The sequence below is a fragment of the Diadema setosum genome, chromosome 8 (genome assembly GCF_964275005.1).
Source record: "Diadema setosum chromosome 8, eeDiaSeto1, whole genome shotgun sequence".
In the NCBI taxonomy this organism is placed as follows: Eukaryota; Metazoa; Echinodermata; class Echinoidea; order Diadematoida; family Diadematidae; genus Diadema; species Diadema setosum.
In genome coordinates this window covers 7,011,465-7,083,553 of record NC_092692.1, presented here as the reverse complement: position 1 = coordinate 7,083,553, position 72,089 = coordinate 7,011,465, and the positions used below count along the sequence as shown (strand labels likewise).

The following is a 72,089-nucleotide window of genomic DNA, read 5'->3' as shown; positions in this document are numbered from 1 at the left end:
TTATGTAATATGTTACATGATCATAATATCCAAGGACAGCCATTTGATAAATCACTGCCATTCAACAAACCACTGTTTGTGTATTATCATTTTAGCTCATCATTTCTTTAAACTGCCATATCTTTATAGCTCACATACTTTTGAGGAGGCTGATATTCAATTGCTTATCATCTTTCCCACAAAGACAGCTACTAGTGACCATACATAATACAAACCACTAGACTGTTGTTGCTTCCCTATCTGCTCTATTTGGATGAACATGTGCTGGGTAAATTGATAATTTGTCATACATTGAGCAATTGCTCTTAAATGCTTTCAGAGTGATTGTAAATAAACAAAATGAAAAATTTATGAGTTGCAAGCTGAACTGAAATTGCAAGCCACAAAGGATACTGAGCAACAAAGCAGTCCTTTCTAAATGAAATGCTCATAATTGCTTCTCGATGATAGATTTTTCTGAAAATCTCACTTGTTTTAAGAAACCCTTGTTCATGCTTACATCCCTCTCCTGAATTGATCTATTACAAAAACTTCAGTAGGAAAACAATCACTTGACTAAAATGCCTCAAAGCAGATAAATACATTTTTACCAAAGCAAATTAATGTTGGATTTTTTCTCACTTCCCAAACAAGGAAGTAAAACACATAACATACACACACTTATACAAAATTTCACCACATCCAAAGACTTGCAAGATTCAGAATGAAAAAAAAATAATAATAATTTAAATTCTACAATATCTCATAATTTCACAAGACGGTACAATTCTGGATATTGAAATAACTCACTTCATATCATACAAACTTAACCGTTTCACGTGGGTTCTCTACAACTACATAGTTTGATAGTACACATTTCTCTCCTCAGAGTTGCTACAATGTATCTGAAGAGTATGAAGGCACTACTCACCAAAGCCTTTTGCGATTGCAATATTTTCCAGAAAGCCAAGCACAGGAATAACTATGAGACCAACATTTAAGTTCTGTTGGGGGGCAGCCATGAAAGTCAAAATTCATGGAAAAAGACAAGCAAACAAATAAATAAACAACAATTAGCAAAAAAAAGCAGTCCAATGTTAGGTGAATTCACACATTAGACATGCAGATGATGCAAAAAAAAAAATGCAGGAAATAGAAGGTATAATTTCAGGTAACACTCAAACTCTGCAAGATGATGTTTAAATGATATTCAGATATACATTATGATATTTATTATTATTAATTTATTATATCACCTTTAGTGTGATTTGGCTCAAAGTAATGATATTCATTGTTTTCTCATCACTTTCCCATGTCACTATAGCCTTTTTTTTTCATCATGGATTTTATTTTCATTCCAGAAACTACACAAAGCCACTCAAAAATATGCTGTTAAAGTCTGTTTCAAACTGAAGTCTGTCCTGTCCAAATAATCAGTAATATGAAAACATATACAATCAATGATTGAAATTTCAGTGAAGAAACACATATAAATACATACAGTATGTCCCCCCCCCCCATTTTTGCATTGATAACTCCCAATGTGATTAAACTGTCTAAATGCTACTTCAGGGTCTTAAGATATAACATATTAGTTCTATTTTGCAGAAAACCACATTCAATTTGGTTAACCAGTCACAGATAAATGTGGATTGTTGAAAAGTATGTCATTAGTCTGATTATTCCAAGTTTAGCACTTGGATGCTTGGAACTGCTAATGTGTGAACACAATAGCCAGAACTTAGAGGGAAGAGATTCCTGACATGCTCTACAAAATTCCTTATTTCTCTTTGACCACTGAAGCACATCAAATCGGGTTTTCTGTAAGATGTGGGCAATGAGTTATAGTTTCATACCCTGAAATTGTATTTGAGTTGATTCACTACTTTAAAGTTATGATTGTGGAGGGTCTCGTTGTAATTTTTTGTGAGGACATATGGTTTATCATGACTGATGGCCACTGAGTGTGATGCAACTACCAGTGATGAGTCTCAAGCTGAATACAAAATGTTAGCCATCTATTTGTGAGAAGCTTTGTGTGAATGAGTGGCATGCAATTTGCAAATAATACACACAGAAAAAAAGGACAACATTACTAGACTAGTGAGAATGTGTCACTTTCAGCAAAAATGATTTGTCTCAGCACAATTCAGCTAAGGCACTTGATGAGCAAATCTAGAATTTCTATAAAATGAGGGCAAAGCATCTTTCTACACTTCACTTGATGAGAGGCATCAATAAAATCAGTAAAATGACACAGCATATAACTGACTGACAGGGATGTTACTTACCCCTAAGATGTTCTCGGCCCCGAAAGAAGGTACACTTAGGGCCGGCAGGCCAGCCGTGACATTGCCAGTGATTGTGAACATGTTGTCCTCATGGTGCGTGTGAACAACATATGCTATGGCTGCAGCCACAACAACGATGACAGCATTACGGGCTGAAATATTAAAAAAAATACAAGAACCAGGAAATAAGCATGATACATGACATCAATGTCATGTAATGTGACCTTCTTATTAGTCATGTTCATGGCAGTCCTATGCAGGTGCACATTTGCACTTTTTGACTTCATGTAAGACCCTTTGAGTACGCTACTTTTTGAAAATGTATGCAGTATAGGCAGTATCACCAACAGTCTGTTTTATGATTAATGTCCATATCATATCAGTGGACTATGTCATACCATTTTTGATGAAGTCAGTTACCTTTTTCTCTAAAAATTGTGAGATTGAAAGGATTATTCTCAGATTGACATCTTCATATCATACCTCCAACTCTGCAGTACAACTGCATGGCAAAGACACAAATTCATGAAGTACCTTATTTGTATGTCTCAGTGTTCAGCTCATGTTGAACCCTGAATTGCAAAGAAGAATTAAATTTTCCAATGAATTTGCTCAAAGTTTGTTGTCATTGTTGCTGAAGTACCCAGGATGTTGTTTGGTTGCTTCAGGAGAATGATGGAAAAACAAACATACAAACAAACAGATGCATAAATTCTACAGTGTAACCATGCATCCAATGTTTTGATACATCTCGAATACTATATTGTAAACAAGTCATTGCTTTCAAATTAGTCAAATTCTTCCGTCAAGATGTTTTCTTTGCAACTGATTGACAATAAATTGCCCAACATCGACGTAAATAAGCACTGAATTGATCAGTGTTCCTGCTAGAGTATGTACGCCAATGATTTTTCATCATGGCTACTACTAAAACACTGATCAATTCAGTGCTTATTTACGTCGATGTTGGGCAATTTGTCAATCAGTTGCAATGAAAACATCTCGACGGAAGAATTTCATGAATTTGAATAACGAAGCAGTACCCGCTGCATGCTATAAGGATTAGAACCAACACTTGCTGTCGGGCGAAAGCTCGGTGGTCTAGTGGAGATGACGCCTGTCATGAGATCAGGAGGTCGTAGGTTCAAATCCTGCTCGAGTATGTACGCCCATGATTTTTTATCATGGCTACTACCAAACACTGATCAATTCAGTGCTTATTTACGTCGATGTTGGGCAATTTGTAAATCAGTTGCAAAGAAGTCATTGCTTTGTATAGTAACAGGGGAATATGTTCTGCCTAAGACCAAGGAAAAAAATGCAAACATTAAGTCAGCAAACATATAGATTTTGTTTTGAAATGAGGGTTAAAAATACAACTCCTTCTATCCTTGATCCACTTACCAGTCCCAATAATCCAAAGAATTTTCCAGTGTACTCTGCTCTTCATAGGGGCTTTCTTTCCTAAATCTTCCAGCTTGCTCTGGGCTTTGTTCTTCATGAACTGAATGGGGATCAAACAAAGAAGGAGATGAGAAAGAGGGAAAAGAGATCGAAACAATGTAAGTCAGGTGTAATCTAAGTGATTCACTTTTGCAGAACTTTTCACTGACTTGATCATTAAGGTTTCACTGCTTGGTTCCAAGTTTCTCTCTCTCTCTCTCTTTGGAAGAACTGTGATTTAGTGAAGCAAAGAAAAGAATTGACTTTACAATTCTTTTTCTCCTTTGTACCAGTTATTGTGGCCACAAGGTGTTCAATATGAAGCACAAACAGGAAAAGAGAATCATGTCTTCTTTGCTTTCTTTATGCTACATTCAAGGTTGAAACCAACACAAATAAGAGAAAGCTTTTCACTTGAGCTTAAAAGATAGATCAAACAGAGGTAGCTGGTTTTTTGACATAAAAATTTGGCATTACTTGAAATCACAATTAAGTACCATGAAATGAACCCCATTAGTTTCAAGTTGAAATACAGTTTATTGTTGTATTAAACATCTAAAATATCACGAGCTAGACTACAGCCAAACAGAAAATGTGTGCAAAATCTTTAAATTTACGATGGACTAATATTGATCTATCCACTATTCACAACACCTGCTCTGTAAGACCAATAATAGATTTTTTCAAAAATGTAATTCCACTTTCAGTTTTCAACCTAGAATCACTTACAGGCTAGAGTAGTAACTTGATACAAACAATGATTATCTCCCCCCCAACAAAAAAAAATAAACAAAAACAAACAAACAAACAAACAAAATCAAGTTTATAGTCAATTTCAAAGTAATTCATTACCATATGAGGTTACCAAGGCAACTTCTTTCTTAGAATAATTATATTAGACCTTATTTGCACTCACCCTCATTGCAGCTAAGGCTACTATACAACACAGACCAAGAGTTAGATCTTGCCACCTGTAAAATGAGCAAGAATTAGTCAAAGGCATGGGGTAAAAATTTGATGGGATATATCATACGTTCATATCATCACTTCAGTACAACTGGCAGAAATATTCAGTGTCACCATCAAGGAACATTAGTCACTGCCTATATGAATAGATTCAATCTTGATCCCAATGATAAGGGAATACGGAATTCCTTTTAGCATCAGTCATGAAATTCTCCTTTTTCTATCATCATCATCTTCTTTTTTTTTTTTTTTGATAATGGATTTTCCATGGATGAATAGGCATTATAACCATCCAAACATTGTACAATTGAATACAAGTACATCAAAATTATGTTAACATCCTTACAAACTCACATCATACTTGATTTGATATTTTCATTCCATACAATTCTCATGCTATCCCTCCTATGGCTAAGACATCCAAGTCACAATCTGTACATATTAATAAGTATCTACAGGGTGTGCACTGAAAACCTGGGCAAAATTGACAGGTAAGAAACAGAGAAGGTGTGTGGAATATTCCAGAACTTCCAGAAATGTCAAATATCGATGGAATTCACATCAAAATTGGTCAAGATACTTTCCTGGAAGAAGCTGTACTGTAAATGTTGATACACGTATTTTCACACAATTAATTTTTTTCTCTGCGCAGCTCAAAATCATATTCATAGAACATTGTGCAATATTGTCACATAGTTCAAAATGTAGAGATAAATTTGGAAGATATTTTCACAGGTTTTAGAATCTACACTAGCAAAAAAAAAAAAAAAGAGCAAGAAATACAAGAAAATTTCTGCACAATAATTGTAATCCCCCAGAAAAAAAAAAATATATATATACATCAACATGTCAAACAGAAACATATTCTCTTATAGATCTACCTCATGCTTTTAACATCATATTTTGAGCAAGTGGATGTCTGGAGTTTGGGAGATATCAAGATTCATCACATGCCCACCTGGTTTGTGTGATGTGTTTGAACGTCTCAATGAGGTCCAGGATGAATGTCTCAGATGCAAAGTGGATACCTAGAAGGCTCTTGACCTGGCTCATCGCTATGGTAACGGCTGAGGCTGATGTGAAGCCAGAGATGACGACGGCTGATATATAGTTTGCGATGAAGCCTGCAATTGTCATTAGAATACATGTACAGTGTAGTCCAAGCAAACACGAGAAGGAATCTAATTGGCATATTCACTTTTCATCTCTGGGGGGTGTTTCATGACGAATTTAAGTAGACCTAAACTTATGGTATGCCACTGGTTTGCCTTTTTAGTTTTACAGTCTAATGTTTTCAGAATCCACTTAAAATTGTTATTAAAATTGACAGAAAAAACCCTTCTTCTCTTACTTTAATTTTATTTTACTATGAAAATGAGAGTACATGTATTAACTATAGAAGTCACACAGCCTATCATAATTTAAAGTAAATCTTAACTTTTAATTAACTCAACTTAAATTTTTTGAGAAACAACCCCAGGAACTTTTTGCTCTCATTCTCTGAAGAGACCTGAGAATATATATATAAAAAAAAAAAGAATATAGAATTTCACTATATTCATGATTATAATACAATGTCCTAATAAAGTGAGAGAAAAACATCTCAATAGAATACCGAAGTACAGTTTTGGCCTCAATACTCACATTTTATACAACAATCTCTCAATTATTTTCTCCTTCGATAAAGTGAACATAACTATGCGTGTGAGTATGATCTTAACCAATGCATTGGACCAAACTTTGGCATGCTCATAGCCAACTCCTATTTGTTAGCTTCTTGAAGTACAGTGTCAGATCTAAAGCTAGGCTGGGGTTTAGATGTGTAAAAGTTAAGGGGATGGTATACTATTGGTGGAGATGAGGATTGGGTTTTTTAACTTTTTGCGAGATACCAAGAAACCAATGAAATAGTACAGAGCATACCATTCTAAAAGGAATTCAAAGGTTATTTGATGAAAATCGGTTTTGGAATGGCTGAGAAATTCAAAAACAAAGTAAAACAAAGTGATCGTAATAAAAGGTGGGTCTGTCCCACTTTTTATTGGGATCAGTTTGTTTCGGATATTTTGATTATTTCAAAACCAATTTCAATCAAATAAACTTTGAATTCTTCTTAGAATTACATGCTCTTTCATATCTCATAAGAAGTTTCTCATTATCTAAAAAATCTTCATCGAATATGTTGGAAATCTCAAACCTCATCCTAACAGAAACTGAACCATCCTTTAAAACTATTATCCTAAATAAAGAAAAATACTGCAAGATATACCATAAGTACTTCTTTTCATCCATGCTCAAAACAATGAACAGCATGAAGGATTTTAACTGAGCCATACCAGGGGCCAGTTGCATAAAACTTTCTACCTGAGAAAACTCGATCAGATTGATTTTTACAAAGTTTTTCCTGTGTTAAAGTCAATGATAGAATCATACTAACCTGAGTTTTCCATTCTTACTAGAGTTTTTCTCAGGCAAAGCATATTATGCAACAGGCCCCAGTTGTTGTTGTTTTCAAACAAATTAACAAGGAAATCACCTAAAAGTCACCTCAAAAGTATATCTTTTGCTAATGATGCATAAAGTGAGGATAAGCACATTAAATTTTGTTTCTACTCCAAGATGAAATTATCTTCAGTGTTCACATTTAAACTACATTGTACACTGTATACGCCGTTATTTTCGCGAGGGTTTAATTATCGCGAATTTCAGTTGGATCGCGAATTTAACAACACGTGAAATTGTCTCCATGCGCTTTGTTAATAGAGCATTAACATAAGCGTCGGCGTCGATTCGCGAAAACAACATCTCGCGAAAATGTCTATGATCTCGTCATTCGTGAAAATATCTGTACGCGAAAATAACGGCGTATACAGTATTTCAGCAGCAATCCCTTCAGTTTACCTAGCTGGAGGAAACCCATAATGATTTGGAAGATTCCACAGAAGAAAGCCAAGAGAATGGCATAGGTGGGGTCATTCAACTCCTCATCCTCAGGAAGGGGTGTTCCATACTGGGAGACCAGGAGGGACATTATGGCAGTTGGGCCGACACTCACATCCTTTGCCATCCCAAAGATGGCGTACATGAAGCCACCCATGATAGCTGCATATAATCCATACTGAAAAAAAAAATAGAGAGAATGTACAAGATATGAAAATCATGAAATTCCTCCACCAAAAAAAACAAACAAACAATAAACAAAAACGAAATCATGCTCACATAAAGTTTCAGTCTTGAAGATATATATTTTATCCTTAATATGTATGAATGCAAATAGGTACATTATAGTTATGGAAGTATCATGGTTATCATGTTTTTAGACAATGTATTTATTCATGATTTTTTTTTTGGTAGTATTATTCACAGGTAGCAAACATATCAATTCCAACGACAGGGAACAACTGTATTTCTTTACTGATCTATAAAATGAAATCCCTTTCACAGAGTGAGAAAAACTGATTATTTAAAAAGGGATCATATACATGTAGTTTTGGTTGAGACTTAACTTCAGGTTTCTAACATTTTTGGGTGAGATCATGAGAAACCTCTTATGTAATATGAAAGAGCATGTAATTCCAAGAGGGATTCAATGTTTATTTGAAGAAAATTGGTTTTGAAATGGCCCAGATATGCAAAATAGGGCAATCCTAATAAAAAGGGGGACCCGCCTTTATCATGATTGCTTTATTTTACTTTGTTTTTGGATTATTCAGCCATTCCAAAACCGATTTTCATCAAATAAACTTTGAATTCATCTAAGAGTGGTATGCTCTGTACTATTTCATGAGAGATTTCTTGGTATCTCACAAAAAGTTTAAAGCCTAATCCTTGCCTCCACCAATACTGTACCATCCCTTTAATGAACAGACCTGTTTATTGCACTACCGCTACTGCATTTCCTTACTCGCTCAAACTCACCACGGAAGGGAGTTTGGCAATGCTGGCATAGGCGAGCCCCTGCGGGAGAACGGTCAGCCCAACAGTGAGTCCAGCGATGAGGTCGTTGACCGCCGTCCTAGGGCGGTACTTTGGAAGCCACGAGGTGAACGGAAAGCGTTGCATCCATCTCTCTTTGGAGCAGTAGTCGGACGCTTTGCGACGGATCCTGTTTCGCAGCTTTCTCCCCAATTCACGTCGCTGATTGCGCGAAGATGAACTCATGTTGTCAACTCGGCTGTGCTCTCAAGTGATTTTTTTTTTTCCAGAATCCAGATCCTACTCAGCTGAAAATTTCAGTACCATATAGCAATTTCCATTTCATGCCATTTCTGCAAGATAGAATGTAGAAATGAAATCACAAGCATGCATTTTCATATTGAACATTCCCTCATACTCCTCAAAAGGGAAAAAATTGATAACTACAGAATGTACTGTAGTACACAGTGTCAGAGTCTCCCAAAAGTGTACTCTACAAATAACTTGATCATGGTTCACATTACAAACCACTTTCAAATGCAATGCACATCATGAGAAATACCATGACTTACCTCCTAGTCAATAAAAGCCCAGACCCTTTTGCTATGATCAAGTTACTCACAAGGTAGTAAGTGGATGTGCCACAACAAGCACAATTACTTTTAAGAGTTTACCAGTATTTTCCAGTAACCTCTACTAAAGCAGATTAAAGTGCTGTTGAACCAGAGGCACAGAAATTTTCTGGAGGACAAAATCAATGCAGGCAGGATGGATGTAGGCTCCAATTAATTAAGCACTGGCAGAAAGCAGATATATGCCTCTTCACTTCAAGGCCATTGGCTTGCTTACTTTTTGGACAAATTACACTGTATGGAGCTATTGCATCACAAACTTTCTGCAACAGAGAACCTGCCAAGAAGTCAACTGATCAGTAAAAATCCTATTGGTTCATGTCTTCATGACATCATACAAAAGCCTCAGACTTGTATATTGGCAAAGAGGTCCCTCATCCTGTTGTTTCAAGGAAGAGGAAATTAATTGGGACAGAGTGACCATTCACTTGGTCAGACAAAGCCACAGTAACCATACTTCCCACTCATTATCAAGCTTGATTCTGGGTAAAAGACCTTAAAGGGATGGTTTAGTTTTGGCTGATATGGGAATTCAGGTTTTAACTTCTAGTGAGATAATTAGAAACCACTCATATAAAATATTAAAGAGCATACCTTCTGTTAGGACCACTTTTATCAGCCATTTCCAAATTTTTCATCAAGTATGTGTTTGATTCCTCTTAGAATATCTAGTATTCTCTTTCTTGATTTCGTGATTTCTAATATATATCTTGAAAAAAGTTAAAACTGGAATACCCATCTCAACCGAGACTATACCATCCCTTTAAGGTTGCACACCTATGACCTGTACTGTACGTAACAGCATGTCATTTATACATCCATGCACTTATTAATCTACAATATAAATACATCATGTACATGTATGCACACATACAGTACTAAAATGAACCATACAATTGTATTTTTGTATGTGTCATGGTCATACAATGCTCAATTAGAATATGGAAACATAATATCTTTTCATTTGCATTAACAATGTCATATATCTCTTCTGCTGTAAAAAGATAAGTGGCTGGATCCCAGTTCAGTCTGAAGTGAACATGTAACACACACTGTATGTTAAATAATAGTTTTGTAATAATTAACCTAGATAATGGTGTACATGTAGCATGAAAATGTGATGAATTAGACAAATTAACCCCAACGATATACAAATTAAAGTTACTTTACTTTAATGCATACATGTGTACACATAGCCCAAAGATTTAATTAGAAGTTAATGGGGTAGAGAAATGTGGGAGGAATGGAGGTTTGGCCACAGAGCAGCTCTCTGAGTCATTGTAGAAGAAAATGGTGGTTTAGGGTGAGAGCCAGTCTACCCTGTATATGTTTTGCCATTGGTGGGACACTGCCCATAATTTCTGAGGCAACTACAAAGTTGTCCTAGGAAGAATAACTTTCCTCTTCTTAGTCTGGTTTCCAGACCCTTTGCCAAATGAATTCATTTTCCACAAAATGCACTCTCCATGGCAATAGAGTCACTGCCTTTGCCGAAGACAGGACCATCCTGCTTAACCTGCCACTTCTTTCATTGTTAGAGGGTGTCGATAGTACGGAACGCCAAAATAGTACAGGCAGATGGTCTGGAAGCCAGACTATCCTCTCCCAAGACATGTGAATTCATGGGACTTTCATGAATGTCTTTTCATCTTCCTTCACACCTTTCAAAAAAAAAAAAGAGAGAAAAAGAAAAGGAAGGAGTGTCTAAAATAATACCTTTATACAGGCAAGCTTACTTTCTCCTTGTTTTTATTGGGTTTTTTTTTAACACCTGGTTTAAAACTCTCAGGGACTTGACTTATCATTAATGGCAAAAAAGAAGAAGAAGAATGAGACAGAGGCTACAAGAATGACAGGCTGGAAGGGGAACCCCCAAGACTAATCATGGGGACTGCACTTAGCATAAAGGGGTATGTAGTTGGAAAACAGGTGGATTACAGACGCCAAAGGAGGGATGAATGGAGGGGTTGGTAGCAGTGACTGTGGATCTACAGAGGAAACAGGAACTAAGTCTATTTGACTTTATAGAGAAATCTTTGTGACCCAAATTTTGATGGAGTTACATACAAGAATGCTACCTAATGTCTTTTAATGACAAACTTCACAATGTAGTCCTAAAAGATGTTAGTCATCAAATTAAAAGTAATTGTACTTTACAATCAACAACCAAATACTAAAAATGGTTTTAATGGTTCCATGACATTTGCTCTTGTGACAATTGTTCCCATGAAATATATCACATCATAAAGCCAAGCATATTCAATTTCTACACACAAACATAACCCTTAACCACCCTATCTCCTTGGAGAAAATAAGAATGGGGTAATTGTTGCAGGAGCAAATGTCCATGTCACCGGTTGTTATAAAGGCTCATGATTACTTTCTCTAATAACTGCAATCAATAAATATGTCAACTGACCACTGAATGCAATGCAAACACTACTCATACAAAGACTATACCGCTACAAGTAATTGGAACAATCAATTGCATTCAACAGACATCACAAGGCCACAAAACAGTATGGTTTTTATACAATGCTCTTCATACAAGTGCCTTTCACACTGCACTGCACCCACAAAGGAGTGGGTTATGCTCTGATACCTTTGAACTATCTCCCCATCAACCACACGTTTGATATTTCCCAGTATGGATGGGTGATTTTAAAGGGATGGTACTGTATATGTGGAGATGAGAATTGGGCTTTTAACTTTTTGTAAGATACCAAGAAAACACTTATGATATAGTACAGAGCATACCATTTTAAGAGGAATTCAAAGTTTATAAGATGAAAATTGGGTTTGGAATGATTGAAACATCCAAAAACAAAGTAAAACAAAGCGATTGTAATAAAGTGTGGGTCCAACATTTTATTAGAATTGCTCTGTTTGGATATCTCAGCCATTTCAAAACCAATTTTCATCAAATAAACGTTGAATTCCTCATAGAATTACATGCTCTTTCATATTTCATAAGAGGTTTCTCATTATCTCTCCAAAAAATGTTAGAAACCTGAAATTAGGTCTCAACCAAAACTATACGATCCCTTTAATACATTCACTCTACAAGAGTAAAAGCCACTGTTTGGTTGGGGAAAACAAAAAATCCAAGCTAAAAAAAAAAGTACCGGAAATTAATTATTGTGTCTACTAATAGTTGGAAAAAGTGACCCATTAAAAAACAAGGAAAAGTAGAAATTACGCGGTGCGTAACATATGTCCCCGCCGGAAGTAGCATTTTGTAACAAAATGTGCAATATAGGTAAAAAATCAAGGTCAAAGGTCAAAGGAGTCAAAGGTCAAAATTCTGTGTAGAAGTTTTGAAGCCCTCACCTAGTGACATCACATAAAGCAAATGGAATCGAAATTGGGTTAGAAATGGCGAAGGAGTAGCATTTTGTAGCCAATGTACAATATAGGTCAAAAATCAAGGTCAAAGGTCAAAGAAGACAAAGGTCAAAATTCTGTGTAGAAGTTTTGAAGCCCTCACCTAGTGCTATCACATAAAGCAAACGGAATCGAAATCGGGTTAGAAATGGCGAAGGAGTAGCATTCTGTAGCAAAATGTACAATATAGGTCAAAAATCAAGGTCAAAGGTCAAAGAAGTCAAAGGTCAAAATTCTGTGTAGAAGTTTTGAAGCCCTCACCTAGTGCCATCACATAAAGCAAACGGAATCGAAATCGGGTTAGAAATGGCGAAGGAGTAGCATTTTGTAGCAAAATGTACAATATAGGTCAAAAAATCAAGGTCAAAGGTCAAAGAAGTCAAAGGTCAAAATTCTGTGTAGAAGTTTTGAAGCCCTCACCTAGTGCCATCACATAAAGCAAACGGAATCGAAATCGGGTTAGAAATGGCGAAGGAGTAGCATTTTGTAGCAAAATGTACAATATAGGTCAAAGGTCAAGGTCAAAGGTCACGACTGAAATTCTGTGTAGAAGTTTCAAAGCTCCCATGTAGTGCTATCATATAAAGCAAACAGAATCAAAATTGGCTCATAAATGACAGAGAAGTAGCAAATTGAAGATTTTGATCACACACGGACGCACACACGGACACACGGACGGACGGACGGACACACGGACGGACGGACGGACGGACGGACGGACGGACGGACGGACACACGGACACACACACGTACGGAGCCCGTTTCATAGTCCCCTGCTCGAACTCGTTCGGCGGGGACAAAAAAGAGTATGCAATCTGTTGCACACTATGTCAATATGTGCTGAAAGTAAGACACATTGAATAGTGTCATCTGGCCCTGTTTACATAGAAAACATCACACTTCTAAGCATGCAGGAGTATTGAAAACAAAGTTTGTTATCATTTTATTCAATTGTCCCAAATTAGAGCGAATAAGTCAGTACATTCATTGATTATGATATTGCTGTCAAATTCTGAACACGTATGTAGAATTCAAATTTTGTAAACTCACTTCTTTTCACAACATTTGTATCAGGTATTCTTCTCCCTGTACATTTTGTAGGCTTCTATTCAAATGCGCAATAACTCGCTTAGAAGTCAAACAGCTCTTTTCAAATGCTGACACCAAGGTGCATAAATTGATATGTTTCCTTGAATTTGTTTTCCTGACAGTACTCTGGAAGCATTTTAAAGTGTACTAATTCCTTGACTATTATGTTTGTTATATTCGTAGTATATACTTGAGACATGCCCTCTGCAAAATATAGAATTTTTTGTCACTCTGATTTTTATTTATTGAGGTTTAAATGTACACTTAAAAGAGTATAAAAAAAAACTACTTGAAATAGATTAGCCGATTACCATATTCTTTCAATCGAATGGTCATGCCATATAGCTAAAGTAGAATGCGTACACATCAGTATCGACACTTACAGAGCAGAATTTAAACCAGCAGAGCACAATTAATTGTCCAATTGTTAGAGAGATATGATCTGATTTATCAAAATATACATGTACAATTATACTTTCAGGGGCTACCCCAGATGTGTGAATTATGGCTGTACACAAACTTGATTTCCAGGGTATAGGTACACTTACTGACATGGTATAGATAAGCCTACCAACCTTGAAGACAGCATGTACAATATTATACGGTCTGGGATTTTACATGCCTGATTTAAAAAAAACAAAACAAAAACAAAACACTGGTTTGTTATGTCCAGTGTTGAAACAGGACTCAATGGTTCAAGCTCTAATAAGCAAGAGGTGAACAAATTGAGTACAACGTTTAATTTTTGAATCCCACTTTGGCTGACAGACATGGTACCAGCAGATTTGTTTGGTGCACAGACATTTTGAATGTACCTACGTAACACGTGCACACCATCTGCCAATCCCCAAAACTGTGTCTGGACACCACCTCATTACATCCCAAGTAATTTTCAACTGGTACCAGCACCTCCACTGGTATGAGATCAGTTGGAGAGAGCTACACTGTATACACTGTAAGTCGGACATTCTTTTTATCCCTCTACTGGGAAAGCATCAAAGCCTACATGTAGGCAGTAGTCCCATCAAACTGTTGCGTAGTGAATATGCTGTCTTGGGATGTGGGGGGGGGGGGGATTTTAACATTGTTATGCTAAGACCATGTCTCTTGCTGCCAGCGGGTGTGCAGACAAGATATTACTGTTATGGGCCTGAGGAAAAGATGGTGGGAATCGGCAGGGACGTCACACGTATCATCAGTGACACCAGACTTTGAGAATCAGCAATTGACAGCTTTATTCCTTGCCCTTGAGCACCATGTCTGCCTGAAAATTCTTGAGGCTCTTCTATCCCACATGGGCTTAGCATGCTACGTTAATTTGCAGGAATACATTCATTACAATTACACATATTTTTTTTTTTTTTTTTTTTTTGCTAAAACACTGATCATATTTTAGTATTGAGATGAAAAATGCAGAACAATCTTGGTATTCCACTTCCTTATTTTCTTTTTTCTGGTATCTGTATTAAATTTGTCAGTCCGAAAATCAACTGTAATACAATGTACAGGTGTATGTCATATTTGTCTGATTTGTTGTGTGTGTGTGTGTGTGTTTTTGTTGTTGTTTTTTAGTTTGGTTGAGAAAAACTAGAAATGTCACTATATGGCGAATGGTATGCCTCCGACATATTTGTAATGCATGGTTCTCCTAATAGGTCTACAGCATCAGTACAATGTCTTGACAATGTGTGAAGACAGTTTCACATTATTGGCAAAATATCAAAATGACAGGTTTGTCACAAATGTGTTGAATGTTAACTTTAACTAGGTTTTATTGGATGGATGGCTATACTGCCTATAGAGTGCAGGTATGTATTTGGATTTTTACTTGACTTTTGACCCTTTTATAAGTCTATGCATTGAGTAACTTTCAAGATACACTGTACGGAGAAAAAGTGCAATTTCAGTATCAAAGAGTAAAATTTTTGCATTTGAACTTGGCCCTTGACCCTGGACTTCTGACTATGACCCTAAAATTCCCAAGAGAATCACTGTCAGTAGTACATACATAGATACGGTATGTACTAAGTTTCATGATGATACCTACCCTGAGTCACTTTTGAGATATGAAGGAAGAAGTGAAATTCAGCACTTTCACTTGACCTTTGGGCAAGAAACTTCCCAGAGAATCTCTATCGGGTACGATATCAAGTTATAAGAAATACACTGTATCTGGCAAGTATTTATTGCATAAATACATGTATAAGGGAAAAAGTGAAATTTTGAGGTGTTGACCTCTCCTTTGACCCCTGACCTTTGACCCACGACCCCCAAATTCCCTAGAAAATCACTCCTAGTTAGCTAGTACATGTACATGCATATGTACTTAGTTCCATGAAGATACCTTGAACCATATTCCAAAATGTGGAGGAAAACGTAAAACTTTAACATTTTCACTTGACCTCTGTGACCTTTGACCTTTGACATCAAGACTCAAAACTCTCTCTGGAGAATCTTTATATGGTATTACATGTATACACCAAGTTTCAAGAAAAACCTTCAGGCACTGCATAAATATGGGGGAAATCGTAAAATTTTGAGCATTTGACCTTGACCTTTCGACCTTTGACCTTGAGCATGTTCACCCAACAGTTGATAGGCATAACTTCGCCCACTCATGCATACAAGCTGTACATACCAACCCGAAAACATAATGCCTCTGGCGACACTTCGTGGCGGAGGCATTAAAAACAAAATGTGAGTAAATTGGCAAATGGAATGATATACAATGTAACAATTTGAAGAATAGATGTTTGTCTGGCTACCGTCAAAGTAGCAAGGGATCAAGCAATGACATGCATTCACAGTTATTGCCCCTCACAAAGGCACATCATTAAGCCAGTGCTTTGGTTACAGTCCAATAGGCCAGTTATTGCGGTCTCTTCAAATCATACATGGATGTTTCCCACATTTTCCTATAGCCTTGGGCAGCTGCACCTATGTACTTGAGGTTAACAAAGGGAAATCTTAGTGCTGATTACCTTTGCTTTGAAAAATATGCTTCTGAGATGCCTCGAAAAAAAAAAAAAAAAAAAAAAAACATTCTGGTTACCAAAAGTTTCTTTGTGACCAAAGTATTCATTAAACTTGAATACACTATTGTAAAATTGTACAATAGAAACCAATCAATAATAGAAACAACGTCAATGTCAGAAAGAAATGTCTATTTGTTACAGTACACGTGCACATCACTTCTCAAAAGAGTAATGGCATATATTCCTTACATTGTAATACCAGCAACGTGTGAAATGATGCCCCATTCTGAATCTAAAGCAAAAAAGCCAACAAAACGAATGACATCTGCACAGGGTGACTTCAAGTTCAGTGCTAGTGCAATAGCTCCCAAATAATTCAGCCTTAAATTGAGCTCCAACACTGTCAGTCAGATTTATTCATTTTTATCTATTCATTTTGTTTTATTTTCATAGGGTAGCCCTTTCAGTTAAAAAAACTGATTTACAAAGGGGCCCTGCATAAAAACAATACAAAAAACAGTACATATAAAATTGAATACAAAAGTACAGTAAGTCAAAAAAAAAAAGGAGAAAAAAACACCACACATGGCTTACAAACTAAGATTAACGAGGTGATACGGATCAAAAGTATGGATCACCAGCATCAGGTGTTGGAATCACAGCACTGCGCGGTCCGCTGGATTTGCGCGATGAAAAAAGAGATGGCCGGTGCATGGTTAAAGTCAAATATCAAAAGATGTACAGCCTGTGGCCATGACTGCTTAGTTTTAGACACATAATGAGCCACAAATTTCATCCGTTCTTTAAAACACAACTATCTTTATTTTGCTCCCAGGCTCAGATTTCATGTTCATGTTCTTTATAGGGCGACCACTGCATTAGCATGGACTTTGCACATAAAACATGCATCTATTATGGAAGTGAATGTGGGTCTTGCATGGCGGCAACACTAACGCCAGCACCGAACTTGAAATGAAGAACATGATAATCCCCATGGGCTAGTGTTAGTCAATTGGGAAAAGCACGTAAATCACTAACACAAATGGCGGAGCTTGATTCAGCAGATGACATTCAACACCGAGCACAGCACCACCACCTGGAAATATGTCATAATTTTTTAGGTAAACCTCCCAACACCGACTGATTTCAAGTTCGGTTTCATTGCAGGTTCTAGTGCTGAGATAGCACTAGCACCAAACTTGACATTACCCACTGTGCAGTATTTGTATGTCCCCCCCAAAAAAAATTACTATCGGATATTCGCATTGAAAACTCCCAACCTGAATATGATCAATCTGTCTAAATGCTACTTCAGGGTCTTAAAATATAACATCTTAGCTCTATTTTGCAGAAAACTCCATTCAATTTGGTTACACGGTCACAGAGAAATGTGGCTTGTTGTAAAGCATGTCATGAATCTGATTCTTCCAAGTTTAGCACTTGGATGCTCTTGGACTGTGAACACAATGGACAGAACTTGGAGGGAAGAGATTCCTGACATGCTCTACAAAATTCCTCATTTCTCTTTAACCACTAAATCAAATTGAATGGGGCTTTCTGTAAGATGTGGGCAATGGGTTACAGTTTCATACCCTGAAATTGTATTGGGATTGATTTGCTATTTTTAAAGTTATCATTGCAGAAGGTCCAGTTGTAATTTTTTGGGGGGACATACAGCATATGTGACAGATAAATATCTTATGCATTTCTCAGTAGTGAAGGAGTTAAAGGACAGCAAAGCCCAAAAATTAATGTGGATTGAGTGACAACAGCAATATCAGACACATCAGTGAAAGTTTACAGAAAATTGGACATTCGATTCAAAAGTTATGAATTTTTAAAGTTTCAGTGCTGTCATTGCTGGATAAGAAGACTTCTTAAGTTCATTAAGTCATTTTGGACACCCATTTGTAAAGAAAATATGAGAATTTCAAAAAATCTGCTGGTAATTTCTCATGAAAAATACACATTTCCATTGATTTGTTAATGACATGATATATAATTAACAATATATATATATATATATATATATATATATATATATATATATAACGAAGAATCAAGAAATAAACTAGTAATGCATTATTTCGCCAATAACAATGAGTTTATTGAACAACTCAAATTTTCGGTGGCCTCCACCTTCTTCAGGAGTCTCGCCTCATTGTACATTTTATTCCACCTGCTTTCTGAAAGAGGTATACTGTAAGTCAAGTGATCTTTTTATTATGCTAGAACAGTGGAAATACAAAGTGTATGTTGAGCTTTCAATGTATTTTCTTCATTTTGTTGTCGTAATGTCGTGAAGTGAAGTACAGGTACAATGTTTAGTTTCTTTATCCAGCAATGACGGCCCAGAAACTTTAAAAATTAATATTTTTTGCACAGATTGTTCAATTTTCCTCAAATTTTCAGCAATGTGTTCTACTACTAGTCCTCCTTTGACTCAACTGTACCGTATATACATGTCCCCCCCCCCCAAAAAAAAAAAAAAAAATTACAGTGGGACCCTCCACAAAGATATATCTTTAAAGATAGTGAATCAATCTACAGTTGAACCTCTCTTATCCGGCCTCCCTTTATCCGGATCTCTCAATTATACGGACGCAATCTCGCCGTGATTTTTTTTTTTTTTTTTTTTTTTTTTTTTTTAATTACGGGAGGAAAGGGGAATTCCCAACTCCTTGAGAACTCCTACACAAACACACATGAATTACATATTACTTCCAACATTAACATACACCTCTATTTTGGGGTCTGTTACTGAGTGTAACAATGAAAAGGTTGCAGTATACACATTACTACATTGGTACTACAATGGGCTACATCAGTACATGTGTATACCTAGTACATTTATAAAGCATTGAGTCTCCCGTATCCGGCCAAATCCCTTATCCGGATGACCCCCGGTCCCGACTTGTCCGGATACGAGAGGTTCAACTCTATATGAATTCAGGGTATGAAACTATAACTCATTGCCCACATCTTACAGAAAACCCCCATTCGATTTGCTTCAGTGGTCAAAGAGAAATGAGGAATTTTGTAGAGGATGTCAGGAATCTCTTCCCTCCAAGTTCTGTCTATTGTATTCACACACAAGAACATCGAAGTGCTAAACTTGGAAGAATCAGACTCACGACATGCTTTACAACAATCCACATTTCTCTGTGACCGCTTAACCAAATTGAATGGGGTTTTCTGCAAAATAGAGCTAAAATGTTACATTTTAAGACCCTGAAGTAGCATTTAGACAGTTTAATCATATCGGGTGTTATCAATGCAAAAGTCTGATTGTAATTTTTTTGGGACATACTGTACTATGTTTATTTGGGCTTTGGTTTCCTTTAACTCATGCATGTAGATTGAATGGTGCAACTGACTTTTGTAACTTGTAAATGTACTCGTATAGAATGTACTCGTATAGAACTACATACAGAATTTACATTTAAAATGGAGCTTACTGTAATAAATCCTATATCTAAACAAATAATGGTGTCAAAAGTAGATTACGAGTTACATGGTGTATTCACAAATACCCTTTGTTACAGTACTTTGTGTCAGTATTGATAAGCTCAAATTGTACAGTCAAATACACAACACTGGTCACTTTCATTTGATCTCACATATATGCATGCATGCCACCATTAAAGGCATAATTTACCACTTGCAGATGAAGCAAAAACCCAGCCTTAGTGCTTCAAAAAAGTTCTAAAATGTGAGTTAGGGATAAAAACAACCAACCTGTGTTTATAAAAATTTGAAGCAGTATAATCAATGTTAAGTACCTGTATTGTTAAATATACAACATGTAAACAATAGTTGTGATAATTTTTTTTTCCAGACTTAACTGTCTACAGTTAAGGTTTAATGAGAAAGATGGTCATACTGTATCTCCTTATATTTTAGGCTTTACAAAAACAACTTTATATGGTAGGATGTTTTGTGATACAACTGACCTACACCATGCACCAAAAGTGATATCTCGAACATTTTCTAAATCACTGCTTCCAAAGGTAAACAGGACCTTTAAACACTGGCACAGTTCATTCCAAAACAATTACGACACCCTTATTTGGTTTCAAGCATCCAGATTAGATAAGCGGAAATTCATTTCCTTTCTCTTTTTCCCTTCCTTCTCTTTGCTTTAGACTGTTACACCATACACATGCTTCCACACAGTCTTACTTCATCTACTGTAAACCAAAACCTACAACTTTACAATAAATTTTCTCACTACATAATGGCTGTCTTGCCATTTTTGTACCGGAAAATAAAACTGGAGCAATTGCATGCCTTCTTTTTTCTTCCATGAGAGTGAAAACAATCAACTTGCTGATTATATTCTGTCACTTTTTGGGAAGTCTATTAAGTTTCATGAGTATTCAAAGGAAGACTTGGAAAGCTTTAATTCTGGGTCACAGATACAGCCTACATGTAGTGGCTGTATCAAGTAACATCTCAGCAATGCGGAAAGGTGAAGCACTCGGATGTTTAGGCCTACAAATGACATTTAAATTATGATAAAGCCTATTATGTAAGGAGATATCTGTATTTTTTTCAATAAACCATAACTGTAGACAGTTTAGTCTGGGAATATTTCTACTATAACTATTGTTCGCATTTTGTATATTTTTATGGATTTTACAAATTCAAATTTTTACAGTGGTTGTTTCTATCCCTAACTCACATTTTAGAACTAATTTAAAGTACTAAAATGCTGGGTTTTTATTTCATCTGCATACAAATGGTAAATTATATGCCTTTAAGTGTTAGCTTTGACTTACATTGTAACCCCAGGGCGCTCCTTGTACACAGTTATACTGTAGGAGCTTCGCGTTGGGGCTTGTAACAGTTAGCTTTGACTTTAATAATAGACATTTACTACTTCAAGGGGGAGGGGTGATTCCAAATGAGTTTACATGGTAGTTTACAGTTTTTCTAGCCTTATACATACGTAATTACACTGTAACATTAGGTCCAACAAATTACATGTTTCTCCACTTTTATACTCAAGATGTTATTTCTACTCAATTCAAAACATAAAAACAACATTACACATAGACCTACACAATAGCGCTGACATCGGTGGAAAGAGTTCAGAGGTTTTATGGATATATATCATTTGCTGGAGACTTTCGTTTTAAACACTCTAAATAATCTATAGCTAGTATTATTCCAGTCTATACCTGCCTGGCCCCATTACCTGCAGGAAGGGAGATCGTTACTTAATCAAGCTGTATTCGAGTCTACCTGCCTGGCCCCATTCCCTACAAGAAGGGAGACCGTAACTTACGATTGACATCTCCACCACAGTCAGTGGATACCAGGATACTATAGTAGTGAAGTGGATAATTCAGCTATCCACCTGTCAATTTTCTACCTGAATAACGAATCTCCTGACGTAACAAAGGTAGCATGCTCACTAATCATAGTATGTTCATACTTTTAAAAGTCATTTGAACTTACCAGAAACGGTCGTCTGCGTCTACGACTGTCCGACCTCAGCAACGACACGTTAATCAGTGTACAGAAGATGCGCCTTCTTTCGCTGCACGACTCAAATGTATCGCTGCAGCTTCTGCTTTCGCTTGTTCGTGATCGGCGACAGTGAAAAGCACTGCCACTGGATACATTGAGTCGCCGCGTACACAAACCTACGCACTGTGCTGGAAGCGGAGTATCGAAGCGGCGCCGACGACGTCCCGAATCAGCTGTCACAGTCAATGCACAGGCGGAGGTACAGTAGTGGCGCCTCGCGCTGCTGTCAAATAGAAGCACCAGAACAAGGCTCCACCACTGATCTCAGTGGCTCCACCCACACCGTTACCCGCATTGTTCACACTGCCAATGCCAGAGGGATGCCCATAATTTACGTAACCTGCTGAATAGAGAGCAGGGGGGTCGAGTAAAGCCCATTGCCCGCTGTGCGACCTGAGCTTGCGAGCTGGTGCGAGCTGGGATAAGGATGGGGTGAGGTCGCTCCAGTGGGGGAAGGGGGGGGGGGGGGGGGGCAGAGGGGGAGGGGGTAGGGGAGGGGAGGGGAGGGATACCCCCTCCCACCGTAGGGACTGTAAAAAGAGAGTACAAAAAACGCGTTTATAGAGTGAGCCACTTTCACATTGTCATTTCTCTGAAATGTATTCATTAAAAGCTTAAACGTGATCGCATTGTTCGAGCAGGGAGGTGTCTCACCTCTCTAGTTCGAGCAATGAAAATTATTCTTATATTGCTAGAAAGCATAGAAGAAAAGGAAAAATGAAAGGTTTACTAAAGATATGTTTTAGGGGGCACACTTATTATTGTCTGGAGGACGAGAGGCTACCATCTATACACTAAATTTACTCATAAGTAAATAAATTAGTGTACTGATAATAATGGTTAGTGCATTGTAATTTTCAGATATGAAATTGACAACTTTTAGACAAGAAAAGTGCCTTTATTGTTCATTTTGGTCTTTAAATAATTGATTACTTGTTACAGGAGCACTTTTTTTTTTGGGGGGGGGGGGGGGAAGTGCCCCCTCTGCCCCCCCCCCCCCCCCCCCCCTCACCCTCTTCCCGCGCCCTTGTACAGGGAGGTACAGTAATGGCGCCGCGCGCTGCTGTCAAATATAGTCTAATGGTTAAGTCTCAAAAGTTGCGGCTTCCAATAGATATCCAATTAGATTTGTTTGACCGGCTTGTTGTACCCATTCTTATTTATGGAAGTGCAGTTTGGGGATATGAAAATTTAGTACCTTTAAAGGAAGTCTGTATACTCAATAATGTAAATATTTACTGAGATTAACAAAAAATACTATGAATAGTATGGCTCTGGGAGAATTAAGTAGGTTTGAAATAACCTGTACTGTTGAGGAAAGAATGCTCAATTATTGGTTGAAGTCTATCACTGGAAAAGAGAGCAAATATTCAATCATTGTAGGTAAAATCATATCAAATTTGCATAATTACAAGATATATTCATCGCCATGGTTGTTGAAAGTTCATGATACACTTAATGAGTTAGGAATTCTTTTGTTATGAATAGCTTTGATAACGTAAATTCTTTGTGGTTTAGGTCTTCGATAAAACTAAGATTACGTGACCTATTTCGTTTTGTACAGAATTGGCAGTCGAAGATAAGAAGCAGTACATGTTGTACAAATTACAGGATCTTCAAAACGAATTCGCGTTTAGATTCATACTTGTTAAAAATTTCCTAGCGTGTTCAGACGAACTCGTGCAAAATTTCGTTATGCCAACCACAGATTGCCAATTGTGACTGGTAGTGATGTGGGAATTGAACATTGTGATCGAATTATTTGTAATTTATGTAATTCTAATAGACTCTGTGATGAATTTCACTATTTATTTGAATGCCATAGCGTGTTCAGACGAACTCGTGCAAAATTTCGTTGTGCCAACCACAGACTGCCAATTGTGACTGGTAGTGATGTGGGAATTGAACATTGTGATCGAATTTGTAATTTATGCAATTCTTTGATGAATTTCACTATTCATTTGAATGCCATACATTGACTAAATAAATTCATTAAGTCCTATTATAAAATAAGACAGAACACTTTAAAGATGTCACAATTATTCAATTCCAAAAATCGTAGTGAGTCGATAAATTTAGCTAAATTTTGTAATAAACTCCTGAAGCTCCACAATAAATAATTATTGCCTATTATTATTATTTGTTTGATATTTTTAATGTTAATTTGTTTTTACAATATTTTGTTTTATGTTATTAAATTTTTTTATCTGCGTTATTGTTGCCCTGCTATTTTAACTCTTATTTTGTTTGTCCTGCTCCTCTCTCATCCTCCCTCCCTCTCTCTCTCCCTCTCTCTCTCTCCCCTCTTGGATCCTGCACCATTCTGTATATTTTGCAGATAACATCAATTTTCTGTATTCATAATGTAATAACTCATTCGATATCTGTTCAATACAATGTTTGTTCAAATTTTCTTCAATACCCATACTTTGGGTGACACATGAAAAAAAAAAAACATTGTCATTGTCATTGTCAACTAGAACAGGGTGCTCCATCCATACCCGCATTGTTCACACTACCAATGCCAGAGGGATGCCAATGATTAACGTAATCCGCTGAATACAGAACAGGGGGAGGTGAGATCTCACCTCCATTGATAACTTGGGTCGATTAAAGCCCAATGCCCGCTGTGCGACCTGAGCTGGTGCGGGCTGGTGCGAGCCTGGAACGAGCTCCTGCGAGTGAGCTGCGGTGAGGTCGCACTATGGGCGACCAAAGTTCTTTCCCTATAGTAAATGTGTTGCAAAATCAGGGTAAATGTGGTCCAACTGAAGAGAAAATTTGTCGCAAAATCAGGGTAAATGTGTTTCAACTGAAGAGTAAATGTGTTGTCAAAAACTGAAGAGCAAATGTGTTGTCAATCAGTTGTCACAAGCAATGTACAGGGAGAACAGAGCTCTTCTACAAGGGGGCATGATTCTCGTTTCAGAACACCATTATGCACCCAGTGGCGTATCTAGGGGGGAGGGGGGCAAGGGGGGCACGTGCCCCGGGCGCCACTCCTTGGGGGAGCAAAGCAAAAAACGAAAACAAAAACGAAGAAGAAGAAGAAGAAGGAAAAAAAAAAAAAAAAAAACTCGCCCGGAAAGGGGGGGGGGGGGGGGAATGATGGGGCGGGGGGGGGGGCAGAAAACCAAATCAAACAAGATAAAAACAAAACATGATGACGCGGACAAAATGAAAATGTTTATTGTGTTCACACAAAAATTCCATGAAAATTTGGTTAAGGAATATGAACATTTTTGGCGCTCGCTCGCCAAAATTTACATAAAAAAGAAGGTAAGAACAAAACGTGATGATGACAAAATGACAGTGTCTAATGTGTTCACACATGTCATTTTATATTTAGCAGGCAAAATGTTTCATGGAGCAGCGGCTGCAATTTCTTTCGTTCTGAAGCGATCGCCAATTGGATCAAAAGAAGGCGCCAACGGTTTCGAACAAACGGAGGGGAAGGGGGGTGCAAAAAACCCCGAATCAAACATGCAGCAAAACGTAATGATGACGCGGAAATATACAAATTTCGGCTCACTCGCTCGTACTAATTTAGAGTATTTTTCAAGTCCTCAGTTTGTTGGTATAAATCGTTATCTATAAGGCCGTCACTATATCTTGATTAGAATTGTAAGATTTAATAAGCAAAAAATGACAAGAGTTTCATGATTTGTAAGCTGAAATACAAAACTTTTCGGCTCGCTCGCAAAAATTTGTATATAAAAAAGAGAAGAAGATAAGAACAAAACGTGACGATGACGCGGAAAAAATGATAATGTCTATTGTGTTCACTCGTGTCATTTTATATTTAGCAGGAAAAATGTTACACGGAGCAGCGACTGCAATTTCATTCGTTCTCAAGCGATCGCCGATTGGATCACAAGAGGACGCCAACTGCTTCGAACATACGGGGGAGGGGGGCGCAAAAAAAAATAAAAAAGATAAGAAAAAAAACGTAATGATGACGCAGAAATATATACAAATTTCGGCTCACTCGCTGGTACTAATTTAGAATACTTTTCCAAGTCCTCAGTTTGTTGGTATAAATCGTTATCTATAAGGTCGTCACTATACATGTGAGATTTAATAAGCAAAAAATGACAAGAATTCCATGTTTTGTAAAAGCTGAAATACAAAAATTTTCGGCTCGCTCGCTGCGCTCGCTCTCCAAAATCTATATATAAAAAAGATAAGAACAATACGTGATGATGACGAGGACATATACAAATTTCAACTCACTCGCGCGCACTAATTTAGCGCATTTTTTTAAGTCCTCAATTTTTTGGTATAAATCGTTATCTATAAGGCCGTCACTATATCTTGATTAGAATTGTAAGATATGGTAAGCAAAAAATGACAAGAATTCCATATTTTTTAAGCTGAAATACAAAAATTTTCGGCTCGCTCGCTGCGCTCGCTCGCCAAAATCTATAAAAACTCATTACATCTAAATCACCCTCAAAAGATCCCTTTTAAGTGCTTGAAAAAGCATCATGTGGACTTTGTTTAAAGTCCCTACCGGGATGGGGTTGGGGTTGAACATTTTTTGAGAAATTAGGGGCGTAATTTTCGTGCTTGCCCCGGGCGCCGTTTTCCCTAGATACGCCACTGTATGCACCAATCTGGTGTATAGCTCATCCTTCTTCACCAGCAGATCTGTCAGAGACTGGAACCACCTACCAGTAGACCCGGCTGACTCACCCTCCCTCGAGGCATTCAAGTCGCTCTTGAGGGAGATGTAACTGCAGCTCGTATAATAAATTATGGATTTTACTTTGTTGTAAATACACTTCTAGGGGATTTTGACTGATGGAGCACACATACGGCTGTACACTCTCACACAATGACAGTGCGTATATTATAATCTTCAAGCATGAAGCTGCACTTCCAACCCAGCGAAAGAAGAAGGTATGGTAGTGGCGCCGCGCGCTGCTGTCAAAGAAGGAACCAGAGCAGGGCTCCACCTACACCCGCATTGTTCACACTGCCAATGCCAGAGAAATGCACATGATTTATGTAACCCGCTGAATAGAGAGCAGGGAGGTCCATTAATGACTCGGGTCGAGAAAAGCCCAATGCCCGCTGTGCGACCTGAGCTTGCGAGATGGTGCGAGCTCCTGCGAGCTCCTGCGAGCTGCGGTAAGGTCGCAGTGTGATGAGCGACCAAAGCTCGCACCAGCTCGCACCAGCTCGCACCAGCTCGCAAGGTTTTGGACATGTTCAAAAAATCTTGCGACCTGCGGTTAGCTCGCACCAACTCGCAATCAGGTCGCACAGTGGGCGATCCCAGCTCGCAGCAGCTCGCAAGCATTCAAGCCTATACCTGCTCGTCCTCCTGCGAGCTGTGGTGAGGTCGCAAAGTGGGCGCCCAACGGTCACAACCAAGGTCACAGCAGATCGCAGTAGCTCGCGGTGGCAAACAATGTGAGGTCGCTGGAGGTCGCAAGGTTCTGGACATGTTAAAAAAAAAATATTGCGACCTCCAAGCTCGGTCGCGACAACTCACAAGCAGGTCGCACAGTGAACGACTCCAGATCGGCCTATATCGCACGCCTGGCAAGATCGCACACGTTCAGGTCTACATGCTCGCCCATCCAAAAAGGGTATAAAATTCATAGAATTTGTGGGAAAGCTGATTTTTAGAAACGAATTCTAGTCCAATTATATGTTAGTCTAATGAGAAAGATTGGGATCTTATAAGTAAGCACTTTGATCAAAAATTGAAAATATTTAGGAAAGTTAAATTGTGAAGTTTCACTAATTTCTGCAGAACAGTTCTAGTACAGTTGATATTAATAATTCATACAAATGAGTGAGTTGATGACGTCATCGCCTCTCAATTTCATTGCTATAGTGTAAAAAAAAAATGGCCAAAATTCAATGTGTAAAGTGTAAAACATGATGCCATTCCTGCATGAATAATTAAGATAATGATCAGGTGAAACATATCAGGATTTGAGACCCAGGCAAACTTGCGTTTGAATGAAAACCTCAAATCTGAATAATAATGTACAACCTATATGCCAAGTTGTGAGGAAATGGCACCATCACGTTTTGCATAATTCGTATGTGCTGCTCACAAACTGTTTCCTTAAGAATTACCAAATTTAAAAATGTCATAACTTCATTATTTTTCATCCAATGCTGATCAAGTTTTCGTCGTTTTTGCTAGAAAATTTCATCCCTTCTTTTCAGACTAACTTTCAACTGCACTGTAATTTCCATTTCAGGTATATCCTTTAAGGCAACAATGTAAGAAAATGTCTCTTCCATTAAGATTCCCATATTATCGCCAGATCCTGAGCAGTAAAGCTAATACTTTGGGCAGTGGTACAGGAACCAAGTCTTGCACTACAATGATATTTTGGAGGCAGTCGGGTACCATAACAGGTAGCCTTTTGTCAAGGCCCTCTCGCTGTATGGTGAAGAGAGCCCGAGCGCGACAGCGCAACTCCACTCAGCTGGGCTCGCTTCGCTTGCCCATTACAGCGAGAGGGCCTTGACAAAAGGCTACACAACAGGCAGACAGGCTGAATGATACACGCCTTAAAATTAAATAACAACAACAACAACAACGACAGGCCTCCAAGCTGGACCTGTGGTATTGAACCGCTAATTATATGGTTGACCTGCAGTGCAGAAACCCTCGGGGGGAAAAAGTTCAAAAGGTGATGATAATGATAAACAAACATACCAAAAAAAAAAAAAAAAAAAAAAAGATAAAGCAAGCCTGACCAAGTGACCAGTTCTGTAATGTATTCAGATTTTAGGCAGGGCTCGACACTAACGGTGGTCCGGTGGCCCGGGGCCACCAAAATTGAAAGTCGGGCCACCAAAATGTTTTGAAAAGTACGTCAATTAATTCGTAACTTTTTGCGCCGGAAATTAGCAGTTATATTTGTTTAAAAGATGGATGAAAAGGACTGAATGAGTGCCTGAGAGTGAGTGTTGCGAGTTTGTTGATGTTTATTTATGAGTAGATGTATGTCCAACTTCCAATTCTTACTATGACTGGATAAAACTTAGATATTATTGACTCATTAAAAAAAAACAGGACTTTTAATGTTTTTTTTATTGTTTTTTTTTTCGGGGCCACCAAATTTTTCTCTCGGGCCACCAAAAATTTGAAATTGAGGATTTTGGTGGCCCCATCGGGCCACCAAACAAAAAAGTTAGTGTCGAGCCCTGTTTTAGGCATGCCTTAAACTGCTCACAATTTGCCCTTAACAACCACAAATCTTGCCGGAGACTTGCCCGACCTAGGAACATAAGCCAGTTCGGAGTTCTACTTTGGGCATGAGGAGAAAAAGGTCGTTCGTATACCAACAGGCATGCTGGTTTTTAAATTCACTTGGATAAGCAACTGATGTATTATTCATGTGATCCCCGATTATGCTGCTTGCCAGCACGGGGTCATCCCACTAGACCGACACCCACGAGTCATACAGCCCACGAGTTCGACATTGAAAAAAAAAAGTCCATGAGTCATGCAGTTCACGATTCATACAGCCCATGAGTTCGACACCAGGTAAAAACAGCCCACGAGTTCGACAGATACAACACGGACTTAATGTGTCGGTCTCGTGTGCCTTGTTAGCTTAGTGTCGAACTAATGAGTTGCATGATTCGTGAGGGCTGTATGACTTGTGAGCTGTATGACTCGTGGGTGTCGGTCTCGTGACGTGGACCCGCCAGTACGGTTACAGCTCGTTATTCCGAAGGTTCGTTATTCCGAAGGCTCTTTATTCCTAAGATTCGTTATTCCGAAGGTTCATTGTTCCGAATTTCATTTTCGGATTAAGCGATCTTCGGAATAACGAACCTTCGGAATAACGCCACAAATTTTCGGATTAACGAACCCTTTTTCATTTTCGGATTAGCGAACCTCTAGGTAAAGGAAATTTGCGTGTTTCGGATTAACGACCCTTCGGAATAACGAACCTTCGGAATAACGAACAGCACCCGCCAGTACATCCACCTGACAGCGAAAGTGGTACTATAGTATTTGGCAATATAATAGAAAGAGATTGTTAATCCATGCAATGCAAAGTAATGAAATGGATGCTTTCCCAAGTGTTAATTGACGGATCATTCTGGTTATATGCTATGGTCTACGCAAGTTCATTCTTCGTTTGAACAGGACTCATGAATCCCATAAATTGTTACATATATCTTATGCATTATGTCGCTCTGAAAACGAGTAGCGCCCCTAACCGACTGAGAGAGAGAAAAAAAAAGGAGAAAAAAAAAAAAGAAAAGAAATGTCATTCGTATCAATGCGCCCATGAACTAACACCGAACTGGCTCTAGTTTGGTTTCCAGACCCCTTGCCACTTGAAGAAATCATGGGGGGATCGGTCGTTTGCACATGCTGGACCTTACCTGTGGAATCAGTTGCCTCAAGCTATCCGTCACATTTCGAATGTTGACTCTTTTAAAGTTGCCCTCAAGACTCATTTGTTCATGACCATTTTCCTGTAGAATTGTATATTATGATGCATTTTTTTTTTCATTATCATTATTGTGTCATTCATTTTCATGTGCATGTTTGTGTAAGGATTTTTGTATTTCATAACTTACTACTTCTACTGCGCCTTGAGCACATTAACTATGTGGAACTGGCGCATTGTAAGTACCCTGTATTATTATTATTATTATCATTATTGTACTCCTCTCACGAAATGTGCCTCCACTGCGAAGTCGGTGCCCTTGAACCCGATACTTTTTTTTTGGTCGTTTGAAAGCGTTAATATTCTGGGAAGGTAATTAGTACAAACGGACGGTCTGGAAGTCAGACTAAACTGGCTCATTCCTCCCTCAATGAGAGGGAGCAGGTGAATGATAGGTTAATGTTTCGTTACTAGGCAGTTGGAAAAGAAACATCATTATAAATTGTGATAAATTACACAGACGGTCTATTCTTCGATGAAAAGCCATTATCGCGCTCCCTCATTGGACACACGCCAAGTTCGGTGTGCGGAAGAATGCGCAATTCGCATATTTTTCGACCATGCACGCATGCGTGGAAGGAAATAGGTCAAAAGACATTTCCCAGGGAGCGAAGTCGCCGTGCGATCGCGAAGAGGTCACACAGTGGGCACCGAATTAAAAGAGGTCACACAGTGGGCACAGAAGAGATCGCGCTCACTCGCGGTGATCTTGTGCGATCTGGTGCGATCTATCAACTCGCGCCAGATCGCAGGCGCAGGTCGCACAGTTGGCGGACTGATCAGAATATACGTGACAGGTGATAACAGTCTGTACAAAATCTCCAAAATTTCAGCAATATTGCAGCGTAGTTTTTTCTCCCTTATTGATTTGAATTGTTTTTAAATGAAAAGAAGATACCAGTATTAAATGTTCAGTAGATATTAGGCGCAGAATAAATATTCACAACTGAATGAATCGCGCCTTAAAAATTAAAATAACAACAACAACGCATTCATTGACGCGATTACATGCGGCAATCTGAACATGGAATAACTTAAATCATGAAATAATGCGTAAAGCATGAAGGTGATTTTTATTATCTTCATTATTGCTCTTTCGCATTATAGGTGACATCATAATATTATCTTCAGATTTATGGGTCAACGTATATCATGAAGGTTGGAGGGGGTATAAGTGACCTTGTAACAATGACAGAACACAAGCATCATCCCAGCCATTTAGCGTTGCTGAGCATGGTGCTCCTCCTGCGTTTATACCATGTTCTGGTACGTTCACACCATGTTCCACGGCAGCCTCGTTTGCCCGCTAAGTATTGCGCCGTGGCAGATGGGATATCATTATTCTCCTGCTTTGCCGCCGTATTCTATTTTTTAATACTAGTTTCAGATCTCGCTCCGGTGAACATCCGTACCTGTAGCTATCAGACACCGTTTTTGTTTTTTGGCTTTTTTTTTTTTTTTCACAGCGTCTGGTTAGGCTAGACTGCACAATATTTTCCGTCGCATGCCACTACGGAAGATTTGTTACCTGCTGTCAGTGTCACGCTTTGTTGCGTTCAACCCGTTCTAATACGGTCTACAATGGTTCTCAATAGCACCGGGACAGCCGTGACATTTTTTTTTTTTTTTTTTTTGACAGTTGAAAAATCTGAAACGGCATCCACGGCAATCATGGTCTGTCACATTATTCCCCATCTCGTCCTATCTAGTTGTCTCATGTTCATTCCGTTTTGTCAACGGCGGCCTGAAAAGAGACTGACGTGCTCGCCGGGAACGATAGTGTAAACGCATCATTCCCGCTGGTCACGACATTGGAGGAACTTTCACCACCGTACTTGCTGATGACTGATAGAGAATTGCTTCTCCTAAGTGCCATGTCTGATTGCAAGTGTGGAAAGTTGAAGAATTTCAAAGCAAGACTCGATCCTCGCAACCGTCTCACTGACACAACATTAACAGACGACAGTCGCGTGAATCAACGTCAGAGATGAAAAAGGATACTAGGGGATCGAAAATATCTAACCACTCTATCATGAGGGTTCAAAAGAGGGCATATCCACTCTAAATAGAGGAATATATATATATATATATATCTTCGTGGTGGTTTGGATTATGATTATATACACACAGCAACAACAAAAAAATCATCTTTCTCAGTTTATTTGGCTAATTTTAATGTTTTATATACCATGTTAAAGCTAATTTTAGTTGGTTATCAACCTAGTAGATCAATGAAAAGGGAAACTTTACGCATGAGTGAACACATTCATTTTCTCTTCAAGACACAAAAGTAGAAATTGAATAAATGGACAAGTTGTCATTCATACGTATGTGTTCTTCCACATAACACTGAGAACAAAAGACGAATTCAACACACTAAGAAATGCAAATCAGTTTGAAAAAAAAAAAACAGCCTGTGATTTCCATGTCTCCGTAACCCTCCGAAGATAAAGGTAAAACATAATGGAGAAAAATTAAGAATCCTCTGTCAAAGCCATATTCAAAAGACACAAGAGAAGAATTTGCAATAGTGACAAAGATGGTAGAAATTTGAAATATTATTCCAAATTACGAAAATTGTAAATACAATGTATTTGCCGAGTGTAACACATCATAATACAGTGCACTCCTGTTTCCATTTACACGGTTGTAACAAAAATTTTTGATATAATAAATATGCAGGTCCACAAATTATCATCCAGATAACTTTTATACACTTTATTTGTTCAGATATAACGAAATTTTGACTGATAATGAAAGAAAACAGCTGGTCCAGAGGACTTCGTTATAATGGAAGTCGCTTGGATCATATAAAATTGCCAATGTCTTTAGGAAATCAAGGTGATTACAGCAAAGCAACATGAATTTGTCATAATCTGTAGTTTCTGACATTGGATTATTTCAGAATGATCTTTGTAGTATGTAATCCAGGATGTTGATATTTTCATCTATCAACTGTTTATTTTTTCCTGTATTGTTTCAATATTTGTGATTTGCGTTTGTATTGTGCGGGGCCTCCACAATGCACTGTTATATGCATCTATGTCTATATCTATCTATACATGAATATATATGTGTGTATACATATATATATATATATATATATATATATATATATATATATATATATACATATATATATATATACATGTATACATTATACACATATGTACGCTGTATATACATTATATATTCACTTATACATGTATAAGGTTTACTGTAAAACCATAAATATTCGAAGCATGAAACTTTCACAAAATCTGGTACATGTATTACATTACGTGTATAACCAGAGCGACATACATGTATTTGGGAAATCTGGCAGATTCTTCATTACAGCAGAGTTGCACAAACTTGTCACACCTAATGATTTCACTATGCTGCATGTATTGAAATTGTTTTATACACACACACATAAACGCACAGTGTGCACATTTGCTTTGCACATATGAAAAATTTAATGTGAAGACATGGATACACATTTCAAAGAAAAACTACAAGACACAAATTACATACAGAAAACTTGTCTACACAGTATTTACATTTATTTAACAGATCTGGTCTGAGTGGCTAATGTTCATCAAGAGATGATACCAAACTATGCACAATCAATCCCCCCCCCCCCTTAACAACCAAAAAAAATCATAACATGCAGAATAAGTTTTAAGGGTAATTTCAGATGCATTAAGTGTTAGTCTGAAAGGAAGAGTAAAATCTTACAAGCACAACAGTAAAAAATTGATTGAAATCTGATAAGATATAACATGTATAAGGAAATTATGAATTTGTAAAGTTTCACTGTTTCATAAAACGGTTCTGATACACTCAACATGAATATGCAAACAGTGAGTTGATTATGTTATCATCTCACATCTTGCCATATAGTTTGTAAATAAATCTCAAAATTTCCTAATTCAAACATTCAAACAAAATTGTGCCTCAGTCTCAAATCAAAATTAATTGAACTGATCATTATTTTTTGAAGATAATTCAGTCAGGACTAGCATTATGTTTTACACTCTTGTACATTGCAGCACAATTGATTTTTTTTTTTTCTTTGGTCATTATTTTGTACAAAATATGTGACCGGGCACCATCAGCTCACTCATTTGCATATTCATGCCTTATTCGCGCCAACCGTTTGAGGGCATTTTTCACAAAAATTAGCAAATCTTTAAACTTCAGAACTTTGACACTTTGATTATGATAGAAATTTCACTGCTGTTTTTGAGAAAAGATCTTCCTTTTCAGAGTGATTTTCAGCTGGTTCAGAATTCCCCTTTAATCTGCCAGATATACCATGAAAACAAGGAAAATCAGGAAATCAATCTTAGGTAACTCTATCAGGCTTTCATGGTGAGTGGTCATATATTTTCAATTTTTTTTATCAGAAGGATTCAATGAAAAGATATGGTGTCAATTACTGTCATGGCAAAATATCTGTATGAAAAGTAGATGTACAAATTACATGACAGTTTAACTTTATACAAACATGTGTAACAAGCATGTAAACTGATACTCTCACGAGTGAAAGATGGACACCCCTGCAATCCTACAAAGTAACTTGAACCGACATATGACTGATATGTCTTACAGTAAAAAGAAACATGCATTGTAAGTTTGCATTGTGCCTCTAAGTCCCATGACCACATATTCTTTGTTCATTGTTGACATTGGAATCACTGTTGATGAGGGCGCTATTCTTTCAGTCTTCGAAGCGTTCTTGCCAATCCTGGTGGAGCAAGAGAAAGGGGTGACTTCTCCTCCTAAAAAAAAAATTAAAAAAAAGTGCACAAAAGCTCTGATCCAGATAATCGAAACCAAGACGATATTGATCATTTATATGAATTTCACTGAAAATGTTCTCACTAAAACTATTTCCTTTGCTTTTGAAATGAAACAATGAAGACAGAAAGTTTAGGTAATACTAGCAAGCTGACCAACACTGACCACATATAGTGTAGATTTTGGGATCTCTCAATGCAATTAACACTTTTTCCCCTATACTTAAAAAAAAAAAAGATTCACCCAGCTTTCATGACAAAACAAGGGGATTTTACACTAGTCAGTATCCACTAATCATTAGGGTTGCTGAAAGTTTTTTCTGATTTCATTCAGGATGACTATCTAAGAGAGTAAAAAAAAAAAAGAAAACATGTAAGAGTTCTTTTTACCATGTGACTTTTAGGGACACCTCTATTCAAGTAACTGTAAAACAAGATATATTCGCAACACGAAATTTTCACAAATTGGAGCCGATGGCCATTTTTGCAGACTGAAATTTTTGTGAATTTTCACTGGCATTCAATGCATTCAATGTGGACAAAAACTCTTGCATGCCTTTCAATTTGGTGAATGTTGGCTCTGATGAAATTGGCAAAAGTAAAATGCACACGAACATTCCTTAATTGTTCTACAGTATATCAGGCGCGGTGGAGCACCCCAATTTGCATCTCATTATCGCCCCGTTCTATTTGAATTTCCAACGGGCATCCACGGCTGCCCGAAACTGTGTGCATGAAAAAGTCAAATCTTTACCTTCTCCTTGTGCCGCTATGCGTGCCGCTAGTAAACTCAAACTTCCCACACTATCTAAGTTTTTAAAAACCTTCCTTTTGATGAAAAAATTATGAAATTTGCTGCACTAGAACTTGAGATATTAAAGCGTTTTGAAAATCACCTCTCGCAAAACATGCTCTCTGTTTTTTTCCGACTGGACTATGGCCGGGCTCCAATGTGTCCGAAATTGGCAACATAAGTTTATCAGGCCTCAATCCATATATGGTGAAAGTTTTCGCTTGGTTCCACCTGTACTTTTTGAGAAATCAACTTGTTTCTACAGGGTTTGGAATAAAAAATTGTAGTCAGCGGAACAATTGAAAATGACGTCATTTCTTTTCCCGTAATATTGGGCATGCATGGTACGTGAGATTCAGGATTTCGTGCTCATTGTTGGTTTGCATGTGACGCAGTCTATTTTGCTGAGTGTCGCACGGCGGTGACTGCTGAGCTGCTGCCGCGCACGCTGCATGTAGCAAAGCGTTGTGTGTGCTGTGACATGCAGCGCTACAGTCACGCGATTATATATACATGGGACCGACCTGTACGCTTTGCGTTCGTGTCATTTTTGACATCACCTTCTATTTTTTTCCGACACAACCATGGCCGGGAATATTACGGTATGACATTTAAAATGCAAGCAGATAAATAAATTTCGGTGTACTTTGTTCGAATGGCGCTCTGGTTGCACAATCACACTTCGTGAATTTTAGGATGATTTTCGATGCATATTTTTGGTAATTTTGCTCGCCAGGTTTTCGCTAAAATTTCACATTTTATCATTGTCAAATCCTTTAATATGTTATATGTGCATATTCGGACATGTTTTCAAATTCAAACTAACTCAATTTTAATCCGAAAATAGGTTTCCTTAAATTGTTATTAGCTTGAGAAGTTGTTTACTTTTTCTCAACTACGCGAGTACATGTTGTTTACTTTATGCAAATAAGGCTCGGCTGCCGATGGATTTCTGAGAGATAATTGGGGTGCTCCACCGCGCCTGATATGAGCACAAACCTTGTTTAAGATGTCTAAACTTGCTCCATGTTCTACTAATGTGGTGGCTGCTTCTTTCCGTTCTTCCTCACATGCCAAGTGACTTAGAGAGGACAGAGATATAAACAATAGTACAGATTTTAAAAAAAGAGTGAAACAATTTCAAACACTTTGATTACACCTTCTATCAATATGAATAATTCCAATTAATGTTTGACAGCTGATATTAATCTTTACAAACTCGTAAAGTAAAATTTAAATAATCTTCATTAATTAGCATAATAGCATTATATATGCTGCAAAATTTACTTCACAACTGAATTGCATATTGCATCCAGCAGTTTCTTTCTGAGAGGAAAAATATTTGTTTCTCATTTTGACAGTGCCAGTACGATCAATTCAATCACAAGCAACACTGTCTTGTGAGTCCTTATTGGCAGTAGAGCCAAATCTACCATAGTAGATTTGATGATTAGGAAAATTGAAAAATGGGAACAGAAGTTTCACATCTTTTGCATCATTGGAGAAAGCTACAAATAACTATTTTCCGAAGACCAAATATACCAAAAATAAATGCAGATATAAACACAAGTTTTTACATGCCAGGAGTGTTGCATTTGCTGAGAGTAGCAAAGGCTCAACAATGCCCTCTTTAGTTTGAATGTGAATGATTATTGTAATATTAATTAGTTTCAGATTTGGTATTTGATTTGAGTACTGCTGTATTTTGTCTCATCAGTTCAAATGGATTGAATTACACTGATATACAATCAGTATGACAAGCAAGAAACAAATTCAAGTTGTAGGTCACCGACCCTTGAGGGTTTATTTTTAGTACTTAGACGTATAGGCGAGATCAAAAAGAATACACACATTCAAGCAAAAAGAAATAAAATGGAAAAAAATAAACTCACAGAGGAGTGTTTCCCTGTTTGTCTGTGGCATCCACTCGGCAGTTGAACTGCAGAAGAAGCTTGACAATCTCCAGATTCCCCTTCGAGGACGAACGATGGAGGGGTGTGGCCCCGTTTCCATCGCTGATGCTCGGATCTGCACCATTGTCAAGGAGGAGTTCTGCCACCTGAATACAGATGGAGATAGAATGATACTCGCATAACTTCACATAATTTAATATCACAGTTTCACTGACATCATCAAATTGCAAGTATAACTTTTAATGGTTGTTCCTCATGACACACACACACAAAAGCTTATGCAACATAAAAACAACAAACACATGCAGACTATATTCAAAGTACTACTACATTAGCATGCATTCAGTATGCACGCACATTTCAATCATCTGTCAAACTGCGGCGAGATCTTACTTCAATCCTGTCCCTTGAACAGGCGTAGTGCAGTGGCGTTTGGCCCGTGTGGTTGACTACGTTGATTTCTGCCTTCTGACCAATCAGAGCGGAGACGATACCTGCATGACCAACAGAAGCTGCGATGTGCAGAGGACTCCAGCCAGACTGAATTTCATCCCAGGTTACCATGGAGAAGAAAATTTAAATACACAGAAAACTTATTGTTCAGGTGATTCTCCCTACAACCGGATAAAAATGGTTACCTTTAAGTGCTTTTCATGATAACTGATCCCTGCAACATCAGCGAATGAATTTGATAAATAATCTTTTAAAGTCTAACTTTTATCATGATCACTATAGAAGCATACATATCAATTTAAAATCAGAGAATACAGCACTTATCCTAGTCAAGCATATGGAATTATCAATGCTGATTTGATAGAAAAAAGACTTGGTACTGCCAATCAAAGATGACAGAGCAGGTATATCAGCCAAGAAATGCTGTAGATATTCTTTATACATTTGAATTTAATAATGAAACACACTCTCACTGGGATATCACTTTAAGGGGATAAACTAAATATCACACTTCCTTGGGTTACCTGATGGAAAGTGACAATACAACATAACATGATTGCAACTGTCATATAAATATCCTCTTTGAATTAGGGACTTGTGACCAAGAAAAGTGATTGTAAGGTCATTACAAGCAGCCTTCCATCTAAGAATGACATTTCAACATCATAAATGCTTGTTGTTTTTTTGTGATGGTACTCTGGAAATGTGACTTACATCATCAACAACATTTACAGGAACACCCTTCTCCAAAAGAAACTCGACCACCTCAAACTTGGCTCCTGAGGCTGCCCAATGGAGGGGCATTCTCTCATTCTGCAATACAAAAGAACAAATTTTGACTTGTTTAATGTTGTGTAGGTATAATCAAATTTCATGACTACCGGTACTAGTAAAGACTCAAGCCCTGTTTTAACAGACCTTACCCTGAAAAACATTGGGACAATGTCCGGACAACAGAATTCCTCGCCGCGGGCAATAATACTGCAGGAGAAAGCAAGGGGTATGGTTGGACCTACTGCTCATCGACCGCCTAATTTTTATTTGCTTGATAAGAATATTTAACACTGAAATTCACGTAAAAACTTGACCTTCGTGATTGAGAAAATCCAGCGCTATCAAATGCTGTTGTTCCCTTTTCAATTCAAAGTTTCAGTGCAAAAACATTGCCGTCAAACTTGAGTGGCCTCTCTTCAGCTCCCCGCGGTGCCGCTCCTTATTGAGATCGACCGCTGTTTTTTGCATTGACAATGCACGCAAACCAAGTTGCATTGAACACCATGTTGTACGAAGCTTTTTAGAAAATGCATTGACATAACATGGTGATTCGGTTGAAATTTTCATTTGAAATTTTGTCCTTGATTAAAACCATTAATGAACAGTGAATTTTCGAGTTTTCCCACACATCCTCATCAACGGTCAAAGCCAATACATTTTTATGTGCTCTTCGCGCAGTGCAGTGCATACTTGGCGTTCTGTGCGCCAAAACGACGCGGTTGGTTTCAAAAAGGGTGGTCGATATGTACTAGGGTTACCATACTCGTTGATACTGTTTTTTGCAGAGACACACACCAAAAATCTCCTCTGGGTAGATTTCCATAACCTACCCATTTATTCGTGAAGGGGGCCTGGGTGCAGTTACAATTTATGGACAGGATTGGCATATGACACACAAATCCTCTGTATGATGGATTGACTTGCTGGGCAGAAACAGTAATTTCACGTCAACTTTCATTCAGTCTTGAAGAGTATGAGTAATTTGTAGATCAAGTTATGAGATGAATAACTTAGGCTAGGGCCGTCAAATTATGTCTCGACTCAATAATATCGTATTCCAAGTACGACAAGATATTAACATGAAAAAAAAAAAAAAAAAAAAAAAACTCTCAATAGTATCGCCCCGTGCGTTGCTGGGTAACGCTCGCGCATGCAGCTGCAAGCCTCCTCGCTGCGCAAAAGACTAGCCATAGCGCTAACACGCAATTTAGTGAATGGGACCACACTGTGGTGCAGCCATGATACATACATCATCCAGTTTAGAGAGCAGACTTTTATCAGTTGTTGCTTTGTGCCTCAGAATGTTGACATCACCCCCATACGCAAGCTTCCAGACGCCTTCAGTAGCCATGGTGACAATAGAGATTTCATGAGATGTCGGCAAATATTATTATCAAGGCAAATTTTGAGAATATCGGGTAATGACAATGCACTATTGCATGTGCGCTGCACTAGCAGACTATAATCACACAAGAGCTGTATCGCGCCATCAAGCGTTGAAAAGGAAATTATAATGCCCCTCACGACTGTCTCCAAAGGCCCGCACGTCCACCACCTACACATACAGTAGTAGGCCTACCGGTAGGGCAAATACTTTTTGTATATATATATATAAAAAACAAAAACAAAAAAAAAAAAAAAAAAAAAAAAAAAAAGGAGGACATTTTATTTTCGTTTTAAGTTCATCACAATCATAAGTTTGCATGTACTATAGAATTTTAATCAACTCCATCGGCTACGTAGTAAATCATTTCAATCAATGAATCCCAAGTCGAATCCTCTAAACTGCGTTAATAACAAGTAAATATTAGTAAAATGGCACGAACGTCATAACTCATTCTAAGTGAACAATAGGGCCTACATACAATAAAACACTGTGGGTAAAAAAAAAACAAACAAACAAACAAACAAACAAACAAACAAACAAACAAACCCAACCTTCATTCTTTGATGAAACCATGATATTGGAAGCATATGATATAGGCCTATAGGCCTAAATGACGCGTAAAATTCATGTCATCATCAAATGATTCTTCCATTTGTAGGTCGTACACATGTCACTACTAAATCAAGTTTGTTTTCACCAGCAATTTAGGGCCTGTAATATTTGTGTTTGATAGTACGGAAAGCATGGGTACAAAGTGTTTGGTTCATGGAATTTATGTGAAAAAAGGCCCATTAATGGAAATTAACCCTTTTTGAAATTTCATTTTTCAAATAAGCACAAGTTTATTTCACACACATACCTATGAACAAGAATTTAATGTGGCACACATGTTGATATAATATGATTGGGAGACTTGCGAAGGTGGTATGAACGTCATGCGATTACGTGCGCCATAAAATGTGTAAAATATGATTTATCTTGCAATTTCCTTGAAGTTATGCTCACTGCTTTATCATTACATTTCGATGAAACTATGACAAATTTCTGCTCTTTATATATTTCAGGTTCCTATCGTGTTTGTCTATCAACTTGAACCTAGAGTAGTCTGAATTTTTGGGCTTCCGTGTGAAAAAAAACTAAAAGAACAAAGGCTGCAACAGGACTGGTTTGCATGAAACCATGTTAATGTTCTGAAGCATTAAAGAATAAAGACAAAGGTTATGTTACACACACTTAAAAAAATGAGGGTGTGCGAAATTAAATGTAAAGAATAGATTGCAGTTAACAGAAGAAAAATAAACAAACATAATAACCAAATTCCAAAACCTTTGCTTGTATGTGCAAGCTTCATGAGTAGGCCTGAGTTCGTACATGTTTGTGAGATGATTAAGACTTGTTTTGCCTTTACGTTCTGTTCTATGAATAATAAATGTGTTGCTTGCTTCCTCAAGTGCTTTATTATATTGAATAAACCTGACAGGACTCAACTGCAGGCCTATAATAATGCTTCATGATAGACACTGTTCCGCAAAGTTTTTATACTAAAATCCCTATTTATAACTAGGCCCCTATATAACTTGAACTTTTACTGGACTCTGAACTGATCCCCTCCCCATACTCTGAATGATGTTTGTTTTGTGTTTTCTTTTTTTTCTTTTTTTTTTTGTGATTGGGCTTCAGATCTGAACAACCTCTTAGGCCTATAGTCAATTATGTTAGTGGACTATCTATCAAATAAGTTTTTGGGCACGTGCTGAAATTGCATGCTGTTTTGTTGTTCTAATCCTAACTGACTTTCTTAAAGGGGATGGCTAGTAACTGATCAGTGGGAATGCTGGGGACGATCGTTCCAATCCTTGTGTGATTCATTTAAGAGTATATACATTGTATATCTATTGTTGTGTGAAAATTATTTACTTCAGAATGGTCTCTTTTTTATTGTTCAAGTAATGTGCAGTTTAATGTTTCCAGGTTAGCATGCCTGATGTACAGTGACTGGGCGATTAAACTGCACATTCCTTGAATATGAGACCATTTTGAAGCAAATAATTTTCACACAACAATAGATATTATAATGTACTCTTAAATGAATCCCACAAGGATTGGAACAATCATCCCCCAGCATTCCCACTGATTCCCACTGATCAGTTACTAGCCATCCCCTTTACTATATTGTCAACTGAAACCTCAGTCATGTAAGGCGAGAAAGCAAGTTAAAAATACCGTGCATGCAAAATATTCTGCAAAGATACAGTGTGTAAATGAACAACGTGTTATCATCACCAATGGTCACCCTACGTAATGTACAGTATTTTCAAACCAAATCTCTTGGGATTGTACATATTGTACTTACAACGGAGTACGTATATGTGTGTACTCAGTACCCTGTACAGAGTGACGTTAAGAGAGGGCGCACTTCTTGCCGCATGCAGGATACAGTATCTAAAGTTAAACGTTCACACCACGTGCGATCGCGAGTAACTACGTGTATAGTGCTACAGGCCTCAGTGAAGCAGCAAGCCGAGAGGACCTTTCTCCTTCCTTTTTTCTCCGCCTTAGCAAATCGTAAATTGCAACAGAAATGGTAAGATGAGTATTGATATCATAGTGACCAACAAACTGGAACCATTTTGATCATTACACTTGAATTGAGTCTGATTTGTTTAAGTGACTATGACTGTCTCCTGATAGTTTTGCCACACACCGCACCGGTTACTTATGTGTGGGACTGAAGTGTAGATTTACGTGTTAACACTGCATGTAACGTGATCTAACTGACTAACGGGTAACGAACGAAATTCGCTCATTAAATACGACCACATCATAGCAAATGACTATCCGGCAATCCTCCAAGGACTGACAATCTTAACATTGTAACTAGAGATTGTAATTTGTCATCACTGACAAATTAAGGTGATCCGATTTTTTTTTAATCAATGATTCAAGTCCTGATCGCAATTAACTACACGCAGCCGCGACAAAACGCGGCTACACCTCTATTCCTTCGCAGACGTTGTCATTTTTCAGTGTGGTTGTGCGACTCCTTCATGAATATCTTTATTAATCGTGGAAAACTAAAATACAAGGAATTATCGTAATCTATGATAATCATTCAATAATCAATATGCGATTTTTTGTTTAATTACGTCAAAAACTCACCGAAATCTGTGGCTGAAATCAGGTCTGTAAACGTCCTTATTGCTTCACTCCTCATCTGCGTGTTATTATGAATGGCATTCACTCTCGTATGCTACAACGTACAACGTAGGTAGTCGGAGAGGCGCCCTCTAGCTCTCCGACTACCTACGACCTACGTTGTATGTTGTAGTATACGAGAGTGAATGCCATTCAAATAACACGCAGATGAGGAGTGAAGCAATAAGGACGTTTACAGACCTGATTTCAGCCACAGATTTCGGTGAGTTTTTGACGTAATTAAAGAAAAAATCGCATACCGATTATTGAATGATTATCATAGATTACGATAATTCCTTGTATTTTAGTTTTCCACGATTATTAGATATTCATGGAGGAGTCGCACAACCACACTGAAAAATGACAACGTCTGCGAAGGAATAGAGGTGTAGCCGCGTTTTGTCGCGGCTACGTGTAGTTAGATCGCAATAGGCATGACCATGCAGGTTTCATCTGTGTTCAGAGACATTGGCCGTGTGATGTTTGGATTCTCATTTAGAAAAGGGAGTCATATCTGCCATCTTTGGTACCAAATCTGTATACACTATAACGAAGATACAGCAACAAGTACATATGACCTTTGACCCCACTTTGCACAACCTAGATGGCATCTGAGCAAAAAGTGGTTATTTTGTGAAATGATTCTTGTAACATGATCTTTGCGTGTGCAAAATATGGGAAAGATAAGACATGTATTCACCAAGATACAGGATGAAACATTTGTGACCTTTGACCCTAATTTACATACCCAAGATGTTGTCCGATCAAGTAGTTGTTATTTTATGAAATAATGTACGTGACATGAACTAAACATGTGCAAAATATGGGGGTGATAGGGGCTGTTTTTCTTGAGTTATTGCAAAGAAAGTTGCAGAAACGTAGAAATGTCTCAATACATCGAAGATAAGCTTTAATTTCAACCAAGTATTTTAACATGATCCTGACATCATATGAAAAAACAAAGGGCACGTAACGATTGTGCAAAGTCTCAGTTACAACATATTAAAATCTGAGAAAAATTTACCGAAGGGTAAGTGAGCTAGTGCTCGATAAAGACAATCATGTCAATTTTCACATCTAGAAAAATTCCCTCCCATAGAGATAACACGTCATAACGAAGAAACAGAAAGAAGTACATATGACCTTTTGACCCCACTTTGCACAGACAAGATGGCATCTGAGCAAAGAGTGGTTATTTTGTGAAATGATTCTTGTAACATGATCTTTGCGTGTGCAAAATATGGGAGAGATAGGACATGTATTCACTTAGATACAGGATGAACCATTTATGACCTTTGACCCTGATTTACATACCGAAGATTGTGTCCGGTCAAGTAATTGTTATTTTATGAAATGATGTACGTAATGTGAACTAAACATGTGCGAAATATTGGGTAGATAGGGCTTGTTTTTCTTGAGTTATTGCAAAGAAAGTTGCAAAAGGAAATTAATATGAAAATACATCGAAGATAAGCTTTACTTTCAACCAAGTTTTTGGACGTGATCTCGACACAGTATGAAAAAATGAAGGGCACACTTACGATAGCCCAAAGTCTCAGCTGCAACATATCAAAATCTGGGAGAAATTCATCGAAGCATAAGTGAGCTAGTGCTCGATAAATATAGTCATGTCAATTTTCATTTCCAGAAAAACTGCACTCCCATAGAGATAACACGTAAACTGGTCAAATTTTACAAGGATACTTTCAATCCATTTTTACGAGGTGATGACGTCATCCAATCAAAGTTTTGTAATTATAAATATGAAAGTACATTTAATAAGCTACAACATACTGAAAACTGGGTGAAAATTGGCAAAGGATAAGTGAGATACGCTCGAGTGAACTTGAAATTTGATGACGTCATTTTGAAAATTTACTTTTTTTACTTTATTAAGAAATTTGATATCTTTTAATCATTTTTTAAGTATCGCCAACCCATGAAATGATATGTACAACTCATCAGCTTTCAAAATATGTAAAGAAAATGGGTGGTCACCGTCCATCCTGACGAGTAAAATCGGATTTAAAATTGGCGGTTTTTTGGCATTGTTGCACTGTATATCGCCATCGACGCGCGCGCGGAATTTCAACTTTGACGTGCCCGTATGACGTCATATTGAGTTGCATTGACTTGAAACTTGGTAGAAAAATTCCATGACATTTCAGGCATCTGATAAATGTGAAAAAACGGGAAATTTCTATTGCATATGAGCTGTGCGTGCGTATATGTGCGCGCGCGTACGCGTCCGTCCGATTTTTTCAATTTTTCAAAAAATGCTCCAAATGGTCTGAAACGTGTGCAAAAGGATTTTGAGCTCGATTGGAGCATACAAATATTTCAACGCGCGCGTACGCGCACGTTTTAATAATAAATATGAATTTTGATAATATGAGTAGAATGCGCTTGACTTGAAATATATGTGACGTAAATTTCATTGAAGAATTATATTTCATTAATGAGATATGAATGAAAATGTGTTTTCATATAATGACGTCATCGTGACGTCACGGTCGACTGATCACTCTGATACATTAGGTATGTCATCTTTGTGACATGATACATACATGGTATGATTTTGAAATTGATAGGCAGAGGACTTTCTGAGCTAACCTCTGCACAACTTTTGAGGAGAAATAAAGAAACAAATAAAGAAGAAGAAGAAGATTAAAGAATCAGTACAGATACAGAAGGTGATCCGAGAGGATACTCGGATCACCTAATAACGGCCGTAATAACAGTATGTTTGGTGTCATGGGTATATTTGTTTTCATGGCAAAATGCAAATGCTAGCGGACCAGGAGTCAGACTCGGGCAAGAAGAGAACTATAAAAACATGGAGTTAGTGGGGTCTACAAGAAAAAAAAAAGAAAAAAGAAAAGAAAAGCTAGACCCCATGTGATCCTACCACTCTATGTTTAATGTAGAACTTAGTTGAATGGAGATTCTACTGGCAAATTGACCCTTAAAGATTATAATCTTCGTGTCTGTCTAGATTCTGAACTGCAGTGCTATTCCATGACTACAAATGAGGAATATTCATGCGGATTTTGATTTCGCAAATTTTGCGAGAGCCGAGTTTCACGAAATTAAAATGCATACTTAAAGATCGTCTACACTATATGCATCGAATGTTAGACTCTTAGAGGCAACTCGCGAAAATTTCATGCTGCGAATAAGTCCTTCGTCTCCCATTATTAAATTAATGTTCGGGCAAGTATTTTGCAGCAAATTCGAAAACCTGCTTGCCTGACCGGGCAAGCGATAATATTTAGTTATGAGGCACCCTGCATTCCAAGGATGTCCAGTTATTTTATGTTTCCAGTGTACACTGTACATAATCCCCCAATACAATATGATCTGTTAGAACACATTAATAATGAGAGGTTCTACATTGCCCCAAAATATCTTCAAACATACAATCTTTTGGAATTTATGCCATAACAAAGGTTTTGAGCAAACATTCTGTAAATCAAGACAATTCACGGCATGAGACTTGGGAATTTCCACTGGCATTTAATGCATATACAGCAGTAGTGTAGACAAGAACTTTTGTGAGCATTGTAATTTCACTGATCTTGGCTCTCGCAAAATTCACAAAATTAAAATGCATGTGAAAATTTCTGGTTTTACAGTATGTAAGGCTGGACTGACATCTATGTGCGGATATGAAGGTCAAATAATGTTCATTGATGGCCTGATATTGATTAGAAAAGATGATTACACTGTGTTTTCAATACCATTTGTGGACTAAGTGGTGACCATATGATACATGAACTAACCAAATACTGCAGTTTTTCAATAACAGTTTCCTCACCATTCTCTTTGTTTTATTTTCCTTTGTGTTTGTCAGGCTGATGAAGTTAATCCCAAGGCTTACCCTCTGGCAGATGCTGAATTGTCAAAGAAGCTTTTGGGTCTGGTACAACAGGCTCTCAACTACAAGCAGCTGAGAAAGGGTGCAAATGAAGGTAAGATGAAGGTCATTTTTGCCTTACAGGCTAGGAGGTCTTTTTGATCACAGTCTGGAGAAAAAATTCCTTATTTGTTTTAGAGGGTGTGTAGGACATTTCACTTTTGTCACTACTGTTTAGTATAGTGAAAAATGTGTCTGTCTCGGAGACCATCTGAAAATGGTGTCTGCATGCTCAAGCATATAGTATGATACTTTATGTGCAAAAGAAGCTCCTTTGGATGATGCTGTTGTAGGTTTGTGAAAGGTAAGATAATGGCAGCTTTATAAAACCCAGTGGGCTCCGAGTGTTAGAAATTGTGGTGTGACTACCACTTCTTAAGTGCTGCCCCGGAAAATGCATTCATGAAACAGGCTCCACCTTTTGCAGCTTTCCAAATGAGGGAATAATATTTGTGGTTGCATGTCATATTTGGCCAGATTACACTGTCAGCCTTTGTAAATCTAGTCTATCAGGATGATTACATGAAAACACTAGAATATTTAATTTGAAATATCAATCTCATTTGTGTCACTGATGTCACTGGAGGACAGTGATTATGATATAAAGAAACAGAATTCAACATATTTTTCGTATTTGCAGGAAAAGGAAGGAACACATCGTATTTCAGAGAGCACGGGGAGCAATATAATGTGTCAGAAACAAGTTGATGGAATGTGTACTTTTTGTACAAAAGAATTAAGAAAAAAGATCTCTATACTTGCCTATGCACATGATATCTTTGTCCTGCAGTGATGTCACAAACTGTTGTAGTCTTCTCGTTCAGTGATGGCTACACTGAAACTATAAAAATTGATAACTTATGAATGGATTGTTTGATTTTCCTCAACTTCATTGATGTGTTCTACAATTGCAGTGGACTCCCATAGATATCAAAGTCCTCTGGCAAGTTTCTTTCGTTATATCGCAATTTCATGATAACCGAACAAGTAAACAATTAAAAAACACAGAGAGGATAATGTCGCGGCCTGAATTTTCATTTCGTTGCAACCGGAATTTTATTATAACCGTGTTTGTTATAACAGGAGTGCACTGTATTGCTGCCTTCACTCAATCCACACATACATGTATATTTGACTGAACTTGTCTTCTTAAGTGTTTGTTTCCATATTTAATTTTAGTTGTTGTTGTTTGTTTTTTTTTCGCCCATATAGCCACAAAGACTCTGAACCGAGGAATTGCAGAGTTTATTGTCTTGGCTGCAGATGCTGAGCCCCTCGAGATTCTCCTTCATCTTCCCCTCCTCTGTGAAGACAAGAACGTCCCCTACGTCTTTGTGAGATCCAAGGAAGGTAAGTGAAAGGCCAATGGATAACAAAAATGTTCATCAGTTGCATGGAGGTAGAAATGTTTCATTTGCAAAGTCTTCTGAGCTCCAGGGGTAGAATTTTTGTTGAGATACTTCAGGATAATACTTGTAGGGAGTGGCAGTTTCTAGTTGGTCTCCTATTTTGTCCTAAAGCCACAGATGTGAATTGAACTTTGGTGCCTGACAAGTAGTTTCCACCATTGACTTGCAAAGTGAAAATATTGACAAAACTTTGTATAGTGCTATGTATCATGAGGCTACAATGCATCAGATAATTCATTTCAATTTTCAGTTCAAATCAATTCAATTATTTATTTGTTTCCATCATTAAATGGAAATATGTAATACAATGTGATACATTTGTCAATTCCATTAACAATTTGAAAGGACAAATCATTAAGTGTAATATAAAATATGTGTACAAATGATGATGTAGTGAAAAAAGAAACAATGATCACTTTGCAGTTGTAACAAAAACAGATTATGGTGAAGGAAAGAGTGATCCAATGAAAAGTGAAGCTTTTAGGATGTGGATCACTCCACGTGATCCAAAATATTGATATTTGGCATCATAATTGGTCATTTGCAGCATCTTCACTGTTTATAGTCGTATCTTTACTTCAATCTCAGCAATTTTCAGATAAAACTTTAGATTGAAAAACTCTTCTGTGTATTATGCTCAAAGTGAAGGATTGCAAAGAATGAACATTGTAGTTGCTGGTTCAATTTTAATCCCTTTGTTATCGTTTTATCTTTGTTCTTGTCACTATGACAGCACTTGGCCGTGCCTGTGGTGTCTCTCGTTCAGTCATCGCGTGCTCTGTGACGATCAATGACGGCTCGCAGCTCAAACCCCAGATTCAGTCCATTCAACAGGCCATTGAGAAGCTTCTCATTTAAATAGTCAACTACTACCTCACATAATCTATTTTTCTCACAAGATTCGTATTTTTTTTCTCTCTCTACACACAGTGGTTATTACAATAGCTTAGTCCTATCTTTATGTTTCCTGTTATACATTGAAACCAGTCTTCATTTTGTGACAAAGGGTGACTGAGTTACACATACACTCACATATAAGATAAGAAATTATGATACACTGTATGATATTACAGTATGTGTTCTATCACTGTCTTGCAGGATGTGTAAGTGACAGCTGAAATGATGACAGTATAGATGTTAGATTGCTCTCTTTTTCACATTTTTTGATCTTGTGCACCCCCTTTTCATTAATTTCATCGTGATTCATGCTCAACTTTTGTTTTTTGTTCTTGATGAGGAGACACTACAGTGAAACCCCGTTATAACGAGTTCGGTTATAACGAGGAACCGCTTATAACGAGGTGATCGCGTCGGTCCCGTTTTCCTTTGCGTGTAAACCTATGGCAGAACGAACCGGTTATAACGAGTTCGGTTATAACGAGATTCCGGTTATAACGAGGACTTTTTCGGCGCATCATGATAAAGAAAAACATAAGAAATTTGATCGGATATAACGAGGTACCATTTCTTGACTTGCCGCTTTTCAAACACGAGACAAATGAAACATTGAAAATCGAATTCACGCTATCCATGTCTTTTTCACGTTTTGCAGAGAACGGTTCCTTCCATGTTTTTTTTCTAAACCACGCAAAAAAACAACAACACAATAATGCCATTCGATGTTCCTACTAAATTATTAAACATAATCACTCGATTTTCTTTTTCGCGAGATCACACGCGTGCGTAATGTTATAGTCAGACCACAGCGCAACAAGGGAAAAAAGATAACGCACTCAAAAACTTTTCATGTAGCGACACTCGTGGCAAATATGGAAATTGGAATGCGTGTTCAACTCAACATTATATCCTTTCCATTTGTAGTCCCGACTTCAGTTCTTTTGCTGGTTAGCAAATACGAGTGTATGATTATAGCCGAAATAATTAATGAAATCGCGATCTCGCCTGGTGACAGTAGCGTAAAAATAGTTGAATAACGCAATCGTGTCGCAATTTTTTGAAGAACGGATGGATACAATGCGAAGGGATTTTCGGCAGATGATAAAGAACGCATCTTTAATCCTTTCGGCGCAACGATAATACAATATTGTATGAGATTACAGCCGAAATGATTCATGAAATCATCGCATTCCCGCTGGGCACCAACAGCGTAAAATAATCTCGCAAGTTACGGTAAACGACGCACGAATGTTACTCTGAAATCATCGCGATCTCGCCGGATGACAGTAGCGTAAAAATATAGTTGAATAAATCATGTTTAGCTACTTAATCGGTGTTCAGAAGAAGAAACAAACGTATTTAACAATTTGAATAGATCTGGGTTTGTTCATTATCACAATTTTAACAACGCATTTCCCAATTAAGATTTAACAATCTTTCTTTCAAAATGGTCTACGAGTAACAGATTTGCGTAAAAAGGATCACAACCTTCTAAATTCAATCCTGTCGCTTATTTTTCAAGGCGGATGTACAAAACGCGAAGAGATTTTCGGAAGAAAATGAACAACGCATCTTTAAACCCTTCGGGTGCAACGAACATACATTATATAAGATTACAGCCGAAATGATTCATGAAATCATCGCATTCCCGCTGGGCACCAACAGCGTAAAAATACCACGCAAGTTACGCTAAACGACGCACGAATGTTACTCTGAAATCATCGCGATCTCGCCGGTTGACAGTAGCGTAAAAATAATTGAATAACGCATGTTAAGCTACTTAGTCGTTGTTCAGAAAAAGAAACTAAGTTCATTATCACAATTTTAACAACGCATTTCACAATGAAGATTTTCTTTCTTTCAGAATGGTCTAAGTAATATGAGGAATAGATCTGCGTAAAAAGGATCACAACCTTCTAAATTCAATCCTGTCGCTTATTTTTCAAGAACGGATGTACAAAACGCTAAGAGATTTTCGGAAGAAAATAAACAACGCATTTTAATCCTTTCGGGCGCAACGATCATACATTGTATAAGAATACACCCGAAATGATTCATGAAATTATCGCATTCCCGCTTGACACCAACAGCGTAAAAATACCTCGGAAGTTACGGTAAACAACGCATTTTATACAATGTGATTTTAATATAATATAGGCCTATACTTCTCAAGAACATAACGTGCACTATTATGCGAAGAGATTTTCGGAATAAAAATAAAGAATTAACCTATTTCAACCCCGACTTTTTCGGCTAATTCACAAATGATTTCCCTTTATTCTCTCGATAATAATGATCCATAATTGTGTAATAACAACGCAAAGGATGTTCTTAACTTTCATTGTTGGGTATATTATGACGTCGTGCTTATGTTTTTCTTTGTTTTTGATGCGTACGGTTATAACGAGGTACCGGTTATAACGAGGTAATATCGCCGGTCCCACGGACCTCGTTATAACGGGGTTTCACTGTACATGTATATCATCTGAAATGCATTTCTGTTACTGTTGGATTGTTATGCCAAGATATGAGTGGGAAGATGATTTTGATTAGCCGTTGTGCCAATCTTCTTTTCTTTCCTTTTTTTTTTTTTTTTTTTTTTTTGGGGGGGGGGGGGTCTCCTGACAAGGCAAGATGGATGTACCGTACATCCTCAATTTTGTTCAAGTTTTCATATCATGGATTGAAGGACTGCAAAAATTTTCTTTTTTCTTGCTTTTTTGTTCCTGTCAATTTACACATCACAATAGTATGTACATTGTACTTTAACTTTGTCCCATCCCCCCCCCCCCAAAAAAAAGAATTATTGTCCTGATAAAGGATTTATGTCATTAAGCATTGCAAGAGACTAAATTGCCGGCATTTCATGGAATGAATGCCATAAGGTTCTCCTACAGAAACTGGAAATAGGTATAGAACTTTGCACAAATGAATTCAACAGGAAGAGAAGAATGATAAGAAGTCATGTGTAGATGGTCTTTGAGAGTTGTCAAAAATCCTCAAAAGTCAGATTTTCTATTAGCATGGGCATATTTAAATCAATTTTAGCTGAAGTCAGGAAGTTTTTGACATCATACTTTCTTCTGTGCCAGTAGAGTTGCTGTTGTAAGATGGAGAGTGATTTACGTAGTCTCACTATGACTGGTGCTCAGTCAAAATAACTGCACAAGGATTCGCTTGCAAAAGACTTCTCCATTTCCATCAGTGCATCTTTAAACTCGACAGTCAAATTGTACATAAATCAGTCTCGTTTTGAACCATATTCCAGTGGTTTGTTTCGTTTTTAAGAGTGTGAATTTTGTAATAAACTATTTTACAAACACTGTACAGTTGTATGTCAGTAGTTCTTTGAGTGTTTGTAAGCGTCATGCTCTTGTACTTGTATCCATGGAGATCTTTATTTCCCTGAAGGAAAATACAATTTGTATGTGTTTTAATGTCAGGTGCAGCTTTATTTCTTATTTAAAGACCCAAATGATTTTGCCAGGTATTTTCTGGAAAAAAAAGAAAAAAAAAAATAACAGTCATGTACGTGAGCTCACAGCTGGATCCTACCATATGTACATGACCATTTTATCTTACATGTGAAAGACAATTCAAACACAAACAAAGGAAGAAAAAAGGCCTAAATAAACAAGATAAACTTAACAAAGTACATATATTTGATATTCACTTCAGTACAAGTTTTATTTAGACCATTTTTGTTTGGGTTGTCTGTTTAAATATAAGCGGTTGTGTGTTTGTGTGTATGTGTGCGTGTGTGTGCTGTTGTGTTCTGAATCTGTGTGCTTTATTTGAGTTTCATTTTGTCTAAATTTTAAGATTGAAGAACAATAAAATTTGTTAAAACAAGTTCTAGAAATACAAAACTCAAACTTGATTTTCTACAAATAATTCAAAGACTACTCGTGTGTGTGCTGTACATTTAATTGTGCGGCCTTTAAAATTTTATATTTGACTGAACTTGATTTTTACATGGAAGTTAAAGAGATTTTTTTAGATAATCCTTATGGAGCATAAAAGTGCATTTGGTGTTCTTTAGTTGTCACGCAAACAAACATTGTTCATCATCACCATTCAAACATTATTCTCGCTGAATTGAATGTAGGGATGTGCCTATGCGAATTCATGATGACTTTGCAAACTGCTGTGATAAACTTGCTTCTTGTCGAAAGGTTCTACAAGTTCTATCGAGAAAAATGAAACGCTCCATATGTGGACGTGAAACAATCACTGAATTCAAAAAAATGTGAAATGTGTCACTGTATCCAAACTTAGGTTCATACTCGTATTAACAGACGGGGATGCGAGAGTTCAGAGTTTAAATCTTGTTCTTTCTTTTTTTCTTTGTTTTTAAACGCTGCCCCAAACCTACTTTTCAGACTTTCAGAAATTCAAATGCATTGAAATGTACACAGTTTAATGTAGTTCAGACATTTAAAAAAAAAAAAAAATAGATTTGAGAGTTTTCCATTCTGGAAGTACTCTCACACACAAGTACAACATATTCATTTTTGACATGAGTTTTATCCTAAGTTTAACAGAGAAGAATGCAAATATTGAAGAAAAAATTTCCATCTTCTTTAAAAGTAAAGTACAATGTTATTGTGGTTGGTTTTTTTTTTTCTACCCAAAATTATATACACTCGTACACACACGCATTTATCACCACCATCAACAACACAAACAACACCAAATTGATATATCGATCGGTTAAAGAGGTTGATTTTTTCTTGAATGATCTCTGTTGATTATCGGTAAGCAAGGTCACTACTGTGCATGCCAGCAATGTCCAAGATACCTGGCAAAACGGAAGCTTCTCGCTTTTCTAATGGATGGAAACCAATGAATCATTGAGCGATATACGTCATTCATCGATGAGACGAAGTGACCCTGATACCTTTAGTACATCTGTCATGTAAGATACTAGTAATGAATTGCTGCCTCCTACCATGCGTATTGATCACTCCGCTGATTACTTTCTTTGTGCAGTGTGCATCCTCAATCCTCTGGGAAGGCTATTAACGCTGGAGCGGGATGGGGTTCATTTGCACCCCGCTCAACCCCAGTTCCTTCTTTCAGAGCCAAATACCTCTGGGAGGACCCAGCCCCACATGTATCTCAAATAAAGCATTCAATATATACTGTCCCTCGGATAGGACATAAAATGGAGGTCCCGTGTATGAGAGAGTAACAACTCATGCACGTAAAAGATCCCGCTTCATTCATTCATCGCAAAGACCAGGGTGTTTAACCCGGTGAAGTGGTCCCACCTCACATACAACTGGACCCCATGGAAGACCAGCTTAACGTAGCTGAATATGGGCTGTCCAGCCATCTTCTCAGATGGAAAATGAACAAACAAATGAACAAACAAACAATTTTCATTCACTTGATTTAGAGTGTTCGGTAAAGTTTTTTTTTTTTTTTCAGCTTAAAGTAGAGTAGTTTCATCACAGTGATAAAGATATATATGCTAAAAACAAGAAACAGAGATTAGTAAGGTCCTACACCCTGTTACTATATTTAGTGTATTATGGGTGAAGCATCACGGGGGTGCACATACACCCCTCCCAATCCCAAACGAAAGGCTGGTCCGTCAGTCAGTATATCATCAGACGCCAGACGAAATGCCAGCTCATGGAATTCTGCATGTGTCATCATAGTGCATGAACTGCTACATCACACAACACTCAGTCCCTGAACAAATCTCATGCGACACTCTTGATACCACTTTAGAAGAGATATCTAATTCATCGTGATTAGACGTTGATGAAGAGAAAGAGAGAGAGAGAAAAAAAAAATACTATCAGGGGATCCCCCAAACTGGGTATATAGCCCATCAATCCCTCATCATTTACCTTTATAATTCCATTAGAAATTGAAAGATGGAAGGCCCGATCAGAGAAGTTGAAAAGTCACCTTTTCCCCTTCTTAATTCATCAAATGCCATGCATGACATAACATACCAAATTAATAAATTAAGTGACTCGAAAGCAGTATATTCACTGAGGGGCGCAACCCCGAAGTGAATGATACTGCGACAAACTAAAACTAAATTAAACAAACTAAATTAAACGGAATATGTTTGTCTTTTATTTGGGGTTAAAGATCTAAAGCTAAGAAGACGAAAAATAATATGAGGGGAGAAGTCACGTGATGGCCACTGATTGCGGTCTTTTGAAGGGATCCCACAGTGACCATTCGAAGCCCGGCGCAATGCCAGAAGTGCTCTTTGGTGTTACAATTATTGCTTTGTGACATCATTTCACAAATTGTGGACTATTTGGAAAATGTCATAAACAGTGACGTCATTTTCAAAGTACTGTATACCATATCGATGGTGCGTCAACAATCGAGGCCGACATTCTGAAATAGATAGATACATGCAATCACGTGCAGCTCTCCTACCCAATCACTAGTGGATTAGTTTTTGATATAAAATATAAAATACAAACATACTTTCCTTAAAGTTTCTTATTAGGATTATGGGCAGCGGTAACTCCAAAACAGTAGCCTACCTACTATCTGAGGGCGGTGAAGTGAATAGTACACTGGAAGCACCGGCGCCCTTATAGTTTGAACCAGAAACTTAGTGGATCAAAAATTGAAACAAAAGAAGGAGAAAACACTCGCGAGAAGTAGTGTGATGGATGCGCCGGGCGTTGCGGATGGATTCTAAATTGACGGTACGAAGCAGCGGGCGATGATCTACGTTGTCATCATTTTCACAAATAGTGAACTAATTGGAAAATGTCATAAAAAGTGATGCAATTTTCCACAGTGTGCTATCAAGTGTCAAATAAGCCAACATTCTGAAATAGTTGAAAAAAAAACCCTATAATGTCGTGAAGCTCTTTCAATTCAATTCAATTCAAAGCTTACTTAATTTTTCAACAAAACATATGTGATCACTTCCTTTGATAACAGAGAAGGTAAACAGAACATTGTGTAATGAAAAGATACAATAATTGAGGACCTTATAGTAATTATACCTTGTAGTAAAAAAGAAACAGAAGTGGTCGATATGAAATACATGTATAACCTTGCTTAAGGTGCGAAAAGTGGAGAGACCCACTAAAAAGACAGAGCTTGTAGAATGTGGGCCTCTCTGGAAAAGAAAATCGATGGGAAGATTAATTGAAGCATCATAAACACACACACACACACACAAAGAGGAAGAAGTCTGGAAGCCCACTGAGGATTAGATTCACAGATAAATACACTTACTTTCATAGACGCGAACAAACATGAAACAAGACTAGACAACGAAACAACTACTGAAGAAAAGGCTGTACGGGACAAAACGGAATGGACAACCAATTCAGAGGATATCATTTTTACGTCCATTGAAGGGCTGAGAGATTTGTGTCTCTCTTGATCAACGTAAAAAAAAAAAAAAAAAAAAAAAACTTACGATGCAGACGAAAAATGGAAGCGCTAACCGAGCTGTTGTCATTATGCCATAATCATCTATTCAGTGCCTGTGCAATACGAACAAGCAACATATATACTAATCTTCAGTGAAAATTAGAATATCCCCTTTATATCATTATCTCTTGTAAAGGTATTTAAAACAGCCCGAACTTCACTGGGCGACATGCTGAGGATGTTATACCCAAGCCGTCTGAAAATCCAGGGAGGTGCTGTATTCACAACTCCCTGGAAAACATAATCCAAGAAGTCCACCATCAGCGAATGATACCCCCACCTGTTCGTTGTAGTGGCATGATAAAAGCGTCACCGACAGCAACTGGTAGCAACTGATATCCGAGCTTGTTTTATTCGTTTGTTTGTACTTGCTCCATGCAAGAGCTGACTCTCTCCCGGTGCTATCGATTATACCACTAGCAACACTCGCGCTGCAGACGACAGCTCGCTTGTTCAACAAGATGAAGATTGACACACGCCCATGGATGGAGTTAGTCATGGCGATTATTAGCGGCATGACCGATGATGGCGATGGAATCATACCTTGACACGGCCAATGTCTTGATTTTCTTTAAAAAATATCTCAGGAAGTTTGTAGAAACCTGGGAGGGTCAGGATGTCGACAAACGGCGAAAAGTTGGAGAATTTCATCGGCACTGCCGCGGAGCAAGTTGCCGACCAGACATTTGAGTTTCTCTCGCGGCAGCGATCGAGTATAGGGTTTCTCACCGACCCCAGGGTTCTGGCTCACCTGCTAGCCTTGCACCGGCGGTATAACGCAGTGGCGGAGAAAGGGAACAGTGCCAGAATGAACAGCTCAAGGAGTAACTCTGAAGTGTTCGACGTGAATTTTCAAAGGGAACTTCTTGCTCGGAAAATAGCCATATACAACAGGAATAACCAGTATGATGCTTTCACTGTATCACTGAAACAGGTAAGAGGAAACTAAACTTGTGGCAACGTTGTGACTGGTGTTCTCTTAGAACACAAAAATTCAAAATACTAACAATGTTCTAAGTTCTATTTGTGTTTTAATGTTACCGATATTTGTTTTGGGCAAGAGTTCCATCCCCCGCCCAAATTGTAATTGTGACAATTTCCAAATGGCAAAATGTTCTGTGCTTATATGGTACATGATTTTTTTTTCTTTGACACAGAGGTCTAGACTGTTTATTTCAATGTAGACACAATTGCAAAGCCAGTTGGATGACATCATACACCATGAAACAATGAACAAATAAAACATATAAAGACTTTGAAGTGAAACAAAATTTAAAACAAAAAGCATATTACATCATTTCAGAGTAGATTAATATGCAAGGTATACATGCACATGAAAGGCATTTACATAAATGGAAAACATATGCAACTGTTTAGACAAGTTGAATTGGTAGAACTGTAAGACACAAGATTATCAAAATGTTAGGTTTCAAGGCAATTCATTTCACAATGCAGTGAGTTGCTTGACTCACTGCACTGGAATTTTTCTCCAAGGGAAACAGAAAGAGAGAGGGATGGTTGAGGCAGAGGGAGATTTATACATTTGATAGGTGAGAGAAAGAGAATAAAGAAGATAAAGTCTGTCAAGAAGAGGCATGATGTCACCATGACATCTTACAGCGTTATGAAAATATCTCCATTTAACTACTTTTCTAAAGTTATTGCCTTTTCAGTGATGTATCATGAAACCATATATTGAACTAAACTATACCAAATTGCAACAAAATCATAATATGTCAGAATATGTATGGCTATGCTCAATGCAGGGCTGCCAACTCTCACTCATTGAGAGTGAGACTCACTCATTTTGGTCCTTTCTCACTCTAAAACTTTATTTCATTTGCATGCACTTCTATTGATCTCACTCATTTTGACTCCTAAATTACAACATTGGCCTATGGGAGTCTCACTCTCAACTAGTTTCCAATGTTGGCAGCCCTGTCAATGTTGAATATAATTTTATACTTGTGTGCAAAGTACATGTATGAATAAGTAGACAGTCTTTTACCTATGATTTAGTTAGTTGATACTTTGTCTTCTTTTTTTAAATAAAGTGAATTATTCCGCATTCAACACTTAGCACTTAAAAAAAAAACAACAACAAACAAACAAACTTTGGAAGACACTACTGTGATTTACACACACCATTAAATAAAACTGTTCTTGTATCTGTATTTACTTTGATTTATAAATATCAGACCTCTCTTTACCCTCAATGTTGTAAACTTTATATACAACTTACCATTTACTGTGCAATGGAAATGATTGCGCAAGACTCTGTTGATAATTTAATTCTTTCTATTTTTTTTTTCATGCAATGTAAATTCATATAAACAATACTAAGTAGCCCCAGTCTGTAACTACAACTATAAAATCCTCTTGTTTAAGTGCATGTATTGCCAAAAGTTCAAGCAGTAAATTGGTTTTTATCAAATCACATGTTGAACTTCTTCAGGAACTGAAGTATTCCCCAGCATGAAATATATAAGTGACCCCTCCTTTAGATTTTTTTTCTAATTTGATGCAGAAAACTTTCAGCAGTTGGGGAGATCATACATAGGAGATTATAAGGCTTCTACCAACCTTAAGTGATTTGCTTTCTAGCTGTCTAATTTGTTTCTTTTTTTTTTTAGAGCAGAACTTGAAACATTGGATGTAAACTCTGTTGTTGAGTGATGACAGTTAGATGTATATGAAGGAAACATTTGACTGTGTCACCTGAAATCAGGGAATCTGTCACATTTTACACATCATTGCATTTCTCCTGTCCTCCTTGTAAACAATACCAGGACTTTGTAGAGGGGATGCATGACTAATTGCAAGTAATCAATAATAGAAAGAAGAGCCCAAGGATCGACAGCCAAGTTTGTGTGAGGCAATGCTGTTGTTGGGATTTAACTGCCAATAAGGCCAATCGATATAGAGTTAGGGAACATTTCTGTGAAACAGTATCCTTAGAAATATGTGCATAGTGTCTGGCATGGCTTTTCTCTTTCACAGACAAGTCACATTTGCCATGAAAACTTTTGGTGCACAGACTTCTGACTGTACTAGACTTCAAAGCCATAATACAAACCATGTTATTGTTAGGTCTGTAACACATACACTGCTGGAAACTTGGAGAAAGCTTTTGAACTACCGCCAAGCTGTAGATAAATGGTATCAAATAGAATCTTGAAATTCCTGTTCCATTTCGTAAGTTTTAAACAGTGCCATTGCTTTTTTTGTTTTGTTTTCTTTCACGTGCATAAAGAGGAATTTTAGCACATTTACTTTTGACACTGCATTTAGAAAGGAGTTCTCCCCTGATTTAACCCATTGAGGACAAACTGATTTTGCTACAACATGCATTTCCCATATATACACCTGCCCGAGTATACTCAGGACTCGTCCTGAATGGGTTAAGGATACATTCTAATTAATGTAACATAATATCCTCCAGTATAAAGTATCTTGGAGCTAGAAAAAAAAATACAAGATCAAAAAGAACACAAAACAAAAACCACAAATAATATTCGTTTGAGAAGGGACTTGTTTTTCATAAAGGCAAAACAGTTACAATCTTTAGTATGCAGCTTCAACTTTTAAAGCAAATTTGGCTTACCAAGTTTTACTCTCTGTAACTTAATGCATTAAAACTATCACCACACCATGATCTGGTTCTGTAATATGGAATCGAAAGTAAATCCTGAGCAACAGAAGGCCTTAGGGTGTGAAGTGGTAGGGATGCTTTGGTCCATCTTAGGTAGACAATGGGGCCAGTCAGTCGAGTCGTGTCGAGGGCTCAGTGTATTAACCACCCTGAAAAGAGCCATCGGTGATAGTGAATGGTGGTCACAGACCCATGCGGCAACAAAGTGGGAGCGTTGAACAATCAATGGCACAAGCATTGATGATCTGTGTGCTGAGCACCTGCTTTTCAATATGCAGAAACTAGAGCCTGAATGGTACAACATTATTTGAAAACTCCTCCGTCCAAGAGTTCACACAAGGAGCAGAATTAGGGCATAATAGGACAATCAAATGCATCTCCGTCACAGCTCTTGACAATAACTTTATTTTTGTTTTGGAGGGGGAGGCTTGGGATTAGATGATGCCAAGTGATAATGGGACAATCAACACATGCGTCACAGGATTAAAGTAGAAAACAGCAATCCACTGGGACTAGGCATCAGTATATTGACTGCCTTGTATTCATGGTGCTATTCACAGAATTAATGTCGTCAAAAATCCTTACCAGGCTGAGTTCTTTTGATCCTAAAAAACAAACAAACAAACAAACATGATCCAAACACTTGTAAGTTAGCTTGCCTCTACACTATACACTATACTTGTAGATGAATTAGATCATTTAATGAAGTGCAGAAGATTCCAATTATGTGTAAGAAATGTCTTTTAGATTCAGCTTAAATCATCACTGCATTTCATTAGACATGATGTTAAATAGAAAATGAATACTTGTCAGGTTTGGTAATAATGACTTTTAAAAGGAGGTGTTGTATTTGTTAAATCAATCAAGAAAAAAAAAAATCTTTCTGTTATTATTGTACATAAATCGATCAAAGAGTCATGATGCCATGACTTTGTTACCTGTACCATCTGATACCTGATTTGCATATGGTTGTGACCAAAATAAATCTTTCGTAATGCGTGTGGGAAACTGATATTTCATTATTTCTTATTTTTCTCTGGGTTTACAAACCTTTCATTGGCCCATTTTTTTAAACTACATGTTTTAGCGAACTATACATTGTATCAATTTGAGTTTCTCCTTATAAGTGAGCATCAAACCAAAGCAATCTTTTAGATGCTTAGCACATACACCAGTATCAAAATTGAACATCAGGCTTTGCTGTGATGTGATAATGTCAAATATTTATATATTTATATCATATCTGTTTTAAAGAAACAAATTTATTATCTCATGTATTCATCTATTCAATCCTTCATGTATATGTTGACCATCTTGTCTACTGGTATTCTATGGAAGGCATCTTTAATAGATATCTTGTCTGTATCTACTAAAAAATGAAAGACTGTGGAAGATGATATGAATACATGTACTCTATTTGTCCTTCATTTGATTTTCATGTAGACTTTAATACCAATTATCAGGTGTAACAAACATAGGGGAAAGTAGAGATTTCCAGTGTGATATGATATCTATTTAACATTAATTTCTTTGATAACTTTTCCCCCCCAGGGGCTCACCTATGAGGGTGTTCTGCGATTTTACTGCCTGACATCAAGCAATCACAGAGCAACAAAGGCTTTGAGGATCACAAACCACATGACGGTTTGCGACCTTTTGCCATTATTGCGTGACAAGCTGACCATTCCCCAGGACAGCCTGGTCAAGTGCAAACTCTACCAAGTAATAGACAATGGTGAGTTATTCTTCTTTCTTTTTTAATAAAAATTATATTTTCTATTGACTGTTGATTCGAATTCATTTCCTGTTAAAATTTTCTTTTCAGATAGTTTCAATCTTTTTTAAAGTCAAGATTGACAAGCATGGACAGTCTTAAAGTGTTTTCTGTGTGGATGCAGATCTATGAGATTTGCCTTGAAAACTACACACCTTGCTCTCTCATGTGTTTGTGTGTTTGTATCACTCCATCTCTCCTCTCTAACTCTCCTTCTTCTCTCCCCTGCTCTTTCTCTTTCTCTCTCTGTCTTTGCACACTAGTCATAAATTGTAGATCAGCTATTTTATGATTATTCTGACATTAAAGCACAAATCTTGGTGTTAGAATCACATTAAATGCCATAATTCAAAAAGGATTTTAATAGACAGGTAAGTAGACCATTCAGAGCAAAAAGTCAGTAATGATGATGATACTTCAAAATTGCCATGGATTAGGCTTGTATACATACTTACATATACACACACACACACATATATATATATATATATATATATATATATATATATATATATATATATATATATATATATGTATGTATGTATATGTATATATATATATATATATATATATATATATATATATATATATATATATATATATATATATATATATATATATATATATATATATATATATATATATATATATATATACACATAGTAATACTTACATAACAGACCAGCAGAAATGATAGACTGCATAAACATTTAGTGGTAGTGAGATAACCAAAGTGTAGATATCAGGAATATACCAAGCTTCAACTTCAATCTGCATCATCCTAAACACGTCTCAAAAATACTGGTTCTAAGTTTGTAAACAAATTGATAATTTGATAATATAGCTCTGGCATGACATGCAGTTACCACAAAAAAAAAATATTGAATATATATTCTGAGGTGATAAACACTCTTATCGATGAGCTAAAGAAACATGGTGGCTGCTATCTGTTTCAGGCAACCCAGTGACTGTGCTAATCTTCAACTGATATTTCCATTTGCAGCTCTGTATTTATCCACAGATGGTATGAAAACTGACAGATCCTGATATTCCTGTCCCGCTGTGCTAAGTGAATTTCCTTTGATCTGTTTGACTTCATTGACAGTTTTTTTTTTTTTTTTTTTACAGCTCTCCGAAGGTTGGAGGTGTGATACAGGTGATCACAGTTACCATGAAGCATTATCATTGCATAGATATATTCATATTCATATGAAATATAGTCCTACATTTAAATATATTCTGAGTTGACATCTAATTTGACATTGGAAAGAATAATATAATACACCTGCTTCTGCATTGTATCACATAGTGTTTTGGGAAGCAGGTTGTTCAGATTTAGTATTTGAACCCTTATTGTGATGGAAATTTGTCCCTTTGGTCTTTTGTGGTACATATCTAGTGAATCCTTGATTTTCACTGCCTGTTCCACCTGTTCATCAACATCATTGATGCTTTCATTATCAATGAACCTTTCTTTGTATCTGTTTTGATTTACCATGGGCGCACTAAAACAAAAACAAAAGAACAAACATGTAGTAAAAATGGCTGTTTTGTGAAAAGAGACAGAGCATAAAGTTGTAGTTAACCGGCTATCACACTTCTCAGAAGAATTAAATTTGTGCGAGAGGAATACAACATAACTTTTTTTTTCTCAGTCAGACAAAGCAAAGACAAAGGCATGTTGATATGTGCAGTCATTAACCTCTGGGATATGATTGACAAGGAGGGAGAAGGGGGAGGGGGAATTCATCAGCAGGGACAGCTGACCTCCAGGTAATTCCTGTCTAATATTCCCCTCAATGTCTGCCTGACAAGTATGCATATGAGTACTATGAGTGAGATCCCATGTGACAATTATGATTAACATCTATGCCACCCACCACACAGCCATGTCTCAACTATTGTCGAGAGTGGACACTTATTCCTTGCGCTAATCTTGTACTGCTTGCCCCTCCTTGCTTTGGGCTATGTACCCCCTAGAGGAGTGGCTTAATTAATCTCTTCCTCCCACTGTCCAAATTGTGTCCTGTGTCTTCCGATCGCCTGTCATCAGGTAAGTATTAAAATGCAAGGGATTCTTTTTCCATCTTTGGCATGATGGGGCAGCTCTGCTTTACTCTTTAAAGCCTTATGTAGGGAAATGAGAGTGACATAGCAAGCAAAACTTCTGTTTTCAGTCTAAGACTTTCTAATTTGAAAGTACCGCCACAGCCCTCTTTTGGAAGCTTATTTAACCCGTTGAAGACGGACTGATTTTGCTACAACATGCATTTCCCATAGACACTTGCTCGAGTCTACTTGGGACTTGTCCTTAACGGGTTAATGCACACAAAATCATAACATTGTGGTTAGAATGAGCATCACAAATGCATTTCTTGTTGCTTTGCAGTGAGAGAGATACATACCCAAACATAATGGCATAGTTATCATACTTGCAGTTCACTTGAACAAGTTTTGATTGTCACCTGGATTTTTTTGTTTGTTTTGTTTGTGGGGAAATAGTTACCCAGTTCTCTATGAATCCCAAGTTCTTGGTACCATACCTAAATTTCTCTTCTCTGCAAGTGTGGTATATTCTAACTAATGGAGAAGGTAGAAATTATGGCAGTGGCTCTCTGATTTCAGTAGTATTGCCAAGTTCTCAATCACATGCTAAGATGCAGAATGGTGATTATGACTTTGATCTCATCAGCAAATACGTCCAGTTATGTGAGATTGTTCTAGGGGAGTACTGTAAAAGTGGAAATTTTTGCACATTTCGCGCAACCAGAAACTAGCACGAAAATAAAAACATGCAAATACTTTTGCTTGCCATGTGTTCCAGTAGATGATGTCTTGATTCCGCATAATTAAAAAACATGCGAAACTCTTCTTACCCAGCCAAGCGTGAAAAATTAGTCGCGCGAAAATATCTACTTTTACAGTAGTCTGCTGTACTTTTTGTCAAAGTGTATGAAGAGAAATTGATCATCTCTTGCCAGTATTTGTTACGTGTCCTCAGCAGTGATGCAGACATATTCACACTTAGTGGATTGGAATTAAATGAGTCATCTAAGACAGGATTATAAGTCAAGGCTACCTTCTCTGTTTCCAGTGTGGTCAATGCCCGGGCACAAGCTTTACTCATGCTTCTCAAAATGTTTGCTGCGATTTTAGTATGGTCAGTTGGTGTTGCATATGAACAGACTCTCCTACTAGGACTGAAGAAATCGTTATGTGTTCCACAAGTAAGCGGCTCTCACAGGCCTCGGATAGTTCTGAATTCCAGTGCAATTAAAAGTTCATTTGAAAAAAGGGAGTAAAATTGTCTTATTACATAATGATTAAAATTTTATAAAAATTTGATGAAATATAAGAAAGTTATGCCATTTTGAGGTTTTACAAATTGTTCAGAAAACAGTTCTTGAACAGCCAATATGAATATGCATTTCATGCAACCAAAAGCTAGCACGAAAATAAAAGCATGCAAATATTTTTGCTTTTTGTATGCTCCATTATACTATTATATGTCTTGATTCTGTGGAATTAAAAACAGACAGAGTTCTTCTTATCCAGCCCAGTGCTAAAAATTACTCATGCACAATATCTATTGTTTATCAAAATTGGATCAAAGTTAGGGAAGTTAGGGAAGTTATGTTATGAAGTTTCACTACTTTCTGTAGAAGAGTTCTTGTACAGATGATATCAATATGCAAATGAGTGAGCTGGTGATGTCATCACCTCACAATTTGCCATTGATCCTGTATAAAATAAAATGATGAAAATTCAATAATTCTGTTGTTAAAGTGCAAAACATGATGCTTTTCCTGGTTGAATAACTTCAGAATAATGATCAGTTAGATATAGATCAGGATTTGAGATTGGGGTATAATTACGTTTGAGTGAAAAACTTGAAATTTTGAAATTTTATGTACAAACAATATACATGGCAAGTTGTGACGGGATTTCATCATCACTTTACTAGTGTATATTCATATCTTCCATATTGCTCTACCAGAGGGGCCTTGCCATTATCATTGCCATATCATCATGTACTTTGTTCACGTACATGCTTATAGGTTGAAAGGGACATTGTCCATTTATGTCCACTCCAAATGTCAATGCCATCTTGTAATGAAATATTCATTATTGACGTCGTGTAATGAAATATTCATTATTGAAAATGAATCTGAGTTTCATTCCAGAGATTAGCAAATAGAGGAAGGAATCTGTCTCAATTTCATTTAATTGGAAATGCTCCACTTAAGATCAATCTCTTGCATGCTTGGATGGAATGCCTGTGGTAAATTCCTTTCTATAGGATAAGTTTTGTAATTGTACATCTTTTGTGGAATATAAGATAAAATGTGTTTCCCCGAGGTCTTAAAGATTTGTCACTACCTTTTATCCTTTATTCTTTCTATACCCTTGCCAAAAAATGAAATAAAAAGAAAGAAGAACTACAAAACTAATGTGCTCTGTGAGAATTTTGTATGTATTTTCCCTCAGTCTAGATCTTCAATCAAGGAATTTCAGATAAGCATGTTGTCGCCCTCTATTGGCTACTCCATGAACATTATGCCCCAGTCAAACTCTCTGACCCTTGTGAGTAGATTCCCTGCTGTGGAGTTGTGCCTACACAATATCCCACGACTTGTTCCCCCAGGCTCTGACTCATTCTTACACAGAGGTACTTGAACTTTGATTCAGTATAACAAGGGACTAACAAGTTCTCAATGATACCCCCCCCCCATTTCTAAGAGACTGCATCAAAAGTTTGTTCAGTAAATTGTTCATGTAGCTTTCCTTCTCTCTCAAAGTCATGAAATGTGTTACTTTTTTTTGCACAGCTGAATTACTGAAGTTGTTGTTTACTGACAGTATGTAACAAATAATCCCTTTTTGGCCCTCTGTGAATTCAGCTTGTCTGCAATGAAACCCCAGGTATGAGACTTGGAGAATGAGCCCCATATAGCAAAAAAGAATGGTCCTCATTTGGATACTCATTAATAGCATAATATATGAAAGAAGCATGATGTATGCAGATGGGGAAATTACACAAAAATTGGTTCAGAGATTTTCATTTCTTATCATTAGAATCCCAAGTCTTTTTTTTTTTCTTCTTGAATAAAATTTCTGCTACAATAGCAAAAAATCTTAGCCAGTCTGTGTGAATGCTGCCAAACATATACCAGCATTCTTAGTATTTATATCAATCGATGAAAAAAAGAAAGAAAAGATAGTTGGATTTGACAGAAGTTTATGTTTTTCACACTGAGGAATTCTTATGAAAAGTGACACATGAACTGATTCTGCATGAACAGTCATGAAAGGAAAGAACAACAAGAAACAAAACTTACCATTTACAACAATCAAAACATTTTGAAAATCAAATAATTGATATGTGCCATTTGATGTGCAACATTGTAATTATGATGTATTGCTGCTGCTACATGTAGGCAGTGCTGCCACTACCTCTGCTTCTATCAATACTATTGCAGGTATGATATTCTTGAAGATTTAGTAGCAATAATGTGTGTTGTTTTTTTTTTTTTTCACCGAGAATAGACTCTGCAGAATTGGCACTGCCGCTGTAAGTTCCATGCAATGCTATCTTCTTTCAAGTCATGATTTTGTCATTTTATGTCATTGCCAATACCAATGTTGAAACTCATACATTTTAGTCATCCATGATAGTATGATGTTAAAAGACACACATTTCTTGTGGTGTAACATTATTTATTGTCAGTGTTCAAGCAAAGTGGGAAGAGATTTCCACAAACCACATGTAGCTTCCCTGCCATTCTTTTGTTCCGGTTTTGTAACAAATACTATACATATGCTGGCTTTTATTGATCTCAATCGGCTGCAGCCTTTGTAAAACACGATTTCTTTGACATCGTATGGTCATTACAAGCTATTGTCCACCACCTTGTACTGGGTTATGAGAACAAGTGTCTGACCATGGGACCTATGTAAATGTATGTATTTTGTTGTTGTTTGTTCATCTTGTTGGTCAAGCCGGGCATGACGCTGATCAATAAAAAGCTGAAAGATATTGATTGCAACCCGTTGTCCCGAGCGCTTTCAGATTCTGTGCCTGTATAGTTGAGGGCGGGTTGCCAAGAGAATAGCGTTGTGTTGCTTCAAAGGGTCTGGTAGTGTTCATAGATTTTCATCCATCACTCGATTCACAAGGACTTGTAATCCTGATATTTCCTTTTGTTCAGACGGCATGATGCATTAAGCACCACCTCTCCTGAGGATTAGATCTTCCACAGCCTTTGCTAAGCCTAGGGCTACAAATGCCAATCCTTAAGAAGCTTGTGTGTCCAATACAAATCTAAAATCTATTTTAGAGCTTGCATATTTCAAGATCTACACCGTAAATAACAAGGCTATCAAGACAGGCAACAAAAGTATGGTTTTGGAGGACTTTGTAAAACCAGTCCCTGATACATACCACAAATTTGCACTTTTCCACAGCTTTTTTTTTTTTTTTTTTGTGCAATAGGTCTTTCATTATGTTGTCCATAATGACTCTTTGACTTGTAATTCTTAGTCAATCTAAAAACAGTTGTAGGTATCTCTTCAGAACAAGATTATAACTCAGTTTTCAAAGCACGTAGTCTGGTGTGCAAATGTGGATCAAAGAATTTAAAAAACAACAACCAAAGTCCAGATATGAATGTGGATTGACTGGAAGCAGCAATATTAGTACAACACATCAGTGAAATGTGGAAAATCACCAATTTTGCTCAAAAGTTGTGAATTTTCAATGTTTCAGTGCCATCATCACTGGATAAGAAGACTACTATCACTCTAAATTCCTTAGATTGAAATAGATTGTAGTCAGGGACCAATCCAAAAGTTGGATTGAAGTTTTCAATCTAATAGAGTTAGAATTCAATCTTATTCGATTGAAACTTTCAATCCAATTTTGGATTGGTCCCTGACTGCAATCTATTAGATTGACTTCAATCTACAGAATTTAGAGAGATACCAAGGAGAATTTCATACAATTAAATTTTTCCAGAAAAGTAAAACTTCCATAACATGTTACTGACATATGTTATGAGTAATATTATTCCCTCTGCTTTCATTATGCAAGAAAAGTGAAAACATGTTGAATTTTCTTTATATATTCTTTTTATATTGTTGTCCAGAATGAAGTCATGAAGTGTAGCAGTCTCCTTATCCAGCTGTGATGGCACTGAAATTATAAAAACTCATACCTTTTGAATCAATTGTCTGATTTTCCTCAAATTTTCACTGATGTGTTCTACTTATACTGCTGCTTTCACTCAATCCACATTTCTCTTTGGGTTTTGGTTTCCTTTAACAAGTCAAGTCTTGCAAAAAGTATGACTGATTATTTACTTCAAAAGTTCTTTGAAGTAAATTGTACATAGAGGTGTATTAGTTGTAAGCTGAAATATCATTTATTGTGAGAGCCACTATATAGGGCCTTATTGAACTGAATAGAGTCTATGGAACCAATGCCCTTCTGGATCTCACACAAGGATATGCCATGATAGGGCAGTGCAGGGATGCATCCATATGGGGATTAGATTGTGTACCTGTCTCATCTATGTGTTTGCCTTTCACACTTGAGGAAAGTGGTGAAGCAAAACCTTTTTGTCCTTCTTAGGTTTAGAGAGGTACTTTGAAGACAGTAGAGTGCTTGGCTGCTACACGACATTTGCTCCTGCGACAATTGCTCCAGTCTTATTTTCTCCTTAAGGGCAATTCCGCAGTTAGGTGGACATGACATGGATGAAAGAAATGTGCCTCTTTATCTTACCCTTTGATCTAGGTATCAACTAATGCCATGGATGTTCACCAATCATTAGGGTCTTTCAAATTCAGTAGATTTTATTTTTCATATTTATTGATTTTGCGAGATCTAAAACCATCATTTAAAATGTACATGTGGGACTGGGGACGCTGAAATTCACTTAAATGCAAATTACAGTGGGTTCCTTTGAAATTTTTTTCCTCAAAGTTTTGCTAAAGGGTAAAAGATGAATACATTTAAATACTCCAGAAGTCATGTGACATTTTGTCAATTACAAAAGGGTGAAATGACCTGCGGAATGACTCCGGACAAATGTAACGTTACTAACCGTAACGTTACTAACCATGCTTTTGGGGGTCTAGCTAAAAAATTATCGGTCAAACTGCTAAAAAAATTTGCATGAACATTTGTCATGATGCAATAACTGAAATTAATGCAACACTTTGTTTGAAGTAACTTGAATTTTTGCACACTTTTTGTTACAAGACATTGATTTTTTTGTCATGTCCTTTTTTCGTAACGTTACTAACCAGCCCTTTAAGTTGCTATAGCAATTCTAATATTTCTTGGATTGTGTTCATTCTTTTCTGTATCATAAACCTGGGAAGGATGAACATGTTTTTGACATAATTTTTACTTGAAATGAATAAATGGTAATTTAGTGGTAAAAACAAATATCTAAATTTGTTCAAATGTAACGTTACTAACCGCGGAATTGCCCTTAAGAACCTAGGGTTGGGTTAGCTCGGGTTGTGATAGGGTTGTAGGTTTAGTTTAATGTGAGGATTAAGAGAGTGTCTGTGGGTAGAATTTAAGCTTGGCTTAGCATGCAGATACTTTGTGGGAGCAACCGTTGCAGGAGCAAATGTCATGGAACCAAATAGAAAGATAGGATTTTCTGTGGTATGGATCAGATAGGAGATGAGAGATGATGCATATATAGCAGTGGCTGGATGCTATCAGAAATCAGTATCCACAAATCTACATTAAACCAGTAACAATAGCAGGAGGAATGCAAGGATGATGTATGAATGAAAATTATTAGATCAGTGTACACAATACTGAGATTACACAGTGATAAGGGATATTACCAGAACAAGAACGTTCTGAAGAACACAGGCTCTAAAATGGATACTACATAAGCCTATGAGATGAATTTGAGTGAAATTGACAATTGTGAATGTGGTGATGATTTTGATAGCACTGTCCATTAAAGTTACTAGCAACACTTACAACTTGAAATAACAGTCTTGATCATGTGATAGTGATTCACCAGTGCAT

General features: G+C 37.2%; 3 protein-coding genes across 3 annotated transcripts in view; 1 reads left to right on the top strand and 2 right to left on the bottom strand.

Annotated features, from left to right (window-relative positions):
* LOC140231771 (sodium-independent sulfate anion transporter-like) overlaps window positions 1-8,840 on the bottom strand; it is an 18,087-nt gene extending 9,247 nt beyond the window's left edge. The window contains exons 1-7 of the mRNA XM_072311924.1: window positions 8,598-8,840; window positions 7,581-7,797; window positions 5,638-5,803; window positions 4,630-4,684; window positions 3,675-3,774; window positions 2,271-2,422; window positions 911-983 (exon numbers count right to left, since the gene is read on the bottom strand). Coding sequence (XP_072168025.1) covers window positions 911-983; window positions 2,271-2,422; window positions 3,675-3,774; window positions 4,630-4,684; window positions 5,638-5,803; window positions 7,581-7,797; window positions 8,598-8,840 — 1,006 coding nt within the window. The remainder of the gene's footprint in view (window positions 1-910; window positions 984-2,270; window positions 2,423-3,674; window positions 3,775-4,629; window positions 4,685-5,637; window positions 5,804-7,580; window positions 7,798-8,597) is intronic.
* A 25,139-nt stretch (window positions 8,841-33,979) lies between these two features.
* Window positions 33,980-40,812, bottom strand: LOC140231602 (uncharacterized). Its single transcript, XM_072311753.1, has 6 exons — window positions 40,620-40,812; window positions 39,311-39,409; window positions 38,537-38,683; window positions 38,123-38,289; window positions 37,230-37,311; window positions 33,980-35,419 (listed from the first exon to the last, which is right to left on the bottom strand). The coding sequence occupies exons 1-6, from the start codon at window positions 40,719-40,721 to the stop codon at window positions 35,351-35,353; spliced, it is 666 nt and encodes a 221-aa protein (XP_072167854.1). The 5' UTR covers window positions 40,722-40,812; the 3' UTR covers window positions 33,980-35,350.
* A 2,395-nt stretch (window positions 40,813-43,207) lies between these two features.
* Window positions 43,208-52,785, top strand: LOC140231519 (NHP2-like protein 1). Its single transcript, XM_072311653.1, has 4 exons — window positions 43,208-43,341; window positions 47,806-47,923; window positions 49,081-49,218; window positions 50,011-52,785. Exons 1-4 carry the CDS (start codon window positions 43,339-43,341, stop codon window positions 50,133-50,135), a joined length of 384 nt encoding a protein of 127 aa, XP_072167754.1. The 5' UTR covers window positions 43,208-43,338; the 3' UTR covers window positions 50,136-52,785.
* Window positions 52,786-72,089: the final 19,304 nt, after the last annotated feature.

Excerpts from the sequence above, each read along its gene's own strand:
- LOC140231602 (XM_072311753.1), bottom strand. The coding sequence starts at position 40,721 with ATGGCTACTGAAGGCGTCTGGAAGCTTGCGTATGGGGGTGATGTCAAC. Across the intron at positions 38,684-39,310 it reads CTGTAAATGTTGTTGATGAT|TCTGGCTGGAGTCCTCTGCA; the intron begins GTAAGTCACATT and ends GATGAAATTCAG. Across the intron at positions 35,420-37,229 it reads GTTTAGACATCTTAAACAAG|GAGGAGAAGTCACCCCTTTC; the intron begins GTTTGTGCTCAT and ends TTTTTTTTTTAG.
- LOC140231519 (XM_072311653.1), top strand. Across the intron at positions 47,924-49,080 it reads GAGAAAGGGTGCAAATGAAG|CCACAAAGACTCTGAACCGA; the intron begins GTAAGATGAAGG and ends TCGCCCATATAG. Across the intron at positions 49,219-50,010 it reads CTTTGTGAGATCCAAGGAAG|CACTTGGCCGTGCCTGTGGT; the intron begins GTAAGTGAAAGG and ends TCACTATGACAG.